Source organism: Garra rufa, chromosome 25 (assembly GCF_049309525.1).
Source record: "Garra rufa chromosome 25, GarRuf1.0, whole genome shotgun sequence".
Taxonomy (NCBI): Eukaryota; Metazoa; Chordata; class Actinopteri; order Cypriniformes; family Cyprinidae; genus Garra; species Garra rufa.
The window spans coordinates 22,287,277-22,352,349 of record NC_133385.1 but is presented as its reverse complement, the minus strand read 5'-3'; the positions used below and the strand labels follow the sequence as shown (position 1 = coordinate 22,352,349).

The following is a 65,073-nucleotide window of genomic DNA, read 5'->3' as shown; positions in this document are numbered from 1 at the left end:
GCATAGACTGAAACATCAGTCTTGGGGTATAAGAATCAATGTTTTCCCCACCCTTGTTAACTATCCAAACCTTGAAATGTCCCCATGCCCATGAAAATCTTGTGAAACACCACAAGGTCAGTTAAAAAAGAATAAAAGAAGAAGTGTTAATGTATGTGCACATGGATTCTTTTTTGTTGAAGTGTGCTGGCATATATATGTGGGCGAATATAGAAAATGCCTAAACACTTTCACCTGTATGCATACGGCTACATGATCAAGCTATTCAAGCAACACTGAATGAACCTCGTATGCATTTGCAGTCGTCTAACTCTTATTCACTAAGCAATCCATGCGAATGGACGACTGCCGTCATTAACGTATTGATTTTCACTGACAAAGAGCCGGCACTGGCTACAGGATGATTTTCAGTGCCAAGCAAAATGAAAAATCCCCAATTTATTTCAATTTGCTCACCACTTCAGACTGAAGATGCCTGTGTGCGTGTGTGTGTAGATGCAGTTTTAGATGAAGTATTTACCCTGAGCCAGGACAGATTACACTGGGTCTAACAGACCTAAGGCTGTAATTAAACCCACTGAGAAATCAGGCCAAACACTGAGGCGGCCTCTATTTCCCAGAGACAGGCTGAAACGTCAGCTTTTTAAAGGCCACAATAAAGGCTTAAGAGCCTCTCCAAAACTCTAATCAGGCACAATAGTCATTTATTCCCTCTGATTTTTCACAAAGCAATAAAAGATTGAAAATAAACTTGTTTCACCTTAGAGAAAGTCCTTAAGGTTTGTCTTCAGATGCTGTCAGTCTTACTTTAGGATGTTTGGATGAGTTCTTATTTGTCTTAAATACTATAAAAGACTGAATTACTGTTGGATAAAGATGATGGAGTACTGTAACTTGTGTGTGATGTACAATATTTCACAGTATTACTGTTTACTTTTGATCAAATAAATGCAGTCTCAGGGAACATATAAATTGTATATAAATTGTATCTTGCAATTTATATGCATATATATGAAACTACATCCTGGTGTATTTCATAGAGTTCATAGAGATGCATTGTTCTCGTTTAAAATGTTGTTGTGCTTGGTTTTCCGTGTGAAAAATTTAAGTTCCCTGATTAGAACTGTTTCAAATCTGCTAATGGAACAGTAGAAGTAAAAGTTGTGGACTTAATGCCATGTACTTTCATAGAACTTGTGTGCAAACGTTCAGTAACAATTTTGAAAATATCATCAAACCTGCTAATGAATATTATGTTTTTAAGAGAAAAGTCAATATATATGACTGTATAATGATCATAACACCTGCAAAATACTGTAATTAGGTTGTCAGATAGTTCATGATGAGTTTTTCTTTAACACTAAAAGCCTACACGGTTTTGTTTTAATAGAGCACAGTGTTTAATGAGACCCTCAGTTACACAGCTGTTGTCTTGGAAAGTTAAAAATAGTCCGTTGCCGTGTTTTCCGATGGAGTTGGGCGGTCTGCGAAAGCAGAAGGCTCACCAGCCTTTATGAACTGTCTAATTAAGTTCGTAGCAGTTGACGTGAATCAAGTGGCTTATTTCTCCAGATGCTTCAGGAGTACAAGGATTTTGAAGCCGGATGATAAATCCGTAAGCTCTCTGCGGCGTTACCGGGGAACGAGCGGCCCTTAGAGTCACCCGCAAGTCAAGAATGAATTAATCAGAGCACAACATGACGTAGAAATGAGGACGTGTGTGTGTGTGTGTGTGTGTGTGTGTGCAAGTAACTGTGTTATTCACATCATTTCTGTAGCATGGGCTGATGACTCTTTGATGCCCTTACTTTGGTGTTCAATTCAGCATGAGCTGCGATCAATTGAGATGTTTATCTGAGAAGAAGATGCCAAACTAGAAGGACGTTTGATTGTCATTAGAGATATAAGATTGCAATCTTTGCTTACGTGTCAGTCAGTGTTACGGCTGTGCACTGCCAGACTCGTTTACAGTTATCTCATAAGATTTAAGAATTCGATTTTGTTGAGGAATTTTATATGAAGTATGTACAACAGTCCTTGAATTTGATTGGTGAAGCAGTTTCTTTCGGATTCTTCATTTTCAAGGCCTTACATCGTTCATTCCCAGAGATATGGGCATCTCAATGAGGCCCCATATTCAGATTATTGAATATTACCCATTTTCAGTGGTCAAAACTCAAATGTTGGTAACTTTTTTTATACAGTACAGTATACTTATTGTATTTTAAAGGCTGAATGTCTGGAGAATAAGTAATGTTGAAACTAGGAATGTATTTTGTTGCCCTCTATAAAAACAATTGTATAGGACATACACTTTATTGCCAAAAGTATTGGGACACCCCCTTCTAATGAACAGGTTTGACTATTTAAGTAATTTCCATAAGTACAAATCTCAATGTTTAAGCATGTTATGATATTCTAGGGAATTGTGTGCTTCTAATTTTATAGCAACAGTTTGGATAGGAGCCTTTTCTATTCTAACATGACAACGCTTCTCTGCATAAGGCAATGTTCATAGAGAAATGATTGATTCAGTCAGTGTGGAAGAACTTGACTAATCTGCATAAAGCCAAGTCATAATCCCAGCTGAATGCAGACCTTGAGCTAAAAACTCATTACTAAACATCGTTGACTTGTACGTATGGGTACAGTCATTTTAGACAAATCCAAAACTGTTGCAACAGAGATGGAAATACAATTTTTAAATGCAATAAGTATGTTTCCATATTTGTTTCCACAGTTTTGGAAGTGCCTTTTTCTGTTCTAAAGAAGGGGGTGTCCCAATACTTTTGTCCTATGTAGTGTATGTACAAGTCATTGGTGTTGGTGATGAGTTTATGGCTCAAGGTCTGCATTTAAAGTCACACCAGAGGTGTTCAGTAGCGATTATGACTTGGCTTTATACAGACCAGTCAAGTTCTTCCACACTGATCAAATCAATCATTTCTTTTTGAACCTTGCCTCGTGGAAATTACTAAAGTAGTCAAACCTGTTCATTAGAAGGGGGTGTCCCAATACTTTTGGTAATATAGTGTACCTGTTTGAGTGTCCTAAATAGTCTTTTTCCAAAATATTTGTGCCTGTAACTCAACTGTTCTAGTTTCAACATTATTTGCTCTTCAGACCTTCCTCTTTAAAAGAAAATATGTATCATATTTTTGCAAAGTGACCCACATTTGGTTTTTGACCACAATGTGTACAATTTAATTATTTACTCCTGGAGCCATATTGAAATTCCAACATCTCTGGAACCGAACCATACAGGGCCATAGACATGAAGATGTCAAAAGGAAGGTTTGTTAAGACCTAGTATGTAAAAGGAAATTAAGATATCTTTAATGCTTTTTCATTTACAGGCATGCAAACTTTGGAGAAAAAAAACTTGAAAAGTGCCATTTTCCCATTCAGCCACTTTTACCTATTAAGGTGGGATTTGTTTCAAACATGTTACAATACTGCATGTTTGAACTCTTTGTTACTTCAGAAGCTGTTAAATTGAACAAAATCCCTTCTTCCAAATATACCTGAAACTGATTCAAATATAGAATCTTATGAATAGACTAAAGAGAGTAAGGTAATATGCCTTAAACTGACCATTTCAGTGCATTTTTAGCACTCAGACAGTTATTTTCTATGCAATTGTTTGGAGAGACGGAAACAAGATACAATTCTAATTTCAAAATATATTTATTCTTCAGACATTGTTTTTCAAATAAAATGATTATTGGCTGTATGCAAATTGACCAACATTTGGTTTTCAACCACTGAAAATGGGTCATAGTCAACAATCTGAATATGGAGCCTCATTGAGATCCCCATATCTCTAAGACTGAATGATGTAGGGCCTTTGGAATACAGATTCCAAAAGAAAAGTTTATTAAGAACTACAATCTAAAATCAAATTGCAATATCTTCAATACTTATTGAGTTATAGGCACGCAAACTTTAGAACATGTATATTTATGGCACTAAGGTATGTTCAATGCAGTAGTTATGACAAAAGGAAACAAGATGCATTACTAGTTTCAACATTTTTTTGTTCATCAGACATTTCTCTTTAAAAGAAAATAAGTATCATATTTGGTTTTTGAAATGAAAAACGATTTACTCCTGGAGCCATATTGAAATTCCAATATCTCTGGAACCAAACCATATAGGGCCTTAGAAATTAAGATGTCAAAAGGAATTGGGTTGGGTTTGTTAAGACCCAATATGTAAAAGGGAATTAAGATATCTTAAATACTTCTCTAGTTACAGGCATGCAAACTTTGAAGAAAAAACTTGAAAAGTGCTGTTTCTCCATTTTTGAATGGTCACCATTGGGACATAATGCAACAAAGATTGCTAAAGTCAACAGAGTTTACTAACAGACCTATCAATCTCTTTGTAAAAATAACATTATGTTGCTGCTATCTTTCTAAAGTAATTTTTAACCCCCTGTAATTTGGCTCTGAATTACCATTTTCATCCCACTCTACAAACTAGTTGATAACTCAATAAATATTAATGCATGACATTTAATATTCTCTGGTTGAGTTGACATGGAATGATCTTGATTGATATTAATTGATATTTATAAATGAAATGTACATCAGATATGCATTATTGTTGTATGCGTTTATTCCTATGGGTTTCTTTCTGTGAATGTGAATATGAAACAGCACCTGAATCAGTCTGTTTGAACTCACAGTGCTGAATTATTTTGGATGGGAGCTTCAAAGTCTTTAGGATTGTAGGCGGTCTGGGAACATTTAATGCAGTATTTATTTTCTATTTAAAAATAGAAAGCTGGCGTACAAGCTGCAAAAGAACAGATGGAACCTAACAATTAACAATAGAACAACACATTCACTCGATTGCAGGTTTTATAATACTCTCTCAAACTTACAGTATACACAATGGCCCAAAGTATGTGGACAACCACTTCTAATAATCAAGCTTGATTACTTTTCTGTCTAATATAGAACTTTAGCTAAGAGAGAATTTAATATGTAAGCAAATTGACATTGTAAATGGAAAAAAAATTATTTGGATTATAAGTATATGACTCACAGAGAATCACAAACTCTTCCAGGTTACCGTTAACGAATGTCTCGTTCCAGAAGACCCGTCGTGTTCTGAAATGTTCCTTTGTTCCTTAGAATGAAACTTTTTGAAATTTTGAAAAGTGTTTATTCTAGCGAAGGACCAGGTGATGTTTTATGTGACTTTCCTTTGCCGTTTCTCAGGATGTGCTGTTGAAGCTGCCCCTCGCTGCTGAACTGAGACCAATTTCATTGTTGCTGTAGCAATAGTTGTGTTTAATTAATGGCTGAGGGGACACGGTGCACTTGATGCAGTACCGGCAAAGGACCCTCACAGGGGTTAATTGAAGTTCCTCTTTGTTTCTCCAGGGAGAGAGAGTTGGTTTAACTACAGCTTCTCCTCTCTGTTGTCTTCTGATCGGGCCTGGGCCACATCTTTGTTCTCTGAAGAAATCTTTTGTTTATCTTTCATTACAGTGACTTCATTTTCCTTTCTGCTTTTCATCATCTTAACTGCGGCTCCAGAGGATGGACGGCTTTGGGAATGAGAAGGAATGAACTGAGAGCAACATATCTAATAGGACGGGGAGATCTTGGCGCACAGTCGGATTAGGCGGTATAGATGTTCGTAAATAATACATTGCGTCCTTGTCTGGTGTTGTAACATCTGTGTTTTAATGAAAAAAAGGCATATTTGCAATTAAATGTGATTATAATAAATCAGAGGCAACAGATATGTGTATTAAGACTTAATTAGCATTAAGCTTTCTTTGACAGGCTGACATTAGCTGCACTTTGGATCTCATAAACTACTGAACTTTAAATATTATTCATATTTTGTGCAGCAGAAACCTTACTGAATTAAATGCATTAAAATTAGACATACTCCAATTAACACTATCCTGAATCACTTACTGCTAACCTTTAGCAACCAATGGCGCATGTTACCATGCTAAATGTCTTTATTTTGATGAACATTAAACAAATACAAGCCTCTAGCTTTTCTTATCTTGCTCAGAATTAATACTTATTTCAACATTTACTCTCCCCACATAGTGTAACGTTCTGTATGGAAGCCTGATTTCACCACTGGATAAAACATTTAAAAAGCTAATTCCGTCTTTTTATCTCACAATTCTGACTCTTTTTCTTGCAGCTGCGAGTTTACATGTTGAAATTCGGACTCTTTTTTTTATATATATAAACTCGCAATTCTGAGAAATTATATGTATCATAAAGTCCGTATTGCGAGATATAAACTCACATTTACGAGAAAAATGGTCACAATTGCGAGTTTATATCCTGCTATTCTGACTTTTTAAATTGCAGTTGTGAGTTTATATTACACAATTCTGATATTAACTCATTTATATCTCACTGTTCTGTCTTTTTCTGAGAAGTAAGTCAGAATTACTACAAAGTCAGAATTACGAGATACAAACTTGCATCTGCAAGAAAAAAGTCAGAACTGCGACAAAAAAGTCAGAATTGTGAGATACAAACTTGCATCTGCAAGAAAAAAGTCAGGATTGCAAGAAAAAGTCAGAATTGCAAGATACAAACTTGCATTTGCTATTTAAAAAAGTTATAATTGGGTGGAAAAAAGATAAGATTGCAAGAAAAAAGTCAGAATTGCAAAATTCAGACTCGCAATTGCAAGAAAACTCATAACTGTGAGTTGACATCAAGCAATTCTGAGAAAGCTTTTCTCATCTTGTTTAGAAACACATAAATTAATGCTTATTTCAACATTTACTCTCCCCACATAGTGTAACATACTGTATGGAAGCCTGTTTCTGCCACTGAATAAAAAATTTAAAAAGCTAATTCAGACTTTTTTCTCACAATTCTGACTCTTTTTCTTTTTTTCTCCGAAATGTGAGATATAAACCCACAATTCTGAGATATGATATGAGTTATAAAGTCAGTATTGTGAGATATAAACTCACATTTACGAGAAAAAGTCACAATTGCGAGTTTATATCCTGTTATTCTGACTTTATAAATTACAGTTGTGAGTTTATATCACACAATTCTGATATTAACTCATTTATATCTCACAGTTCAGTCTTTATAACACGCAATTGCACGCTATTAAATCAGAATTGTGAGATACTGTATAAACTCGCAATTCTGAGAACATATCAAGTCCCTTATGCCCTCAGATTTGGACTCACAATTGCAAGTTTAAATTTCACCATTCTAAGAAAAAAGTCAAACAAAGTCACATTTGCAAGAGAAAATTCAAAATCGCAAGACTACAAACTCGCATCAGCGAAAAAAAAAGTCAATTACTAGAAAGTCAGAATTACAAGGTAAAAACTTGAAAACTTGAAATTTGAAAAAAAAAAGTCAGAATTGCGATATACAAACCCGCAATTGCAAGAAAAAGGTCAGAATTACAATATACAGACTCGCATTTACAAGAAAAAAGTCAGAATTGTGAGATATAAACTCACATTTGCAAGAAAAAAAGTCTGAATTGAGAGATTCAAACTCGCAATTGTGAGAAAACAGTCAGAATTGCTAGATACAAAGTCAGAATTGCTAGATACAAAGTCAGAATTACTAAAAGTCAGAATTCTGAGAAAAAAGTCAGATTTGTGACTAAAAAGTCTGAATTGCGAGAAAAAAGTCTGAAATGCAAGATACAAACTCGCTAGAAAGTCTAGAAATACTAGAAAGTCAGAATTACGTCATACAAACTCGCATTTGCGAGAAAAAACTTTGCAAGGAAAAAGTCAGAATTGTGAGATACAAAAACGCAATTGCAAGAAAAATGTCAGAATTGTAAGATACAAACTCGCATTTCTGAAAAAAAGTCTGAATTATGAGATACAAACTTGCATTTGCAAGAAAAGTCAGAATTGCGATAAAGTTGCATTTGTGAGAAAAAAGTTAGGATTACAAGAAGTCGTCAGAATTGCAAGAAAAAAGTCAGAATTGTGAGATTCAAACTCAATTGTGAGAAAAAAATCAGAACTGAGAGATTCAAACTGAGTTGTGAGAAAACTGTCAGAATTGAGAGATTCAAACTCGTATTAGTGGGAAAAAAAATTCAGAATTAGGAGATACAAACTCGCATTCACGAGAAAAAAAGTTAAAATTGTGAGATATAAATTTGCATTTTCGAGAAAAAAGCCAGAATTACTAGAAAGTCAGAATTACGAGATATAAACATGCATTTGCAAGAAAAAAGTCAGAATTGCGACAAAAAAGTCAGAATTGTGAGATACAAACTCGCAATTAAGAGAAAGTCAGAATTGTAAGATACAAACTCATAATAGCAAGAAAAATGACAGAATTTCAAGATACAAACTCCCAATTGCAGGAGAAAGTCGGAATTGTGAGATACAAACTCACAATTGCAAGAAAAATGACAGAATTTCGACATACAAACTCGCATTTACGAGAAAAAAGTCAGAATTACCACAAAGTCAGAATTACGAGATACAAACTCGCATTTGCAAGAAAAAAGTCAGAATTGCGAGATACAAACTCGCATTTTCGAGAAAAAAGTCAGAAATGGGAGATTCAAACTCAGTTGTGAGAAAAAAATCAGAACTGAGAGATTTTAACTTATTTGTGAGAAAACTGTCAGAATTGAGAGATTGAAACTCATATTAGTGGAAAAAAAGTCAGAATTGCTGGAAAGTGAGAATTAGGAGATACAAACTCGCTTTCGCGAGAAACAAAGTTAAAATTACAAGATACAAACTCGCATTTCCGAGAAAAAAGCCAGAATTATTAAGTCAGAATTACGAGATACAAACTCAGAATTGCAAGAAAAAAGTCGCATTTGTGAGAAAAAAAGTCAGGATTGCAAGAAAAAGTCAGAATTGCAAGATACGAACTGGCATTTGCTATAAAAAAGTCAAAATTGCAAGAAAAAGTCAGAATTGCAAGAAAAAAGTCAAAATTGCAAGATACAGACTCGCAATTGCAAGAAAACTCATAACTGTGAGTTGAAATTAAGCAATTCTGAGAAAAAAAAAGTCTGTATTGTGAGATATAAACTCACAGTTGTGAGAAGAAAAGTCAGAATCGTGAAATAAAAACTTGCAATTACCTTTTTCTTTTTTTTATTCAGAAGTGGAAACTGGCTTCCATAGTAAGCTGGGAACTCCTGACCATTTTTAGCAATGACAACTTACCCCGTATAATGTCAATGTGTGCTTAATTAACCCCTGCTGCAAAAACCACTTCTTCTTTTCTTTTTTTAAAAGTTTAATCTCATTTTAATATAGTCTGTTGAAAACTGTGAAGCCGCACATGGTCTTCCGCTGATACTGGTGATGTCCCAAACTGCTGACTATTGACATAATGTGTATATAATTATCTCAAATTTGCAAGGCTCCAGCTTTTCAAATAGTGTGCTCAAAAGTGTTGAACGCACAATATTAGCACTGCTAAATGAAAAGATTATAGAATGAATGGATGTGAGTATGAATGCAGTATTCGAACCACAGCAGATTTACGAGAGCAGAGGCACATTAAAAACCAAAATAGTTTTCAGACTAATGTAACAGTATGTGCTATAATTCAAAGTAGTATTTACTGTTGTTGTTGTTGTACATATTTTGTGGATGAAGTCTGCATAGTTTAGATGGAATCTAATTTGCTGTGATTTGTCATTTTTTTGCGTTTGGTGATGTACAAATGTACTTTTAATGAATCCTACTGAGTTGGCATTTCCATATAACTGAATTGGCTTTTAAGTTCATTGCTTTGTTGAAATTTAAAATGCTGTCAAGTACCAGAAGAGCATAGTTTAGCACTAACATCTGTGAATCCCTTGAGAGATGCATTGAAAACAGTTACACACACACACACACACACACACAGCGATTTGAGTTTTCTTTGAAGGGCCGTCATGAAGCGGTACGCCGGTAGTCACAGTTCAACATTGCGTGATATGCATGACTAAGCACCGATGTCAAAAATGCTAAGAACTAGCATGACTCAACTAAAAGACGCTCTCCGTGGAAAACATCAAGGAATTTGTTTAAGGGAATATGATATAACATGAATTCTTTGATGAATTTTTCAGTGCTTACTAATTTCCGAAGATGAGGTGAGCATTTCGAAATATTAATTAGTCTTTTAGCAGAGGCTGTTATCCGAAGCTGTTTTGATGTTTTATTAAGAGTTTGCTTCCACCCACCTCAGGTCTCTTTGCAGATTGTATTTTTTGCTTCTGTACTGTCGTTTGTTTGCTTCATCAAGGTAAACAGCACGGTGAATACTAGCTCTAGCTGTTTGTCACTGTAAATATGTGGTGACTCAGGGGAAAAGATGCCAGCTTCACTCTTTTGTTCCTGTGTTTCTTCAGTTTTACTGGTAAAACTTAAAATGCCCTGTGGAAAATGCTTTTAGAAAGTTTAAATGTTATCAATAGCAGGCTGGTTTGCTGTCACACCAGTTGAATACCAAAATGGTGCCCACATAAACCATATGTCAAACATGCTCCACTATACTTTCACCAATTGTTAAAACATACTTATAGAAATAGCTCACCCAAAAATTTAAATTATGTCATTAATTACCCTCATCTCGTTACAAACACGTCGTGACACAGAAGAGAAGAAATTGTTGAATAAAGTTGTTATTTTTGTTTTCTTTATGCACAAAAATATTCTCTTAGCTTCATAAAATTATGATTGAACCACTGATGTCACATGGACTATTTTAATGATGTCCTTACTACCTTTCTGGGCCTTAAATGTGGTAGTTGCGTTGTCTATGCAGGCTCAGAAAGCTTTTGAATTTCATCAAAAAAAACGTAATTTGTTTTCTGAAGATGAGCGAAGGTCTTAGGGTTTGGAACAATATAAGGGTGAGTAATTAATGACAGAGTTTTCAATTTTGGGTGAACTATCCCTTTAAAGTTTATATTTCACTAGTGCAAGCAACTTATTTCACTAGTGATGCACAGTATTATTAGAGATACTAGAATATCTTATTTCATTTCTCTGTTTCAGTCTGTATTGGATATTCAGTTCATTTAAGTTCATGCTTATTTTCCCTGTTTCTGTATTTAGATTACATTTGCTGTCGTTTAATGCTCACTAAAAGTTAGTTGAAATGTAAGAAGACTGTTAAATGTAAATAAATCTTTAGCAAATTGAAAATCTAAAAATAAATTAAATAAATAATAAATTAAATAATCTAAAACTTATATATATATATATATATATATATATATATATATATATATATATATATACACACTTTTTTTTGCAGGAATGCACTTATGAAAATTCTTGCTGATACCAATTAACCAGACAATTATTTATTACTTAATGACCAGTATTAAAATACTACTATTTTTTTTTTATAAAAAACAAACAAACAATAAAACATTGAAAATTGAAAGAAGACTTTCATATATATATATATATATATATATATATATATATATATATATATACTTATTTATTTATTTATTTATTTATTTAATTTTTTATGGTTTTAGTTTAGCTGAATCAACAAAGTTCCAGAGGTGGAACGAGTTTTTACATTTTGATGAAAGATTACGAATACAAACATTTATTTTATTCGGATTTCTCTTTTATATCTGTGTTTCTGATAGAAAAAGCATGCTATTATAGTGTTTTTTACACTATTATAGTGTTTATTAATATTTTAGCTTTTATTTTCATATTTTTTGGCATTTTATGTGCTTTTTAAATGTTTTTTTTTTTTCGTTTTTGCATTTCGTTTAATCTATGAAAATTTATTTTTAGTCATATTTTAAATTTTAGTTTTAGTAAACTCAGTGCTTCAGCTGACTTATTTCAGTTTGTTCGCATTTCGCATTTTCATTTAAGTTTTTGAAATGTAAATTATTCATCAAATATTTATTATTAATGTATTTAACCTGTATTTCAATTACTGAAAACAATTTATGGTAACACTTTATAATAAGGTTCATTCGTTAACTCCTTTAGTTAACACGAACTATGAATGAACAATACTTCTACAGCATTTATTAATCTTACTTAATATTAATTTCAACATTTAATGCATTATTTAAGTCAAAAGTTGTGTTGGTTAACATTAGTTATGTGTTTGATAGCATAGACTAACAATGATTGATGTATTTTTATTAACTAACATTAACATGAATTAATACTGTAATAAACGTACCATTCTTGTTTGTTCATATTAGTTAATACATTAACTAACATTAACTAATGGAACCTTATTGTAAAGTGTTTTAGTTTAGCTGAAACCACACATGTTCTGAAGGAGGAACAAGTTTTCACATTTTGATGAAAGATTATGAAAACAAACAGTTATTTTATTTGCAATAGCTGTAAGACCAAGAATGTGTTTTTAAGTAAATATATTCGATTTGATGTTCATGTTGTAGGTAAAGTCTTGCCCAAAGGCTGCTTTCAAACCTACAATCTTTTGACTCATCTTTAAACCATTATTTCACACCAGTTTATAGCCTCTGAGTCAATTCTGCCCACTTCTCTTGCAAAAAAGCCTCCTGTCTCTGCTTCATATCCATCTATCGCCTCTCTCATTCTCTATCTTTCCTCTCTCTTGTGTAAAAGGCAGTAATGCGCGGGGTGGGGAGGATTTCAGTACAGCACACGAGTATCTCTGAAGCAGCAGCGTGCTGACGCTCAACGTCGGGCCGTGTGCCATGTTCTCAGCACAGCTGCCGGGATGCAGGGAGCACTAGAAGATGGATGAAAGGATTGACAGAAAATGACTGAGCGTGGCAGGGGAAAGATAAGCGCCAGACGGAAGGCTCTAGAAGTCGGACAGAGAGCAAAGCAGGTGAAACATCTTTCAGCGGTCTGAAAGAACAGCCGCAGTCTGGAGGCACTGACACCAGCCAGAGAGTATCAGCGTAGGACTTAAACACAAAGATGAGTCGTGTCACTTTGTTAAGACCTTCATCCGTCACCGGTGAACGAAAGACACTGAATCAAAACATCCTTTCTATGAAGCGCAACATTTGTTTCCAAATAAATCATGAGGCTTTCATGCCACATTTATGAAGACTTTAATAAATGATGCGCAAAGGTTTATAGCCCTTGGTTGACGTGTAGCTGTGTTGTAGATCTAAGGACTTGAAGTAGGACAGATGTACTGTTTTTCTGGAGGAAAGCAAAAAATGTGTTGACGGTAATGCATTTACAATGGAAGTCTGTGGGTTAGTCATTGTGGGAGCATTTCTGTCAACATGGTTTTTCTTTTTTTTTTGTGCCAAACAGTTATGAAATACAAAGTACAATTGCCTGTCTAAAGTATAGCAATGTTACCATGTTTTTTTCTGAAGACTGCAAGTTTAAAACACAATTTTTTCCTTAATTTCTCACAAATTCCAAGTTTATATCACACAATTTAGATTTTTAAGTTTATAACACACAATTGTCACTTTATTTATCTCAATTTTGAGTTAACATCTTGCTTTTTGGAATTCTTTTCTCAATAGTTTGAAACTATTTCTTGCAATTACGGTTCTATATCTCACAATTTCAGCTTCTTTTTCTCAAGATTGCAAGTTTAAAATACAACTCTGACTTAATTTCTAGCAAAATACGAATTTATTACACTTCAGATTTTCACAGATTTTTAAGCTTATAACACACAATTCTAACTTTATTTCTCACAATTCCAAGTGTATATCAAAGAATTTTGAGTTAATATATTGCTTTTTGGACTTACATATAGTTTCTCAACTTTTTTTTTCTCAAGATTGCAAGTTTAAAACACAACTCAGACTTCTAGCAAAATACGAATTTATATCTCACAATTCAGATTTTCACCGGTTTTTAAGCTTATAACACAATTCGAACTTTGTTTCTCACAATTCCAAGTTTATATCTCAATTTTAAGTTAACATCCTTTACTCAGGATTGTGAGTTTTACACACACACTTCTGGCTTCACAATTACAAGTCTGTATATCGCAGCTTAGACTTTCTCAGAATTGTACATTTAAAACAATTCTGACTTTTTTTCTCAAGATTGCGATTTCAAAAGACACAATTCTGACTTAATTTTTCACAAATTACTACTTTATACCACACAATTAAGATTTCTCAGATTTTTGAATTTATAACACACAATTGTCACTTTATTTCTCACAATTCAAGTTTATATCTCAATTTTGAGTTAACATTGAGTTAACACAACTTTTTTGAGTTTTACACACACACTTATGACTTCACAATTACACAAAGTTTTTTCAAGTTTATAACACAATTGTCACTTTATTTCTCACAATTCAAGTTTATATCTTGCAATTTTAGGTTATTATCTTGCAATTCTGACTTTTTTTACTTAAGATTGTGAGTTTCACACACACACACACACACGCACACTTCACTGAACTCACAGTTACAAGTTTTTATATCGCAGCTCAGACTTTTCAGAATTGCATGTTTAAAACAAAACTGTTTATTAGGGGTGTGACGAGACACTTATCTGACGAGACGAGACGAGACGAGATTTTGGGTTCACGAGAACGAGACGAGACGAGATTTTTTAACTTTTTTAAAATAAATCCTCAATGATGAAATATATAGGGGACAATAGTATTTTATTCAACAAAAAACACAAAATGCAAAAAAAAAAAATAAATAAATGTAGGTGCATTTTGATATGAACTTGTACTTTATGAAATTAAACTTATATTTTAATGAATTATATGCAGTAATAAAAATGCTGCATGATTCTGGGTAAACTGAAAAACAATTGTCTTTTATAAACTGGAGATCACGATTCTGAAGAAAAAAAGGATTAGAAAATTAAACAAAATTACATAATTTACTAGTGGTTCTGAAATAATGTTCATTGCTTAAGTCTGAAAAAAAAAATGAAGGAGCCCGTGTCTCAATTAATAAAGACTTTCACTATTGGAATCTCTTGAATGTTTAATTCAATGAAAAATACTTTTTTTAAACGTGCAGTTGTCGCCCTCTCCTGGTGAAGAGAATAAACGTTGCTCTACATACGTGTTATACTTTCGTTTTTGATCGCTACTGTAGACAATAAGTGTTTATATCCAAACTATAAGCTTTTATCCCAGTACTTATGTTATTTAAATGTCTGTAACAAAGACATGATGATGATTATGTGGTTAAAAAGACTGTTTGTGTTGCTTTCTGAAACCATAGCAGTAAGAATGCAGATTTGAATGTCTTCAATAACTTTCACATCGGCGTCAGTGGAGCGTGAAACAGTTGTAATAGACAATGCTGAATCGTTGTCATTCATGAATAAGATCGCATGGGTGTTTGAATAGAGATCGTGATATTTATATAACTATTAGTCATGCAGCCCTAATGTAAACACTGCAAAATGTTTTGCCATGATATCGCCACGTTCTCGCGAGACCAGTCAGATCTCGCGGGACACATCAGAGTCTCGCGAGATCTCGTGCCACGAGATCTCGTCACACCCCTACTGTTTATAGTTCTCAATTTTAGGTAAACCTCTCACTTTTTGGATTTCTTAATTTCATAATTCTGACTATTTCTCGCAATTACGATTTTATGTCACAATTTGGACTTTTTTTCTTAAGATTGCAATTTCAAAAAACTTAATTTCTTACAAATTACGAGTTTATATCACACAATTCAGATTTTCTCAGAATTGTAATTTTGTAACACACAATTCTCACTTAATTTCTCACAATTCCAAGTTTGTATCTCTTAATTCTGACTTTTTGAGGTAACATCTTTGAATTCCAAGTTTCTAACACATAATTCTGACTTTTTCTAGCAATTTCGATTTTATATACTATATCACAAGTTGTCAACTTTTTTCTCAGAGTTTATGTCTCTTTTAAAAGGAAGCCTGTGTATTAAGTATTATGTATGGCTTAATATAATGGAAAATATGTCGCTTACTGAAATATGTAGTAAAACCCATGAAAGATTTATGTTCCACCATTATTTCGATGACGTAAAAAAATTTGCCATTATTTCGATGCTGTAAAATGGTTGCACTTGATGAGCCACTGGCGCTACCTATTGCTATTTTTACCACAACACAACGCAGAAAATAAAATACTGACACGATGACCGCAGTTACTGAAAGAGCTGACAGGTGGCAATGGATACAAGCGCAAGCTTAAACCAATTGCCGTATCATTGTTTTTTTCCCCACGAGGAGTCTAAATGCCCAGAGATATCGAGTGAAATCCGCACTTAGAAACTCCTTCATTAGCTGCGGTGTCATGACAAGCGTTGGCATCAGGGCCGCTGCTGGCCAAATGGGTGCCCTAAGCAGAAATTTACTTTTGTGCCCCCTGCCCCAAATATTACGGAAGTTATTTTTGGTCAAAAAGGTAAATAAAGAGCGAAATAGCAAGATCAAGAGCAAGAGTTTTATTAACAAAAAAGAGTTACCTCCAATGGCTATGATTTTATTAATACAGTTGTCTGATTGATTTAATAATCTCAGAATCATACAAAAGGAAATTAAGCAGTTTTACTATGATAAAAAAAATCTTTCTATGATATCCATGCTTGTAAATTGTGTTTTATAGAATATATAATATTTGTATTTGTCTGTATTTTTTAAATATATTTTTATTCTGTGTTTTTACCTGTACATGCACTGTACATGTGGCAGTTTTGACAATAAAGCAGATTTTGACAATAAAGCAGACATGGGTTATGATGTCCACATATTTTTGTTGAGGAAATGATAGGAAAGATTAGCTATGTGGACATTTTAATTAAAAGTTTGGTCAATATTAAACAAGGAATTCGATCATCATGTAAGTGTAACAACTGCATTTACCAGGCCTTTGATGCCCTTTTCTATTAAAATTGTAATGTAAACTGTTAATTTTGTATTAGATTATGCATTTTAACACTGTTATTTAATGACACCATATGGTCATTATTAATCAATAATCACAATTGCCTCTGTGTTTTAATATAATGCATTTTAAGTCATTTTGTTTACTTAGATCTGCTTGTATTCATATTAAGAAAGATGCCTTAGTCGTGAAATTATTACCGACATTAAAACACTATTAACGTCGACAGAATAAAATAAAGTTTCACAGGATTATGAACGTACCTAAGTGATGCACGGGCTTCATCTTGGGCTTTTTTTTTCTTTCGTTTCTCGGCGCCGGATTGTTGATGTCTCTTTCCAGGACCAGGCATATTGTTCATCAATTATTATCATCATTTTTGGCCAAATAGGCAGCCGTAAACAGAGGTAAAGACGCGTCGCTGCGCGTAATCACGTGTGCTTATAGCCTACTCTGCGTTCACAGAAAATGCAATATATACGTTTATATTTTTGTTTATTTGTATATGTATATTATTAATATTAATTTATTATTATAATAGGCTATATAAAAACTAAAATAAATAATAATAAAAATAATAAAATAATAAAAATATTTTTTTGAGCAGCTGGGATGGTGCCCCCCTGGGAGTTGGTGCCCTACGCAGACTGCGTACTCTGCGTATAGGGAGCGGCGGTACTGGTTGGCATGTTTACATTGTTTGTAAGCTCCTTTAGTAGCTGTGGTCTACGAAAAGCCTCAAAGGCATCAGGGCTGAAGTGGAGAGAACAAAGACGTGGGTCTTTAGAAAGTTTTATTCGTCCGCAGACGTCTTTCTATTTTTATCTCCTCGAAAAACCAGTGAAGACTTACTCTTGTTGCCCTTTGACTGAAAATTATAACTAAAAGCCACACAATGTGGGCATTGTATCAGTATTTTATTTTCTAGGTTTTGTTGTGATTTGAAAAATAGCAACAGGTAGCACCAGTAGCTCACAGAGTGCAACTTTCATGTCATAACGGTGCCCCCATAGTCCAAAATATGTAGAAAACATGGATTTTTTTTAAATAACGTAAAAAAATGTAATGCATTTTCTATTACTAACATTATTTTAAGCCATAAAAGTCTTAATACCCAGAGCACCCAATTCTGCAGACGCGCTTAATAGAAAACCTTGCCATGGTTTGGAAAAATTAAAGATGTGTTTTTCTGTGCTGCAGTGATGTTATGGACTGAGGGTTTATGATGCGCAGACATGATGAATCGGTAATTGAATTTGTTGTTTATTATTTTCATTAGCGTTTTTTTCCTGTTTAGTTGTTGCAGTCCTAGTACAGATGCTGTCAGTGGAGTTTAACTGGTAGCCTGGAATGTTTTTTTAACAGTTGACCTCAAATCTGCTACATAAAATATTGGACTGCATTTAAATTAATGAGAATCTGAAGTGCTTTATTTGTCAGTTGACTGCTGAGACCTTCTCCTGCAAATACCCATCAGTCAACCAATTAATCAGGAGTGCTGCATTTGCATTCATTTAAATAAACTCCACGGCCGTCTCCATTCAAACATGCTTCTTATAAGGCTGTTTACATTCAAGGGTTCCTGTCCACACCACGTCTTGTTTTCCGGGAGATAAGTGCTTTTCTGTTGCCTCAGTTCATTTCATGTTCGAATGTAAGTACAGGTCTGAGAGAAGTAGATAAGTGTGTTCTTCTTATGCTTACGAGGGATTTATGTGGGAGAGGAAGTCCAGTTCAGACATACTGTATAGGGAGGTACAGAAATATCTATATATAAACAAGTGGGCTACCCATGAAAGCAATCGTACATGTGCACGAGAGATTTTGTGGGCGTCTGAAGGAGTCTCGAATAAAAGCTCTGCGGAATTTCTAAGTTTTAATCCAAAATAGTGCTTTCAGGGTGTTGATGTTTATGATTAGTTTAATGTTTCTACAGCACATGCCTAACTTTAGGTTTGTGGCTGTTTTCAATTTCTAAACATGAAGTCAAACTTGATAAATGGCATGAAAGTCAAAGGTCCATGATGCCTATTGATTTAAAATACAGGTCAACATAGAGTCAAAAAGGACCCAATTTCCTTTCCTAATGCATGGTTCTGTTCTTATTGTGAATGTTTCATCAGTCAAAATGTCATAACTTGCTCCGCATCTTTCCGATAATGCTAACCAATACCTAAATAGCAATGTTTTAGTCTGGCTCTATTCAGATATGTAACACTTTTTTTAAGATCCAATCAATTCCTGATGGATGTTGGAAGGATTGTTTTCACCTGGAAATATAAGAAACCAAGGGAACCTTTCAAAAGTTTTAACAGATGTTTAAAGTATTCAATTAAAACATAATAAGTAAAAACAAAAACATGAAGTAAGAGTTTGACAAGCAAGAGGTAGAATACTATAGTTAATTCCAACTTTTTGTCTCACAGTTCTGATGTTTTCCTCACAATTCTGATTTTATATCTCAGAATTCTGACTTTTGAGAAGATTTTGAGAATAAAACATATAGTTGTGATTTGATTTTTGCAGTTATGAGTTTATATCTCATAATTCGGACTTAAAGGGATAGTTCACCCTTTAAGACCCTTATTTTGTGTTCATCTTTGGAATGCATAGAATCCAACACAACTGACACGTTCAAGACCCATAAAGGTAGGAAGGACATTGTTAAAATAGTCCATGTGACATCAGTGGTTCAATGTTGAATAAAGCTTTTTGTGCGCAAAGAAAAAGAATAAGTCTATGCAGGGTCAGAATGCTCTGGGATTTCATCAAAAATATCTTAATTTGTGTTCAAACATAAACAAAGGTCTTACAGTTTTGGAACAACATAAGGGTGAGTAATTAATGACAGAATTTTCATTTTCGGCTGAACTATCCCTTTAATTTCCTAGAATTGTGAGTTTATAACACTCTTGCCGTTTTCTCTGATAACCAATTGCCCTTTTGCTAAGCCCTGCTTTTCTTGGTGTCTCTTGCTAACGCAGGCAAGCTTTGCAGAACTTCTCATAGGAATGAACTGGAGATTTACGTGACCAGCGTGATTTACTGTATGTGTAAAATGTGCTCATAAAGTGGTCAAATCTGATCTGACATTATTCTTATGAGGCATGGAATGAATTGTAAGATTGCAAAGCATTTTTATGTGCCGTTTTCCTTGAAAGAAGCTGTTAAATTTTGTAGTTATGTAATTAAGACTGAAGACTGTGAGACGAGTACTTTACACTGTCAGCTGAAATAAGACAAAACAGTTTGAAAATGATTCCAAGAGAAAATATATACAGTTTTTTATATCATAGCGTCACTATACACTACCAGTCAACAGTTTTTGAACAGTAAGATTTTTAATGTTTTTTAAAGTCTCTTCTGCTCACCAAGCCTGCATTTATTTGATCCAAAGTACAGCAAAAACAGTAAAATTGTGAAATATTTGTACTATTTAGAATAACTGTTTTCTATTTGAATATATTTTAAAATGTAATTTATTCCTGTGAATAAATAGGTGAATTTTTGCATCATTACTCTAGTCACATGATCCTTCAGAAATCATTCTAATATTCTGATTTGCTGCTCAAAAAACATTTATTATTATTATGTTGAAAACAACGGAGTAGAATTTTTCAGGTTTCTCTGATGAACAGAAAGTTCGAAAGAACAGCATTTATCTGAAATAGAAATCATTTGTAACATTTTAAATGTCTTCATCGTCACTTTTGATCAATTTAAAGCATCCTTGCTTAATAAAAGTATTAATTTCTATCATTTCTTTCTGAAAAAACATTATACTGACTACATTTTTGAATGGAATGTTACAAAAGCTTTTTATTTCAGATAAATGCTGATCTTTGGATCTTTCTATTCATCAAATAATCCTGAAAAAAATGTACTCAACTGTTTTCAATATTTATGATAATAAATGTTTCTTTAACAGCAAATCAGAATATTAGAATTATTTCTGACGGATCGTGTGACTGGAGTAAAGATGCTAAAAATTCAGCTTTGATCACAGGAATAAATTACGTTTTAAAATATATTCAAATAGAAAGCAGTTATTTTAAATAGTAAAAATATTTCAAAATTTTTGCTGTATTTTGGATCAAATAAATGCAGGTTTGGTGAGCAGAAGAGGCTTTTCTTTAAAAAAAAAACATTAAAAAAATCTTACTGTTCAAAAACTTTTGACTGGTAGTGTAAGTGACTCGGTAACAACATTTTTAATTTTATAAAGTAATATTTTAAAAATTAATACCTAAACCAGGGGCATTTCTTCCAAGGAGACAAGGAAGGCAGTGCCTCCTCAAAATATTGGATGAGAAAAAAAATCGTAGTACAAAAATAAAACAACGCCAATATTACAAAATATAACATTAAAAATTATATAAATCACTCATTTTTCTTAAAGAAGCATCACCATATTATTGGATATGACTGGTTATGATCAGCTGTGATTGTGTTCATGTGCATTTGCAAATCAGTCTGAATAAACAATATAATGGCGTTAATGCGCTAATTTAAAAAGTCAGTAAACAACTCTGCCCTCCAAAGGCAGAGTGCAGTAACTACGCCAACACTGAAACTGAGAAAAATGCCTTTAAAGTTTTTACAGCAGCTAGTCAAACATGTTGAAATTCTGTTGAAAAACTCTTGTTTCTCTGAAACGGGACACAATTTAACCAGGAGACTTTGCCACAAGACAAAACTGTTGTCACAAAGTCCATTTTAAGCCTTAACTCAATTTTGACCAAATGTGTAGTTACTGCGCTTTGCCTTTGGAGGGCAGAACTGATTTACATATAACCACTTTGTTAGTCAAAATAAGACTTAAAATGCATGAAAACTTGATCTATGAGAGTTTTTAGTGAATAATCAGCTTGTGAGAGATATGGCTCTCTAAAATGTTCCAACATAGTGTAAGTGCTTTTTTTCTGGAAGCACACTTCTAGAGGTCACCTTGACAGCTATAATTGTCAACACCTTTAACATCTTATTGGTATAATTCAGTTTTTTGTGTTAGTAGGCAAATGGCTCTTGGTAATGGGACATCGTCCCACGATGCCTTACAGGTTGATTGCTGAAAATGTAGATGGTGGATGTATTATGTTAATGTTTCTATAAATGTGCTCCCCAGTTTCTCATATGAAAAACATAGTAATGTCCTCCAGTCCCCGCTGTGACATTGTTACGAGCAAAACCGTCTTGACTCGCTATAAACTGCGGAAGAAAAAGAGGGTGGAACAGTTTGAGCTTGTAGACAGCATTTATATTTCCATCAATAATTAATTTGCTCAAATCATATTGTAATATTAATGCCCAGATTTATGGCCAGATTGGGAGCTGGCTTGTGTAACGTGTGCATGTTCTCAGTATGTGTGTCTGTGCTCTGAACACTTGTCAAATCTGAAACTTTCATTGGGAACTTCAGCTTCACAGACTTGAGTTCTTGCCTAGTTTAAGCCTAGTGAGGTTTTAATAGAGATTTTGCTTTTGAAGTTGATCTTTGTCTGGGTTCAGGCTTACAGCTCTGGGAACATCCTAGCCCCAGGTGACGTTAGCTGCCGTAGAGACTACAGAGGCTGACTTTATCCTGCAAATCTCTCCTGACACTGTCCTGGCCTTGTGTTTTGTGATTGGTGGGGACTTGTCAGCAAAATGAACCCAAGAAAGAAAGAAAGATGGGATAACACCTTAGGATATCTTAACTGTGCTCTCTGCAGGCCAGCATATAAAAGTCCATTTGGGAAAGACAGACAGAAAGATTTTTATTATTATTATTATTATTATTATTATTAATGCTTCTGTTTAGCATTTTTTCTTTTGTTTATTTGAACACAATATTTCATTACACATGATTTGCAAAAAACATAACTGATTATTTACAGTCAATAAAATATTCTAAGCTTCATCATTTTATATTAGTATTGTTGTATAAAAAAAATGATGCTGTTTTGCATTTTTCAAATGGACTTTTTAAACACATTTGTAAAAGTGTGTCAAAAATTCATAGAAAAAAATATTTACTTATTAATTACTGAATTGATTAATGACCTGCAATCATTTAAATATTCACATATTTTAAATAAATAAAGTTGAAATAAATTATTAGATGAAAACTTAAACAGAAATTAGTTGCCTTGGTAACTAACTGAAATAAGTTTAAGTTAAACCATTAAAGTTAGGAACTGGAAATAAAGAAAACCTAAAGCTGAAATAAAACTGAACAAAATAATAAAATAAAATATTGATGTTCAAAAGCAAACAAAATTACTAGAAACGAAATAAAATAATAAATTAAAATAAAATAAAAACTTAAATGAAAATGAGTTGCCTTGTTAACTAACTGAATTAAGTTGAACCATTAAAATTAATAACTGGAAATAAAATTGAATAAAGTAAATAGTGAAAAAATACTAAAACTACTAAAATCTAGTTGATTCAGAAGCAATGAAATGAAATAAAATTAAGTGATGTTAAAAAAATACCAATAAAATGGCAAAAGCACAAACAAATTTACTAAAAAGGAAAAAATTAAAACCTTAATAAATAAAATAAAATACAAAAATTAATTCAAATAAAATAAAAACTTAAAGGAAATTTAGTTGCCTTTTTAACTAACTGAATTAAGTTTAAGTTGAACCACTGAAATTAGTAACTGGAAATAAAGAAAACCTAAAACTAAACTAAAATAAAACAAATAGTGATATTAAAAAACAAATACTAAAACTACTAAAAACATATTATTTACTGAATTAATTAATGACTTGCAGTCATTTAAATATTCACATAATTTAAAAAAAAATGTAAATAAGCTGAAATAAATTATTAGATGAAAACGTAAACAGAAATTAGTTGTCTTGTTAACTACCTGAAATAAGCTGAACCATTAAAATTAATAACTGGAAATAAAATAAAATAAGTAAAAAAAAAAAAAAAAAAAATAGTGTTATTAAAAAAAATACTAAAACTACTAAAAACATATTAATTACTGAGTTGCAAAACAATAAAATAAAATAATAAATTAAAATAGTGATGTTAAAAAGGCAAAAGCACAAACAAAATTACAAAAAATAAACTAAAATTTAAATAAAAATGACAAAAGCACAAAAATTACTAAAAAAAATTATAATTTAAACCTAAAAATAAAATAGAATAAAATAATAAATTAAATTCAATTAAAATAAAATCTTTTATTTACTATTTACTACTTATTTTCTCTTATTAACTAAAATAAATGAGCTGCCTTGTTAACTAACTGAAATAAGTTTAACCACTTTAAATTAGTAACTGGAAAAAAAAACTAAAACTAAACTTGACTAAAATAAAATAAAATAATGATAAATTGTGATATTAAAAACAAACAAAAATAAAATAATAAAAACTTATTAATTACTGAATTGATTAATGATCTGCAATTATTTAAATATTCACATATTATATATTTTTATTCAGTTTATTATTATTATTATTATTATTATTATTAATTCTTCTGTTTTGCGTTTTAATTTTTTTGCTTAACACAATAAAAAAAAAACATGATTTGCAAAAAAAAAACCCCAGAATTGATCAGTTACAGTCACATGTTCACGTTCATCATCATTTTCTATTATTGTTATTGCTGTTGTTGCTTATAGTAACAACAGTAATAATAATAATTATTATTATTATCACCATAATGCTTCTGTTTTGTATTTTTCCGATTTTTTCCATTATACATGTGATTGTACAATCAATCAGATATGATTTGGTTATCAAATATATGTAATATTCCTTATTCCTTTTTAAAAAAAAAAAAAAAAAGTCAATATATGATTAATATAATTTATTATTGACCACAAAAAATATATAGAATATTTAAAAAATGCAAAATAGAATCTTTCCACTATTGCTTTGAGATATTTGGAGATACACACAAAATATGAAAGATCTGGGACGATGATATGCAATGATATTATGGCTGATACCATCACTGATCCATGATTCTGTCATATTAAATTTTCATAAGGAATATTATCTCATGCAGTCAGTTTTCTTGCTTTGACATGCACCTCATACCAACAGAATAAAGTCTAGATGCACTTCTGTATGTGTGCATTAAAGAAAGCAATGCAAACACGTGTCATCCCTCTATCACACTGACGGACTGACACACGAAGGCTTCAGCCATCTGTACATCAACTCTGCCAGACATCAACTCTTCATCACTGCTTTAGAACAGAAGCAGAATTACTCAGCCGTATCTGTCACTCGCTATCTCAGTGGGATTTTAAGCCTGAATTTCTCACAGTTCTCCTTCCATGCTATGGTTTTTTTACAGGTGATGGAGCGGTCGTGCTCAAAACGTAATCGTTGGCTTTTTTCATCAGAGTAACAGCAGCCCTTTCACAAATCTTCATCCAATTGAAAGTGCAAAAGTCTGTCCACATTAAATCATAAGGCATTTCCTCTTTAAGTAGAGTAGATCTGTTCATATATTGAAGCGGCTCTGAAATAGTGCACGCATAAAATGAAGTGTGAGCTTGTTTTTATTGGGAAGTGGAGTGATGGATAGTGTTATTATGTGAAAGGGTGCATGAAGCAGATCTGTATTATGACTCTGATACCTTGGAAGACATGACCTGAGTCGTCGTTTGCATTATGAAGTTTATTTTACGGATCTGAGTTTAATTTTGGGGAGACACGCTTTACCTACAGTGGTGTGAAAAAGTGTTGCCCCCCTTCCTGATGTTTGTTACACTTTGATGTTTCAGATCATCAAACAAATTGAAATATTAATCAAAGATATCACAAAGTAAACACAACATGCAGTTTTGAATGAAGTTTTTTATTATGATGGGAAAACAAAATCCAAACCCACATGGCCCTGTGTGAAAAAGTGTTTGCCCCCTAAACTTAATAACTGGTTGGGCCACCCTTAGCAGCAACAACTGCAATCAAGCGTTTGCGATAACTTGCAATGAGTCTGTTACAGCGCTGTGCAGGAATTTTGGCCCACTCATCTTGGCAGAATTGTAGTAATTCAGCAACATTGGAGGGTTTTCAAGCATGAACCACCTTTTTAAGGTCATGCCACAGCATCTCAATAGGATTCAGGTCAGGACTTTGACTAGGCCACTCCAAAGTCTTCATTTTGTTTTTCTTCAGCCATTCAGAGGTGGATTTGCTGGTGTGTTTTGGATCATTGTCCTGCTGCAGAACCCAAGTTCACTTCATCTTGAAGTCATGAACAGATGGCCGGACATTGTCCTTCAGGATTTTTTGGTAGACAGCAGAATTCATGGTTCCATTGATCACAGCAAGTCTTCCAAGTCCAGAAGCAGCAAAACAGCCCCAGACAGTCACACTACCACCACCATATTTTACTGTTGGTATGATGTTCTTTTTCTGAAATGCTGTGTTACTTTTACGCCAGATGTAATGGGACACACACCTTCCAAAAAGTTCAACTTTTGTCTTGTCAGTCCACAGAGTATTCTCCCAAAAGTCATCAAGATGTGTTCTGGCAAAACTGAGACGAGCCTTTATGTTCTTTTTGCTCAGCAGCGGTTTTCGTCTTGGTACTCTGCCATGCAGGCCATTTTTGCCCATTGTCTCTCTTATGGTGGAGTCATGAACAATGACCTTAACTGAGGCAAGAGAGACCTGCAGTTCTTTAGATGTTGTTGTGGCATCTTTCTTGACCTCTTGGATGAGTTGACGCTGCGCTCTTGGGGTAATTTTGGTCAGCCGGCCACTCCTGGGAGGGTTCATCACTGTTCCATGTTTTCGCCATTTGTGGATAATGGCTCTCACTGTGGTTCGCTGGAGTCCCAAAGCTTTAGAAATGGCTTTATAACCTTTTCCAGACTGATAGATCTCAATTACTTTCTTTCTCATTTGTTCCTGAATTTCTTTGGATCTCAACATGATGTGTAGCTTTTGAGGATCTTTTGGTCTACTTCCCTTTGTCAGGCAGGTCCTATTTAAGTGATTTCTTGATTGCGAACAGGTGTGGCAGTAATCAGGCCTGGGTGTAGCTAGAGAAACTGAACTCAGGTGTGATAAACCACAGTTATGTTTTGGTGGGGGTTATGTTTTCCCCTTCATAAAAAAACCCTTCATTTTAAAACTGCATGTTATGTTTATGTAATATTTACATTTTTTGATGATCTGAAACATTAAAGTGTGACAAACATGCAAAAAAAAAAAAAAATCATTAAGGGGGCAAACACTTTTTCACACCACTGTATATCTATTTCGTGTCTGTAGTTAGAGAATTCGAGTTTGCGTCTTGAATGACGTTTAGGCAGTGGATCCTATCTGTGAAACACGCCGAGTTTGGCTAACAGCGCTGCACAGTAATAGACGTTTTATATTCTAGCATGAAATATTTAAACTATGTCCATTGGCCATTGTTTGTTCAATCTTCCTGTTGAAAGCCTTTACTTTTCAGAGCCTTAAAATGTCATCAATAATTTAAATGGTTATGCGGTGCATAAATATCAGCCTACATTTGTTTTCCTTTTAGTTTCTGAAGGACATCAAAAAAAAAAAAAATTTCTGCATGTAGAAAAGGATTTGTGGGAAACAGCAGTGCAAAAATGTTTCTTTAAATGAAAGCTACAACAACTGGAAGTTTGCTGTAAAACAAAACTAATGGTGCATTTAAATTATGTTGGAAAGATCTAATTTACAAGATCATTCATTGTCTCGATTTACAGTAAATTCACTGAAATTAATGATTTTCTTTTATTTACTATAAAACTGCGAAAAGCACACAGCAAAATTACAAAAAAATTTAATTAAATTAAAACGAAAACCTAAAACTGAAATAAATTAAATTAAAATAAATACTTAAATGAAAATTAATTGCCATGTTAACTAACTGAAATAAGTTTACGTTGACCACTAAAATTAATAAGTGGAAATAAAGAAAACCTAAAACTGAAATAAACTAACAAAAAATAAAAAGATAAAAATAAAATAAATTGTGATTTGAAAAAAAAAACCTAATACTTATAAAAAAAACTAAAGCACAAAACTAAATTACTACAAATTCAAATTAAATTAAAATTAAAATGCGAAAATCACACAACCAGATTACTAAAAATTTAAATAAATTAAAATGGAAACCTAAAACTGAAATAAAATTAAATAAAATTAAATAAAAACTTTAAAATAAAAAACTGGAAATAAGGAAAACCTAAAACTGAAATAAAATTAAATATAAAATTAGAAACTAATAAATTGACAAAAGCACAAAACAAAATTAACAAAAATGAAACTAGTATTAAAATGAAGACCTAAAACTAAACTAAACTAAAATAAAATAAAATAAAATAAAAACTTAAATAAATATAACTTTTCCTTTGTTTCCTTGTTAACTAACTGAAATAAGTTCAAGTTAATATAAAATAAAATAAAATAAAATAGTATCATTAAAAACTAATACTAATCAAATGACAGAAGTACAAAACAAAATTGCTAAAAATTAAAACTAAAATAAAAATGAAAACCTAAAATAAAACAAAATAAAATAAAATAGTGACATTAAAAAGAAATAATAAAATGACAAAAGCACAAAACAATATTACAAAAATTAAACTAAAATGAAATAAAATAAAACAAAATAGTGATTAAAAAAAAACAAATACTAAGTGACAAAAGCACAACTAAATTATTAAAAATTAAAATGAAAACTGAAAATATAGAAATAAAAGCTAAATCAAAATATTAAAACTATAATACTACATAAATAATACGAAAATAACGATATATAATGATTCAGTTTACAGCACCTTCATAAATTAAATAAAAAGTTAATGCCACAACACACCTGATGCACAATTTTTACTCAGCATTTTGTAAAAGTAGATTGAAAAAAAAAAAAACTTTCTGTAATTTTTTTTAATTTTCCAGTTGGACTTGAACGCACCATATGTTGTAAATGCACTGAAAATACTTAAATGCACTTTAATAATTTTTAATATCTTCAGTCGAATGGTCTATCTTATTCATTCACATGTCAAGTTTATACATTATAATTATAATAACATTTCCAAAATGTAACATTTTCAATATTCAGCTGTAGGTGAAGGTAAAAACACACCATCTGTTTTTGAAGGAAGTGATATGATGCTGCTAATCACTGTTAATCAGTCCTGACATAAATTGACATTTTAATGCTAGAGATTTATCACATGGGCTCCTGCCTGCAGCTGTCGAGATTCCCTGTGTGATTCAGTCAGTGACTCCACATAAATTGTGGCGCCAATGAGTGAAAGGACATTGGATGTGTTTTGGTCACGTATTTGGTCCCAATACTTCTTTGTGATGGAATCTTTTTGTATGCAGTAACATGAACTGTAAATGGGATTCACCAGGCGAATCAAGGATGGTATTGATAATTCACTAGACATCATCTGCCACGATAAAAGCTCTGGCTGTCAGGTTATGGCTTTTGATTGATTTGGTTTTTGACGAAATAAAGTGAATTTGTCAAAGCGTAAGCTGGCATAGACAGTTTGTGGCTCCCAGAGATGATTTCTCTGTGAATTGATTGTTTTTATTGGGTTACTGTAGTGTTGTTATGTCCAAACATGCCCGTCTTTTTCATTTCATCCTTGCACAGATTGACAAACTGGCTTGCGATCGCATGCAGTCATTTGTAGTTTAATTTAATTTTTCTATAAAAGGTGTTTCAATCGTCATTAAACAAAGATGAAACACCTGTTCAGTGCCATTGCCAAGAAAACTTGTTAGCTTGGTTGAATCCTGATACAATAGCTGTTTGCCGCTAGGCTCTCGCTAACCTCCCCCTGAACCGTGCTCATTTTTTCTCTAATCTCGGCGTCTCACATTGGCTCACTGCTGTAATCACCTCGTTCAGAACGATGGCGCTGCTTGAACGGGTCGGCTTACAGGGTCATTAGAACCAGGTAAATTATTCATTACAAAATGTGCCATCAAAGCGGAGCATTAAGCACAGGGTTTCCAGCCCTGCCAAGAGCCACAGTCCTCTCTCAATATCCTTTCTAATTAAATCTGACTTTTACAGTACAAGTCAAATGTTGATGTCTATGTATACACTTACTTATTTCCTTATAAATAGACGATTTGCACTTAAATCACGATCTGGTCAGTTACCCGGATGTGAGGCCATATTAGTGATACTCGGATGTAAACAACAGCATTGATTGCATGGTTAATGTACTACTGAATACTTCCTTCTGCTAATTTATGCTGTCTAAACCATGGAAAAAATGGAAGCTGCTAAATCATATAGAGAAGGACGTAGTAAGCCGGAAAGGGTGCAATATTTTGACAAACTAAAGTTAATAGGTGGTAAAGATACATACGAGCAGTATTTATTAAGATATTAGACTAATATTTCACCTACCTGACTGGAAATGATAAGAACAAACACGAATGTTGTCAAGATTCTCGCCCTGGAAATCCTGGTTCAGTTTGGCCAGCCATAAACGCCTTTTCTCCTTGATTTGTTATAACTTTTGGCAGTCTAAAGTACTCCAAATGTTTTTCCCTGTCGGACCGGTTAGTACAGCCCAAAACATGACAATAATTGACCATTTTCAGCAGCAAAATATTTGAACCTTTACCAACAATGGCTGTATGATTTTGAACCGGGGGGTGAAAACTTTTTGAATTTGAAAATCAGGGTAAATTTAACTTATTTTGTCTTATGGGAAACGTGTAAGTATCTTCTGTAACTTCTGGAGAGCAGTACTAAATGAAAACATATGATATTTTGGCAAAATAATGAAAATGTACACATCTTCATTCTGTTCAAAAGTTTTCACCCTCTGGCTCTTAATGTGCTGTTTTTTCTTCTGAGGCATCAGTGAGCATTTGAACCTTCTGTAATTGTTGCAGAAGGTAGTCGTCCCTCAGTGTGAAAAGATGGAGCTCAAAATCAAATACACAAAAATGCTGAAAAACCAAATAATTTGTGGGACCTCAAGGATTTTTCTAAAGAACAGCAGGCAGTTTAATTGTTCAGGACAAACAAGGGACTCATGAACAACTATAAAACACAGTTGTGGATCATTCAGGTAACAACACAGTATTAAGAATCAAGGGTATGTAAACTTTTGAACAGGGTCATTTTTATAAATTCAACTATTATTTTTTCTTGTGGACTATACTGTATGTAAACATCTTTAATGGGAAATATCTTATTCGGGTCAGTACTTAATAAAAAAAATAACATTCATTTTGTAAGATCCCACTTATTTTGGTCAAATAATTAACATTTTGCACATTCTGCAAGGTGTATGTAAACTTTTGATTTCAACTGTATATGCACCATATAACATATTATATATTATATATTGTTCTTAAATGTTTATTTTATGTTTGAAAAAATCCGTCAAGTTTTGTGACAGCCACCATTGAAAAGTTTGGATTTCAAAAATTGAATTGGAGTAGAAATGTAATTATGTAATTGTAACTTTATTATTATAAAAAGTGTAATTTAGGCGTTTATATACAAATTAGTTAATTTTAATCTTCAGTATTATAGTAATTCTCATGTATATTTTACAGCATTAGTTGAGAGATTTTTTTCTTCCTTAAGAAAATTTGGAAATATATCCAAAATAATTTATATTGAATTAAATCATATCGTATTAAATTCGAAATTGAATCTAATCACAAGCTTGTAAATCAGAATTGAATTGGACTGTGAAATTTATGTCAAAACCCAGCTCTAATAACACACACACACACACACACACACACACACACACACACACACACACACACACACACACACACACACACACACACACACATATCTATATCTATATCTATATCTATATCTATATCTATCTATCTATATATATATATATATATATATATATAATTTTATATGTGTGTGTGTGTGTGTGTGTGTGTGTGTGTGTGTATATATATAGATAATGTGACTTAATATATATGTGACCCTGTCTTAAGTCACAAAACCAGTCTTAAGTCGCTGGGGTATATTTGTAGCAATAGCCAAAAATGCATAGTATGGGTCAAAATTATTGATTTTTCTTTTATGCCAAAAATTATTAGGAAATTAAGTAAAGATCATGTTCCATGAAGATTTTTTTGAAAAATTCCTACTGTAAATATATCAAAATGTAATTTTTGATTAGTAATATGCATTGTTAAGAACTTCATTTGGACAACTTTAAAGGTGATTTTCTCAGTATTTTGATTTTTTTGCACCCTCAGATTCCAGATTTTCAAATAGATGTATCTCAGACAAATATTATCCTATCCTAACAAACCATATATCAATAAAGCGTATTTATTGAGCTTTCATATGATGTACATATCTCAGTTTTGTAAAATTTAACCTTATGACTGGTTTTGTGGTCCAGGGTCACATATATATAATTGTACTTAAACTCTTAAATAAAGAAATTTGCCTTGGTTTTTATATTAGTATGTTGTATATTTTAAGTATTTGCACAGTGTTTTTTTCCCTTCATAAAATGGAAGTCAGTGGTAATCAAAATGGTGTAGTTAACTTTCTCACATACCATTCACAAAAGAAAGAAAGTCATAAAGGTTTGGAACGACATGAGGGTGAGTAACTAATGACAGAATATTCATTTTTGGGTGAGCTAACACTTTAACTTTCATTGTCTTTGGGTGTTGGTGTTAACTTGATGCTATGACACAAAACCCATAACAAAAGCCTTGTAATAGAAATGCATAGTAATCAAAACAGTCGGAGCTTGAAATTGATGTATCAAGTTCACCGTTTTAACCAATTAATAAATATATTTTCGGTGGCGTGATCATGGCGTGACCGTATGGAAAGAAGGACATAAAGACTGTGATAGGTGAGATAATCAAGATTAATTGAACTAATGTTCCTGAAGAACTAGCCCATTTGCTCATTTTCTCAGTTGCTGAGCACATCACGTAATTAAGATGTAATTCGTTTTCCTGTACACACACAGCGTGTCATATACCTTATATTAATTGCGACGTTATGTGGTTGGAAATTAATGGAGAGTGAATTGATTTTCTTGATGGGCCAAATGCTAGTCTGTAGTGTCCTTGTTCTTGATGAAAGTTATGGCTGATTAAATGAGACTCATGTTGCCCTCTTATTATTTCAACCAGCAGGAGGTGCTCTCTACCACCCTCTGTCATTTCATATGGTCATTTATCCAGAGTTTCGATTTTACTGATTATTTTGTCATCTTCCAAACATCAAACATGAAGTGCCTTTAAGTTGGAGATATAAAGTAAGAATGTCCCACATCTGATATTGAATGGAACTTTGCATCTCAAAATGTGTTTTTTTTTTGTGTGTGTCAGACAAGTGCCTTTTATGTCTAGTTATTATGTAGATTATGTCTATTCTATGTTTTTTGTTTAGTGTGTTTTGAAACGGGTTTGACAATCTGAAACATGTTTTCTTAAAATATGTTGATTGACTTAATTATAGTTAAAATATTTCAATGTTGTTTTACTATGTAATATTTCCGATTTTGTTCACGTCTTTTTAACTTGGGTTCGATACATAATGTACTGATATTTGACATATTCTTAATTATAGTTTGAATATTTTAGTATTATTTTACTGTTTAATATTTTGGTGTGTTTGTATGTTTTTAACTTTAGTTTGACAGTTTGTACAGTCTGAAACCGTTTTAATATTTTCTTAAAATATTTTGCATATTTTTAATTGTAGTCCAACTTTTTTGCATTATTTTTACTTTTTAATATTTGATTTTTGTTCATGTTTTAACTGGGGCTTGACAAATAACGTAATACAATCTGAAACTTTCTAATATTTTTTTTTATATTTAAAATATATTTTTAATAATAGTTATAATATAATTATTATAATTATTTTTACTATTTGATATTTTGGATTTGTTTTTGTGTTTTAACTGTAGTTTGACCATTTGTATAGTCTGAAACAGTTTTAATATTTTCTTAAAATATTAAAAAAAAATTTAACTATAGTTAAAATATATTAGTATTATTTTACTTTTTAATATTTCAGTTTTGTTCATGTGTTTTCAACTGTAGTTTGACAAATTTGACTGAAATATTGGTTGTGTTAATATATTTTTAACTATTTAAAATTTCTAAATTATAGTTGAAATATTGAAATATTATTTTTCTATTTAACATTTTGATTTTGCTCATGAGTTTTTAACTGTAGTTTGACTATTTGTACAGTCTAAAATATGTTGAATATTAATTGTAGTTGAAATATTTAAGTATTATTTTGCTAACATTTTGTTTTTGTGTTTTTTTTCTGTAGTTTGACAATTTGTACAATTTAAAACAGTCTTTACATTTATTTAAAAAAAAATAATGTTTAATATTTTGTTTTTGTTAATGTTTTAATTGTGGCTTGACAAATAATGTATACTCTCTAAAACCATTCTAATATATTTTTTAATTATTTTAAATATTCTTAATAATAGTAAAAATGGTTTCAATCATTTTTGTATTTAACATGACAAAGAAATATTATAACATTTGCCAAAACCTTATGAGGTCAGTAGTTTAGGTTGGGTGTCTTTTCCTTAACCTTTGTGTTTTTTTTTTGTTTTTTTTTTGACTCATTGCTTGCCCTCTCATTGTGAACCGCAGCTGTTTCTGTGTCCATAATGCCCGCCACGTCTCACCAGTCTCACTGTGAAATAGAGAGACCAGATGCAGCACATTCCTGCTGACCTATTCGGTACCTACTGCTATAATGGCGCATAATTTAGCTCCTGTGTAGGTGACAAATGGCCCAACTCTAAAAGCCCCCGTGTTGGGTGCTAAAACCTCTTGTGATATATGACCAAGCAAGTCTGATAGATCCCCCACATCATTCGTTCGGTGACGGCAATTCATCACCTGTGGGAGTTTAGCGTTGGAATTCCTATTGGATTTTTAATGAAAGAGAAGATAATGTGACTTAAAGTCAATGAGTTCTGTGAATTTTTTCTTCCCCCAAACCCCACCTTCTCATTTTCCACTATTTTCTCATATTTCAACTCCCCAGGCACATCCAATTTTTTCGGGCTAGCCTCTGATATTGTGTTTCTGATTACATTATCAGACTTTGGTTAAAAAACACGATTTTTGCCACATACCTGTACACTTCATGTAACTGTGACTTGAGCATTTCTTACACGTTCATGTCTTCTCAGTTGACAGTGCAATTAGTCAAATGAAGCCATTGTAAAACACTCGCAATGAAAACAAGTTGTCATTTTCTGTATAAATGTATTTTATCACAAAGTGTTGTACATGTGTACTGTTATGATCTATTCTACAAAGCGTAGTCCATCATAAACTTGACACTGTTTATTTTACCAATGACACAGCACAAGTAGTGTTGCTACAAGCCCACAATAAAAAGACTCGGCCACTAAGGCTTTGCGCTCCGTGTAAATAGACAGGCCCAACCTTTCATGTGCTGTTCTTTGATCCTGCATGAAATAACGATCCTCTTCATGCTCCCCAGTGAAGTGTGACATTTAAACAATTAGTGGCTTTTTGGCAATCAATGTCAGATTTAGCAAGAAACGTCTTAGACCACAAACCACGCAGAATCTGTTTCAGAATGATCCAGTGGTCGGCATCAGATAGAGAGTTATTAGAGACGCATAGTCCAGTCTCAGAGTCTTTTCTCTCAAATGGAGTTTTTGGAGTCTGTTTCTGAATCATTGGCTTTAGCCCTTGACCCCCAGACTGGTTTAACATTTGAGGGTAATATCTCATACGGCTGATTTCGTAATTTCCTGTAAAGGTGATCACTCTTGCGCAACATGCAAATGAACGAACAGGCCACCGCAGACATGATCAGGAGCAACGCGGTGATGCTGATTATCAATCCGTCATCGATACCATCATCAGTTTTTCCTATTAAAACCTCAGTGGTAATGACATTCATGCAGTTTTTTAAACGTCTACTTTGCAAGTCCGTAATTTCCACGCATACCTCATACTGCGTCAGTGGCTGCAAGTGTGTAAGGTTGAATGTTTTTACATCTGACAACACGTGGGCAGTGAACTGCAAGGAGTGCTGCTCTGATGTGGTCGACCACTTAATATTCGACACAAGACTACCCTTGGGGGACACCCAAGAAATCCTCACCGAATGGGGCTCGGCCCCTTTGACTTGGATATGCAGGGATTCATTTGCCGGGATGGGGAAGTACCCGTTTACTACGACCGAGACAGATCTCATGTCCGCACCTATGAGATTGTGGGCGACGCAGGTGTACTGCCCGGCCTCGTTTTCGGTGATGCCATAAATGTCAAACGTTCCCTCAGGATGCAGGTGATACTTCTTGGAAACTGTTTGAAGCGAGATCTTCTCTCCAGAAGGTGCAACCCAGTAGATCTCCGGTTCAGGATCGGCAAATGCCCTGCAATGCAGAGACACCGAATGCCCGGCACTCACGTTGACATTCTCTGGAAGGCTCTCCGGAGATATTAGGGGCAGGCAGATATCCGCCATTTCACGGAAGTGCACGTGCCTGACAAGTCGACCTTCAAACTCGGAGGGTCCGGCGCATAAAAGGGCATCTGGTTCCATGAAGCGGACCTTGGTCTTGTTCATATTGATCCAACGGATGACACAGTCACAGTAAATGGGGTTGGAGTGCATGCTCACCTCCTGAAGGTTAGGCAAGGATTCCACCGTGACATGATGAAGGGCCCGGAGGGCGTTACTGTTTAGCATCAAGGACTCGAGCCTCGGGAGTTTGGAGAACGCGTTCGGATGGATGTAGGAAAGTCTGGGGTTGTTCGTCGCTTCGATTTTGGTCAGCTCTGGTAGGTTGTGCACGGCGAAGCTGTCAATGGAAACTAACTCCGGCATGCTGTTAATGCCAAGTTCTTTCAAGTGGATCATGTCCACAAAGTCACCCCGTTGGATCCTCTCAATGGGATTCTTGTTAAGGTCCAGAAACTTGAGGTTCCGCACTTGTCTGAGAGCAGCTTGAGGTACTTTTGGGAACATATTATCATAGAATGACACGCTTTCCAGCTTATCGAGTCCAACCAGCGCACTGTCAGGGATTTCAGTGAGGTTCATTCTGGTTAGCACAAGACTGCGGAGATTGATAAGGGGCTTGAAATTCATGTCTTGTATTTTGGCAATTGGATTCTCTCCTATCATCAAGATTTCCAGCTGAGAAAGATCCCGGAACCAGTCTGTTCTTATGGCCCTCAGCTGGTTCGAATTAAGATGGAGCCTCAAGAGCTTGTTAAGCCCTTGGAAAGCCTCTGCGCTGATCAGGGAGAGAAGGTTATGGTTAACATAGAGCTCCTGTAAGTTTGGGAAGTGTTCAAGGGAGTTATCCTGAAGGCTGCTTAGCCAGTTTTCCTCTAGGTGCAAAGACTGAAGTTGTGGAAGGTGACCTAGATAGACATCACTCAACGAGGAAATGTTGTTTCGAGAAAGGTCTACCTCTGTTAGGTTTACCAGATAGTCCAAAGGACTGTCAATCTTTGCGATGTTGTTGGCTTGCGATAGAAGTACTTGAGTGTCTAAGGGCAGCCTCTCCGGCAGAGACAGAAGTCCTAGATCATTACAGTCCACAGTCGGAGCCTCATTATACATGGACGAGGGAGAGAACCAGGGTCGGACTTCGCATTTGCACAGCTTGAGGCACGCAGCCCTCCACTCGGAGGCCTGAACTGAGTTAGTCAGCGCGAGTCCTGCCAGCAAATAAACTGCAAACAGCAAATCTTTCATCTTGGACCTCCTCTCTTCAGCTTGTAATTGGTCCTTATGGGGTCTGGTGTTAGAGGCGTTAAATTCACAAACACAGAATCATTTGTTATGACAACAGGGTGTATTTCTGCTGATGGCGAGTCCCCAGAAGTTGTCGTCCTTGCCGGAGAGCAGCAACCTTTTAATTTACCCTGCTTTGGGTTGTCATGCAGGCTGCTGCATATGTGAAGGTCAGCGTATCCTTAGGGGAATGGAACCAGGGAAAGTGGAAATTTGCAGGGTGAGCAGTGGGGGACGGACCACTTGTCTGCCATCGTTATTATGTTCAATCAGTCACACTCGTCACTTCCCATCTGTGGAAAATAAGAGACAGGAGAAAGAGGAAATGAATGCGTTGTCACATTAGTGTCAAGAAGAGGCATATTGGCATTTAGGAGCATGACGATATATTTAGACCATATGAGTGAAGGTATTATTGCTTTTTTGTGCCATCAAATAATACATTATTGCTGGTTTGACCTCATATGCCTATACCCTCCCCACCTCATGGGACTTCTCCTGCAATGTATTCAAATGTCAAGGAGGTTTTATTTGCATGAGGGCAGGTGTTAAGAAAATCTGCACACATCACAACCATTCCAACTGTTGACAGAAGCATATGTTTTACTCTTACATGCCTGGGTTGTGCATTTAAGACCATCAGTATGCAGTGCCATCTTATTTCTGTCATAGATCATTTTGTAATTGTGAGATAATGAGCTTTATTTGGTGATTGACTGGCCAGACACTTATATCTGTTGTAACATGCTTTAATTTATGCTTTGATGCGCTTTGAATATAATAACTTACTTATATGGAAGCCAATTTAACTGTAACTCTAGTCATACATAACACATTTAATTTGTGTTTTGCATTTCTTTCGAACGTGTTATTCAAGCATAGTAAGGGCATTGCTAACATTGGTTTTTATTGTCTCATAAATAGACATTACAGCCAGTTGAATGCACAGAGGGGCAATTATTTCACAATGAAGTGCTATCCCAAAGGGCTCAGCGATAACCACTGCATTTTGTCTCTCAGTGGCAGCTGCCAGTGGGCACAGGAAGTTAATTAAGACATTTTAAAATTTGCCTGTGAACTCAGACTCTGTGCTTTGTACCTATTGTACGGTTGACTAACACTATATTTGAAATGCATTGCACAGTGTGCATGAAATGTTTGTTTGCAATGGCATGAGTGGTTGTTGTCCCTCACCCAGTAAGTTGCTCTTTAACCTTTTATATAGTGATGGAAAACTGATGTGGTATGTGTTTTTCAATTGCATTTAAAGGATTGTTTCACTTCCAGAATCAAAATGTCCTGATAATTTACTCACCTCCATTTCATCTAACAATGTCTTTTTTTCTTCAGTCGAAATTAAAGTTTTTGAGGCAAACATTCCAGGATTTTTCTTCATATAGTAGACTTCAATGCTTTGAAGCTGCATTAAAACTGCAATTTTGACTTTCAAACCATTGATCCCCATTAAAGTCCACTATATGGAGAAAAATCCTGGAATGTTTTCCTCAAAAACTTTCATTTCTTTTTGACTGAAGAAAGAAAGACATGAGATGACATGAAGGAAGTGAACTAATCCTTTAATATAAATCAGTTTTTAATCAAATTGACAGGGCGTCTTAAAAATATAGCAAGTCTCTTAGTCTGTCTTGGACAGATTGATAACTTGATTTCAAAATGGATTTCTGTGGACTGTGTGGTTTGTGATAAGGTTTATGTTCAATGATATCGATTGACAGCTCTAATATAATTATAAAAATTTGAGTGCGTACATAGAAAATCTCAGTGTATATTTGCTAGATCTGAGTTTGTATGTTGAAATTATGATTGGCTTGCAACCTTGAGGACAGAAAGCACAAAGCCGCCTGCCTGTGTTAGATGAAGCTGTCAGTATCACTATAGGAGCAGGTTTGCAAAAGAACTCCTGTAGGACAGTGTGCTTATGTTAGTCCGACTATGGCAGCGAGTCAACACAAGCAGGTGGGAGCCTTTCTCCTTGCATAGCCATCTGTTTGGTCCTGTAGTCTGTTTTTTTGCCAGGATTGTGCAAAGATCACCATTCATCCCAACGACCGCACAAATTATGAGGTTGTAAACTTATTTCTGAAGCTGCTTACCGTCTGATGTATGAGAATTAGAGGTGTTGCAATTAGTATAATCACTGTTTTTATGTTACAATGTATTAAACAGTTTTTCAGCTCAACAAAATATATATATGGACCATTCTACAGAATTCCAGAATTACAGAAACTTCTTGAAAATAATGTTTTTCCAAAAAATGTGTATGTACTGTATGCAAATTGTATAATATCCAAGGAACACATTTCTAGTAATTGTGCAGTTAATTCCTAACAATTGAAAGTACACAATAAATTATGATTTTATATATATATATATTAAGCTTACTGATATTTTAAATGTTATTGTGGGTTTCAATAGATAATAGAAGGATCTTAGTAATCATCTAAATAAATACTTAAATGCTTTTTAAATGTGTTTTTTGGTTGTGGGACAGCAGTTTGCACCAATTCTGTAGAATGGCCCATATATACTGTATATATCTCATGTCTCATGATTTAAATCAGCTTCAACAGCTGTTTTTCTTAAATAGCTGATTTATTTAACATATAATAAACTGCCATTATCTGCAAGAACATGCTTTTTGTTGCTATGACAAGCACAACATGGATGCATTGAGCTGAACACGAGTGTGAACAAGTATACACACACAAGGACACACATCTCGCTTGCTCTCTCCATCCTTCCCATTTCTGTCTATTTTATGTTAAGAGCTTTGCTCTAAAGATGCCCACACACGCTAATTTGATTTGTTCATGTATGTGTCCTCCTTAACTAAGAGAGCCCTTAGCTGTAGTTCATGAGTGTTGTGCTCACTTCATTATGTGAAATAGTAGAGAGTGCTTCTATAGCTAAATGCTGGAAAGGGTCAAAGGGGCAGACTATTTTTGCTCAATTCACTTGCATTTGGGTACGTATGTACACAGATGTACAGTATGTCAGTTTACCCAAAAATTTTAATTACCCTATGATTTACTCACCCTCAAATCATCCTAGGTGTATATGACTTTCTTTTTTAAGACGAATACTGTCGGAGTTTTATTAAAAATGTCCTGGCTCTTCCAAGCTTTATAATGGCAGTTATCCATCCATCATAAAAAAGTACTCCACATGGCTCCAGGGGGTTAATAAAGGCCTTCTGAAGTGCACTGATGCGCTTGTTTAAGAAAAATATGCATATTTAAAACTTTATAAACCGTTAACATGGATGTGCGCGACGACTAATTTTGACAGTCATTTAAACGAAAGCTTTGTATCCGACTTGTCGAATAATCTAAAAGCAAGAAACCCCCAAAATATGGTAAGAAAAAAAACTCTGTGCTTGCATGTAGCATTTAATAGCCTACATTTGAAATACTTAATCTATGAATTGCACTGCCAAATCCCTCAGTGAATTCTGCTTGCACTACACTTGCCTCACGTTATCATCGTTTACTTTTAGGCGGTCGTAAAAAGAAAAAAAAAAGAGGAGCATACACTCAAAGTCAGCCAATGCATAGCTTATTTATTCAAAACAGCTGGGGAAATGCAGAACAATGGAAAATCAATCAATAGCCTGACAGAATTCTTAATCTTCATATAACGTTAGCCAGTATATTAAAACACAAGTCAAAAACAATGAAACGTTTATCAAGGAATGCCATTACAACAGCTTTTAAAAAATGTAGCTCATGTAGGCTATATCGTCTAAAAACAACAATGGCAATTTTACTTACTCAGACCATGCGTTATTTGTTTGGTGAAATTATCAGTTGTCTGGTGAAAGACAGGACCTGAGGCGATTAACAATTATTCCTGCACTTGAAAAAAAAACGTGCTCGGCAGAACCTGAAGTCTCAAACATGCAGAGATAACGAAAAGCAAACCGATAGCGTTTCAGAGAGCGCCTGGACATCCCGCACCACCACCGAAGTGGGTTTTAATTTAGATGAAAAGACAGCGCGGAGGATTGTAGTGAATGCTGTGATTGACATTTGCTGGCTTTGGCCAGCCTCTAAACGAATGCGCCTCTAAACTAATGTGCTTGTATTGAATATGATTACGCATCGCTCCAGTAGAGTTATTGTAAGCCAATTACACTGTTCACACAAAACTTTTCAGTTTTCTTCTCATTTAAATAATCCCACACTTTGCTCATCATTCGCATAGTCATTTTTTAACTGACACCCTATGAAAACCCTATTGAAGGCCATTTCCGCTACTGAATAAAAAAAAGGTTATTGTGACTTATCTCACAATTCTGACCTTTTATTTTCTCAGAATTGCATGAACCTCGCAATTCTGACCTTTTTTTCTCAGAAGTGTGAGATATAATTGCGAAAAGTCAGAATTGCATGATATGACTTCATATCTAGTAATTCTGTCTTTATAACTCGGAATTGTGCGTTTACATGTCACAGATATGAAAAAAAGTCAGAACTTATGTTGCAATTCTGAGAAAAAAAAGTCAGAATTGCGAGATGTAAACTCGCAATTGCAAGAAAAAAAGTCAGAATTGTGAGATAAAAAGTCAAAATGATCTTTTTTATTTTTTATTCAGTGGTGGAAATGGGCTTCCATGCAAGGTCTGATGTACACAGATACACTTTAATGTATTAATAATGTATTATTTTTCAAACTATTTATTTTAACTTCAAAATGTTTTAAATGGAACGTTAAAATTATGGTAATTTGATAATATCATGTTTTTTAACGCATGTTAGCGATGCTAGAGATTACAGTTTATAAAGTTTTAATTATGGCCTTTATAATGCATCGATTCACTTTAGAAGGCCATTTTTAAACACTGGAGCTGTGTGGAGCACTTATTATGATGGATGGATGCGCTTTATTGGACTTCGAAATCTCAACACCCATTCACTGCCATTATAAAGCTTGGAAGAGCCAAGACATTTTTTTTTAAATATCTCCAAGTGTATTTGTCACAAAGAATAAAGTCATATACACCTAAAATGGCTTGACGGTAAGTCACGGGGTAATTTAAATTTTTTAGGTGAGCTATCACTTTAATTGTGGTTTATACAACAGTTATTGCTGCTTGTCTAATGTGATTGGACATGTGGTGTTCCATTGGGATGTTTCGCTAAGAGTATCAGTCTGCTTGGCAGACAACAGTATGTCAAGAGGCTTGATTTTAACTTGGAACTGTGGTCACGGTGTCTTAATCAAAAAGTATTAATTTAATTATTTGTATTAATTTAACACTGTGTTCTTTTTCTATCCATCATAAATTTTTTCAAAAGTGTAAGTTTGTAATGTAATATTTATGTTTTATTTTATTTCGACTTAATTAGTTTCATTAACTGACAAATTATGAGCAGCTAATTTGTCCATCACCAACAAAAACAGTTCTAAAAGAAGCCAAATCTCAAAGTACTGTTGGAAATACCAAAACAATACATACAAGTGAGGTGATGCATGCTGGGTTCCCCTTCCTATGGTGCAATTTCCAAAATCGCACCTTATTTTAAACATGAAGTATGTTTTGATTGGCTAAGGGATACCTGTCAAGGATGTTGTTTGCGTTTAGCACCGAGTGCTTTTCTAGGCAAGTTTTCAGTGGAAGTTTGTAGTGTGTTTTGTCTGTACAGTACCAACAGCAGTTCCTCTGTCTGTCTGCATTAATCACAACTTTTCGTTGACAACCGCTCCTTTCCTAGAGTCAAGAGTGCAACCACTTTACCTGAAAAATTTATGGTTTGCCTCCTTTAGAGAAAGTACTCATGAAACTAACACACACAGACACACACAGACACACTCTCCTTTCCATCCACTCGTCTAATGCTACAGACACCACATAAAGTGGCCCTGCTGTGCTATGTTTTATTCACAAGCCTAGAATGAGTAGAAATCTCGCCGTACTTCGGCAGCGGGGCAGCGCTCCTAGTGAAGCGTGTGCGGGGGGACATCACGAATTGGAGGTGACACTTTGTCACATTATGATGCCGTAACGCAGACTGCGAAACGCCTTCCCCTCTGGTTTGTGTTTAGGGAGACGAGTGGATCTGAGGGGGCTGCTCAGGTTTCGTTTCATACTGCGCTGTGACTGAAAGCAAAAGAGGGAAAAATGTGTGTGGCGGGCAGAATACTTAAAACACAGCAGCGGCGGGATCTTGTGGCGGTGACGTTAATGGATTCAACGTTTAGCCCTTGACCACTTGAGTCCACCTGCGTGGTTTCAGGTCCACTTCAATAGCAGAAATATTAGCTGTCGGAACAAAGAGGCTGTTTTTCATTTCACCTTCTGCTTTGGCTTTAATTCACTTACAGATTCTGTAGCTCAAATTTTCTGTCGCTTTCAGGCTTTGAATTAAAGTTTATTATCTCTATAAGTTGACTTTTCCAGTATAACACCACTCATGTGTAAAACTAGTAATCACGCTGTGGATATACCTGGCTGAGATTCGGAAAATTTAGTTTTTTCTTTTCTGTTCTGTTGTATGTATTCTATTCAATTCTACTCAGTTCTATTTTTAATTTGGTTCTGCCATGAAAAACATCATAGAGATCATTGATGAACTTGAACAATTCTATTCTACTCAATCCTAGTATTATTTTCTGCTCTTTTCTAAATTCTGTTCTCTAAATTCTATTTTCTTGTCAAATAGTTTTATTCTTATTCAGTTCTATTGTGTTTTTTTATTCTGTTATGTTTGATTCTGTTTTTTCTACTATATTTTATTCAGTTCATTGTCAATATTCTGTTGTACTCTTTTCTGATTTTCCTAATTCAGTTTTATTTTCATTTATTTCTATTGTGTTTTTCATTCTATTCTGTTCTATATTCTGTTCTTTTCAGTTCAGTTGTAGGTCATTGTTTTCAGTATATTCTGTTCTACTCTATTCTGATTTTCCTCATTTATTGTCTTCTGTTCTATTATGCATTATCTATTCTGTTTTTTCTATTGTGTTCTATTTTAATTTCGCTCAGTCATTTTTTTCTGTTCTTTTTATAACTTGTTCTATTCTCTTCTTGTCAAATTCCTATTCTATTCTATTCTATTCTATTGTGTGTGTGTGTGTGTGTGTGTGTGTGTGTGTGTGTGTGTGTGTGTGTGTGTGTGTGTGTGTGTGTGTGTGTGTGTGTGTGTGTGTGTTTTCTATTCTGTTCTCTATTTTTCTACTATATTTTATTCAGTTCTAGGCCATTGTTTTCAATATATTCTGTACTCAGTCCTAATTCCTAATTCAGATTATTCAGTTCTATTGTGTTTTCTAGTCCGTTAAGTGTATTTCTAGTCTACTCTTCTATATATACTGTTCTATTCAGTTCCAACTCATGCTCTGTTGTAGGGGTGGGCGATATGACCTAAAATTAATATCACGGTATTTTTCATCTTCTGAACGGTGACGGTATAATATCACGGTATTACTTTTTTTTGGTACATTTTGGGAGGAGTAGCCTGTCCTGTCCCTTTAGTATGTGAATAAAGTTAATATTTTTATAATATAATAAGTAAATGGTAGGTATCCTTATCAAAAAGAGACATGGGAGAGTATTATGCATTCTCAACATATTTATTTTGCAAAAAACCTAAAGATCTTACTTAACAGTGTACAACAAAACAAAAATTATTTTTTATTGAAATTTAATTTCTGCAATATTTAAAACCTTTAAATAACTGGGGGAAATCAACCCATGACAACAGTTTAAAAGTAGACCAATTCTGTGGGGAAAAACGCGGACTTGGCAACCCTGCATCCAACACGAGCTGCTGGAGTTAATGTCATTGCACACATGAGTACGAAATTTTTGCACGTTACAAAAAAAACAGGTTATGTTAATCGAGTTTACACACTGCCTCTGAAACTTTCGTCCGTCATAAAAAAAAAATCGGATCGTCCATAATAAGCATTTTGATAAGGATGGCGAATATGAGAAAACGTGAAAAAAAACGCATCCGAAAATTGGACTCAGTGTACAATACAGTGGCGCCTCCAGGATTTTTTTCATAGGGTGGCCGAAAAAGGCCAGTAAAAATGTTAGGGTGGCACAATACAAAATTTTTTTGCATGCCTAAATCTAATTGAAGACGATATATTTTTTTTGCTTTACTGTTATTTCTGGTAGCATATAAAGTTATAGGCTTTAAAACTTAAGTATTACTATTCTCTGTTCAGAGCGAAATAGAAAAAAAGTCGCTTTGCAATTCAACTGCAAGTAGCCTCATGTTTGGAGTGCAAATTCATTTCAAATGTTTAAAAATAAACAAGAAAGCATAGATGTTTAATCGGCATATTCATCAAAATAGACACGAGCTTAATACGAGTGCAGCCCGAGCCCGAAGGGCAGCAGCGAGCGTGCCTTCAGCACAGTTTGAAGAGTTGCGCGATCATGCGCACGCAATAGCCTAAAGCTTGCCACAAAGCACCGGCAAAACCATGAATGTGTGGGGGAAATAGTAAGGAAATATTAAAAAAAATAAAGCTGACAATCCTGATGAAATGCATAACTGATGCTACTAAAATTTATTATGGCCAGTGGGGTGGCGCCACTGGTACAGTGACCTTTAGATTTGAATGATCACGGGTCGAAAGTCAAGAGAGATGACAAAAATAGACTGGAGGATTTGCTGCAATCTTGTACTCACTGACAAATATCTATTATAAGATGTGCTGCTCCCTTTACACAGAGTGTGCGTTATCGCAAAATCAAAAGTAAAAGTAAACAGCGCGAGCACTCAGTTAAAAGCGATTTCTATGCCCTTCATATTTACGGGAGCGCCGATAAGAAAAAAATATGGAGCTCAACTAAATATCGTGCCAATTTTGTGATCGGCTATGTAGTGTGGGGCTCGGGTGGGCCAAGCTTCTGATTGGGTGGCCGTGGAGCCGGGCCTGTAAGGAACTGTAGAACTAAGAGCATTCTAGAAAGAGCTTTGTGATTGGATGGAAATTTCAAGCATCATGCAAGGACATGCAACTGATATAAATATTGGTTGGACGTTTAGCGGGGAGTATGTGGGAGTATTTGGCCGCTATTCACAGAGAATTTAGTAACGTCAATGATTCTAATAAGCTCAGGCCGGTCGCGTTCGCCTCGCGCCCGCTCAATTTGTGATCCGCTGTGTAAATCCTTCGGCCGGCCGACCGGGATTGCCACTCCGCCCCTGGTATAGGCTACAGGCCCGACCTTTCTTCACGATGTTTCACCAGTCGTTTAACGGCCACTCCCCTTTTACCTACCTGTAAAGCTGATACGAATATGTTTTACTTTTTTATTTACAACAAGATATATAGTATAAGGACAGGTATTCAGACCACAACTGAACGTTTGAAGAAAATGTAATGCCTTATTATTTAGAATTAGCTATTATTGATGTAAATGCAGCCGTTCAAGGCACATAATTGATTTATTACGGTATTGACTGTATTAGAAAATCCATGTCATGGCGCAATGTCACACCGGTGCTGACTATGACACCGGTGTACCGCCCACCCCTACTCTGTTGTACTCTGTTACACTCCATTTTGCTTTTTCTAGTTTATCCTACTCTGTTATATTTATTCTGTTTTCACTATACTCTATTCTGTTCTATTCTTTTATGCTTTTTTTTATCCTGTTTATTCACTGGTGTTATATTTTATTTTCTGCTGTTGTGTCTTCTGCTTTTTTCTGTTTCATGTATTCAGTTCAGTTTTTTCCCAGCACTTTATTGTTTCATTCTGTTTAATTCATTCTGTTCTGTTCTGTTCTGTTCGCTTTGTTTTGTTCTATTCTATTCTTAGATTCTATTTTCTTCACAAACTGTACAAGAAAACCAAGTTTACTTCCTGAGTTATGAGCGTGACTACATGAGTGTGTTTTCCCCAGTGTGCTGTAATATATCAGCATTGTTTCCTATTGCACTACATGGTGTCACTTCAAACGCCTGGTGTGAAGTATAATTAGCTAAGATACTACACTGACACGGGCGCCGACAGAGAGTGTGTGTTATATAGTCCTACAGCTCTCACCTGCTCCGCACTGCTGCCGAACACACTGCACGACAGCAATTAATTACGCTTCAGCACTGCTGACAGAATCCCTATAGATATATCAGCTATTTCTGTCGCATATTCTTCAGCCCTGTCTCAAGACATGTTCAATTTTTTTTTCTTCTATTGTCCCTATTGATTTCTTTCTCTCATCTCTATGCTCCTATCTACACCTTGTTCATACACATGAGGGCAGGAGCAAATATCATAAATCAGTGGTGCTTAGACCAAATACATGCCTCAGATTAAACTGTATTATTGCATTTTATTCCCAACCAAAAACACAAACTTTGTAACCACATACTAGAAGAGAAGCCAAATGTACATGCTGTACTACTATAAGATCCCTAAGTGTCCTATTCCAAAACTACATAACTATTCTACATTAACTATTCTGAGGGAACTCAAGTTCATAGCCAGTTTGTTTTATATTGCTGCATCACAACCTCTTTTACCATCTTACACAAGAAGCAAACATAACCTTTATTTAGTTGTAGGTGGCATATTTTTGTATTTTAGGTTGAAGAATAACATAGGCTTTAAAGCAGAATTATGTCTATTAAAATGAGGTGCGGTGTAAAATATTTTTGGTTTCAATTGACTGTAGGGCTTGAAAGCATTTGTGACAGTCACATATTTTACACACAGTGATACAGCAAGATTTTGAACACAATTCTATGGGGGCTGATTGTACATGAACAAAGCTTATTGTCCAGAAATAATGCTAAACATTGGTTTTAACGTTAAAATAACGTTTAGGTAACATCCAGATCAGAATGTGCATGAATAATACAGTTGGGTTAAAAGCTAATGCCTAAGTCCTTAATTTTGATCATGAAACATTCATGTGTATTAATAACTTTTACTAAGCTTTTTTGAATTATATTTTTACACTCTCAAACTGGTGACAGAATAAACCTTATAATTGTATTCAGCTACTCAGTAACTTGAGGAATCATAAATCAATGATTTCCTTCCATCACATTATTGGATTCACAGTTATTTCTCCCCTTGATACCTGTAGAGTCTCTGTGCGAGATTACGACATTTCCTACGCAAATGCGCAGAGCTTTCTAATCAAAAATATGGTAATGATTAAAACAGAGATAAAATATATATTTAGAAGTGATTTTAATAATCACAGAGCGCATACAGTACGTTTGGCGTTAAGACCCCCGCATTGGCCCGCTATTAATATCCCCCATCACACAGGATGCACATGAGTCATGAGAGCGTGAGAGAGCTGCGCTTACCGGAGAGAATGAGATTCCTTGTTTGAAACGCATAATATATTCCTTTCCTCTCAGTCGCGGGATTGAGCTCCGAATTTGCGGGGTTTTATTGAGATCTAGATCCAAATGAAATTTAGCTTTATTTGAGCGTGTGAGGGATGTGGAGTCTCTCTCCATACGGTTGTGTTGGAAAAGATGCTGAGCGCACCGCGGACTGAGGACCAGAGAAGCGCGTATCCATCCAGCTGTCTGTGCCGCGCTCCTAATGATACACACATGCTCGTGCGCGCACACTCCACCCAGTCTCCCCGGGGACAGGCAAATTGCTGCTTGTCGTTCGCGCGTTCGGTGCAACCTGATTGGTCGAGCAGAGCTGTCTATCAGATAAGGGCTCCCTCATACATATATAAGCTGGAAAGAGGGCGGGGCTATTACATCTCTCGCTCTTTACCCTCTTTTTTCTCTGCATTTTTATACTCCCACTTTCTCTCTATCTTTGCTTCTCAACTTAATCTCTATTTGTAGTTTTCTGCGGTCTGCCCATGGGGCTATGACTCTGATAAAGATACCCTATTTTTATATATTCAAATGTCGTCGACTACTTTGGACCTTAAAGGGATAGTTCACCTAAAAATAAAAACTATGTAAATAATTGCTCACCCTCATGTCGTTCCAAACCAGTAAGATCTTCGCTTATATTCGGAACACAAATTAAGATATTTTTGATGAAATGACTGTTTTAGACCCTGCATAGACAGCAATGCAACTGACACGTTCAAGGCCCAGAAAGGTAGTAAGGACATAGACAAAATAGTCCATGTGACATCAGTGGTTCAACCATAATGTTATGACGCCACAAGAATACTTATTTTGTGCAAAAATAGCACATTTATTCAACAATTTCTTCTCTTCCACGTCAGTCTTTAACGTACATTCACAGGTAGCACGACACATGCCATGTCCGTGACATTAGCCGAGTCCAGCACAAGTTATGCAAAAACTCCTGTTATAATCACTGAAGCTATTCATCGTATTTACTTGTATCTGCACTCCGATTGGTGCGTTTTCAGTGCCGCCTAATCTAAGCACTGCTGATTGGTGCGTTTTCAGTGCTGACTAATCTAAGCGCCTTTGATTGATGCATTTTAGCTCTGACTAATCGAAGCGCCTCTGACTGGCACGTTTTCAGCACTCATTAATCTAAGCACCTCCGATTGGCGCATTTTCAGTGCTGACTCATCTAAGTGTCTCAGATTGGCGCATTTTTAGTGCTGACTAAACTAAGCATCTCCGATTGGTGCGTTTTTAGCACTGACTAATCTAAGTGCCTCTGATTGGCAGGTTTTCAGCACTGACTAATCTAAGCGCCTCTGATTGGCAGGTTTTCAGCACTGACTAATCTAAGCGCCTCTGATTGGCAGGTTTTCAGCTCTGAGTAATTTCAGCGCCTCTGATTGGTGCGTTTTCAGCACTGAGTAATCTAAGTGCCCCTGATTGGTGCGTTTTCAGCTCTGACTAATTTAAGCGCCTCCAATTGGTGCGTTTTCAGCACTAATTTAAGACACTCCGATTGGTGCGTTTTCAGCACTGACTAATCCAAGTGCCCCCGATTGGTGAGTTTTCAGCTCTGACTAGTTTAAGCGCCTCCGATTGGTGCGTTTTCAGCACTGACTAATCCAAGTGCCCCCGATTGCTGTGTTTTCAGCTCTGTCTAATTTAAGCGCCCCTGATTGGTGCGTTTTCAGCTCTGACTAATTTAAGCGCCTCCGACTGGTGCGTTTTCAGCACTGACTAATCCAAGTGCCCCCGATTGGTGCGTTTTCAGCTCTGACTAATCTAAGCGCCCCTGATTGGTGCGTTTTCAGCACTGACTAATCTAAGCGCCCCTGATTGGTGCGTTTTCAGCTTTGACTAATTTAAGCGCCTCCGATTGGTGCGTTTTCAGCACTAATTTAAGCCCCTCCGATTGGTGCGTTTTCAGCACTGACTAATCCAAGTGCCTCCGATTGGTGCGTTTTCAGCACTGACTGATCCAAGTGCCCCCGATTGGTGCGTTTTCAGCTCTGAGTAATTTAGGTCCCTCCAATTGGTGCGTTTTCAGCACTGACTAATCCAAGTGCCCCTGATTGGTGCGTTTTCAGCACTGACTAATTTAAGTCCCTCCAATTGGTGCGTTTTCAGCACTGACTAATCCAAGTGCCCCTGATTGGTGTGTTTTCAGCTCTGTCTAATTTAAGCGCCCCTGATTGGTGCGTTTTCAGCTCTGACTAATTTAAGCCCCTCAGATTGGTGCGTTTTCAGCACTGACTAATCCAAGTGCCCCTGATTGGTGTGTTTTCAGCTCTGTCTAATTTAAGTGCCCCTGATTGGTGCGTTTTCAGCTCTGACTAATTTAAGCCCCTCAGATTGGTGCGTTTTCAGCACTGACTAATCCAAGTGCCCCTGATTGGTGCGTTTTCAGCTCTGTCTAATTTAAGCCCCTCAGATTGGTGCGTTTTCAGCACTGACTAATCCAAGTGCCCCTGATTGGTGCGTTTTCAGCTCTGACTAATTTAAGCCCCTCAGATTGGTGCGTTTTCAGCACTGATTAATCCAAGTGCCCCTGATTGGTGCGTTTTCAGCTCTGTCTAATTTAAGCGCCCCTGATTGGTGCGTTTTCAGCACTGACTAATCCAAGTGCCCCCGATTGGTGCGTTTTCAGCTCTGACTAATCTAAGGGCCCCTGATTGGTGCGTTTTCAGCACTGACTAATCTAAGCGCCCCTGATTGGTGCGTTTTCAGCTTTGACTAATTTAAGCGCCTCCGATTGGTGCGTTTTCAGCACTAATTTAAGCCCCTCCGATTGGTGCGTTTTCAGCACTGACTAATCCAAGTGCCTCCGATTGGTGCGTTTTCAGCACTGACTGATCCAAGTGCCCCCGATTGGTGCGTTTTCAGCTCTGAGTAATTTAGGTCCCTCCAATTGGTGCGTTTTCAGCACTGACTAATCCAAGTGCCCCTGATTGGTGCGTTTTCAGCACTGACTAATTTAAGTCCCTCCAATTGGTGCGTTTTCAGCACTGACTAATCCAAGTGCCCCTGATTGGTGTGTTTTCAGCTCTGTCTAATTTAAGCGCCCCTGATTGGTGCGTTTTCAGCTCTGACTAATTTAAGCCCCTCAGATTGGTGCGTTTTCAGCACTGACTAATCCAAGTGCCCCTGATTGGTGCGTTTTCAGCTCTGTCTAATTTAAGCCCCTCAGATTGGTGCGTTTTCAGCACTGACTAATCCAAGTGCCCCTGATTGGTGCGTTTTCAGCTCTGACTAATTTAAGCCCCTCAGATTGGTGCGTTTTCAGCACTGACTAATCCAAGTGCCCCTGATTGGTGTGTTTTCAGCTCTGTCTAATTTAAGCGCCCCTGATTGGTGCGTTTTCAGCTCTGACTAATTTAAGCCCCTCAGATTGGTGCGTTTTCAGCACTGACTAATCCAAGTGCCCCTGATTGGTGTGTTTTCAGCTCTGTCTAATTTAAGCCCCTCAGATTGGTGCGTTTTCAGCACTGACTAATCCAAGTGCCCCTGATTGGTGTGTTTTCAGCTCTGACTAATTTAAGCCCCTCAGATTGGTGCGTTTTCAGCACTGACTAATCCAAGTGCCCCTGATTGGTGTGTTTTCAGCTCTGTCTAATTTAAGCCCCTCAGATTGGTGCGTTTTCAGCACTGACTAATCCAAGTGCCCCTGATTGGTGTGTTTTCAGCTCTGACTAATTTAAGCCCCTCAGATTGGTGCGTTTTCAGCACTGACTAATCCAAGTGCCCCTGATTGGTGTGTTTTCAGCTCTGACTAATTTAAGCCCCTCAGATTGGTGCGTTTTCAGCACTGACTAATCCAAGTGCCCCTGATTGGTGTGTTTTCAGCTCTGTCTAATTTAAGTGCCCCTGATTGGTGCGTTTTCAGCTCTGACTAATTTAAGCCCCTCAGATTGGTGCGTTTTCAGCACTGACTAATCCAAGTGCCCCTGATTGGTGCGTTTTCAGCTCTGTCTAATTTAAGCCCCTCAGATTGGTGCGTTTTCAGCACTGACTAATCCAAGTGCCCCTGATTGGTGCGTTTTCAGCTCTGACTAATTTAAGCCCCTCAGATTGGTGCGTTTTCAGCACTGATTAATCCAAGTGCCCCTGATTGGTGCGTTTTCAGCTCTGTCTAATTTAAGCGCCCCTGATTGGTGCGTTTTCAGCACTGACTAATCCAAGTGCCCCCGATTGGTGCGTTTTCAGCTCTGACTAATCTAAGCGCCCCTGATTGGTGCGTTTTCAGCACTGACTAATCTAAGCGCCCCTGATTGGTGCGTTTTCAGCTTTGACTAATTTAAGCGCCTCCGATTGGTGCGTTTTCAGCACTAATTTAAGCCCCTCCGATTGGTGCGTTTTCAGCACTGACTAATCCAAGTGCCTCCGATTGGTGCGTTTTCAGCACTGACTGATCCAAGTGCCCCCGATTGGTGCGTTTTCAGCTCTGAGTAATTTAGGTCCCTCCAATTGGTGCGTTTTCAGCACTGACTAATCCAAGTGCCCCTGATTGGTGCGTTTTCAGCACTGACTAATTTAAGTCCCTCCAATTGGTGCGTTTTCAGCACTGACTAATCCAAGTGCCCCTGATTGGTGTGTTTTCAGCTCTGTCTAATTTAAGCGCCCCTGATTGGTGCGTTTTCAGCTCTGACTAATTTAAGCCCCTCAGATTGGTGCGTTTTCAGCACTGACTAATCCAAGTGCCCCTGATTGGTGCGTTTTCAGCTCTGTCTAATTTAAGCCCCTCAGATTGGTGCGTTTTCAGCACTGACTAATCCAAGTGCCCCTGATTGGTGCGTTTTCAGCTCTGACTAATTTAAGCCCCTCAGATTGGTGCGTTTTCAGCACTGACTAATCCAAGTGCCCCTGATTGGTGCGTTTTCAGCTCTGTCTAATTTAAGCGCCCCTGATTGGTGCGTTTTCAGCACTGACTAATCCAAGTGCCCCCGATTGGTGCGTTTTCAGCTCTGACTAATCTAAGCGCCCCTGATTGGTGCGTTTTCAGCACTGACTAATCTAAGCGCCCCTGATTGGTGCGTTTTCAGCTTTGACTAATTTAAGCGCCTCCGATTGGTGCGTTTTCAGCACTAATTTAAGCCCCTCCGATTGGTGCGTTTTCAGCACTGACTAATCCAAGTGCCTCCGATTGGTGCGTTTTCAGCACTGACTGATCCAAGTGCCCCCGATTGGTGCGTTTTCAGCTCTGAGTAATTTAGGTCCCTCCAATTGGTGCGTTTTCAGCACTGACTAATCCAAGTGCCCCTGATTGGTGCGTTTTCAGCACTGACTAATTTAAGTCCCTCCAATTGGTGCGTTTTCAGCACTGACTAATCCAAGTGCCCCTGATTGGTGCGTTTTCAGCTCTGTCTAATTTAAGCGCCCCTGATTGGTGCGTTTTCAGCTCTGACTAATTTAAGCCCCTCAGATTGGTGCGTTTTCAGCACTGACTAATCCAAGTGCCTCTGATTGGTGCGTTTTCAGCTCTGACTAATTTAAGCCCCTCAGATTGGTGCGTTTTCAGCACTGACTAATCCAAGTGCCCCTGATTGGTGCGTTTTCAGCTCTGTCTAATTTAAGCGCCCCTGATTGGTGCGTTTTCAGCACTGACTAATCCAAGTGCCCCTGATTGGTGCGTTTTCAGCTCTGACTAATTTAAGCCCCTCAGATTGGTGCGTTTTCAGCACTGACTAACCCAAGTGCCCCTGATTGGTGCGTTTTCAGCTCTGTCTAATTTAAGCGCCCCTGATTGGTGCGTTTTCAGCACTGACTAATCCAAGTGCCCCCGATTGGTGCGTTTTCAGCTCTGACTAATTTAAGCCCCTCCGATTGGTGTGTTTTCAGCACTGACTAATTTAAGCCCCTCCGATTGGTGTGTTTTCAGCTCTGACTAATTTATGCCCCTCTGATTGGTGTGTTTTCAGCACTGACTAATTTAAGTCCCTCCAATTGGTGCGTTTTCAGCACTGACTAATCCAAGTGCCCCTGATTGGTGTGTTTTCAGCTCTGTCTAATTTAAGCGCCCCTGATTGGTGCGTTTTCAGCTCTGACTAATTTAAGACCCTCAGATTGGTGCGTTTTCAGCACTGACTAATCCAAGTGCCCCTGATTGGTGCGTTTTCAGCTCTGTCTAATTTAAGCCCCTCAGATTGGTGCGTTTTCAGCACTGACTAATCCAAGTGCCCCTGATTGGTGCGTTTTCAGCTCTGACTAATTTAAGCCCCTCAGATTGGTGCGTTTTCAGCACTGACTAATCCAAGTGCCCCTGATTGGTGCGTTTTCAGCTCTGACTAATTTAAGCCCCTCAGATTGGTGCGTTTTCAGCACTGACTAATCCAAGTGCCCCTGATTGGTGCGTTTTCAGCTCTGTCTAATTTAAGCCCCTCAGATTGGTGCGTTTTCAGCACTGACTAATCCAAGTGCCCCTGATTGGTGCGTTTTCAGCTCTGACTAATTTAAGCCCCTCAGATTGGTGCGTTTTCAGCACTGACTAATCCAAGTGCCCCTGATTGGTGTGTTTTCAGCTCTGACTAATTTAAGCCCCTCAGATTGGTGCGTTTTCAGCACTGACTAATCCAAGTGCCCCTGATTGGTGCGTTTTCAGCTCTGTCTAATTTAAGCGCCCCTGATTGGTGCGTTTTCAGCACTGACTAATCCAAGTGCCCCCGATTGGTGCGTTTTCAGCTCTGACTAATTTAAGCGCCTCCGATTGGTGTGTTTTCAGCACTGACTAATTTAAGCCCCTCCGATTGGTGCATTTTTAGCACTGACTAATATTTAAGTGCCTCCGACTGGTACGTTTTCTGCACTGACTAATTCAGGCGACTCATATTGGCGTTTTCAGTGGCTTTGATTGGCGCATTTTCAGCACTGACTAAACTAAGTGCCACCGACCGATTGGTGCATTTCTAGCTCTGACTAATTTAAGCGACTCCGGTTGGTGCACATTTAGCACTGACTAATATTTAAGTGCCTCCGACTGGTACGTTTTCAGCTCTGACTAATTTGAGCGACTCCGATTGGCGCGTTTTCAGCTCTGACTAATCTAAGCGCCTCTGATTGGTCTGATTGGCCAATACATTTCTAAATTCAACAGAAATGCATTGATTGATTATAAGGCTCAACACTGCACAAAAACAGCATGTAAAAGCAATCTGATGCAGTGTGAATGTAATTTAGCAAATTGACACTTTTCATTAATTTTCACATTACATCACAATACATGGTTTAATTGTGCAGAGGCATTTTTAGCCCCTTTGTTTTGAATTTATAGGGTATTTTTTGTCATTTTGGCATTTTTGCCACAAGCCCTGATATATGTAAATGTATATAAAATGTATTTAAACATTCATTGAGGCGTTTTTACCCAGTACCACTTTTTGAAAGCTCTGCATAATGAGAGTCTTCTCATTTTTTCCAGTTTGGCCAACCGTTTTTGCGAGATATAATCAATACTGGAAGTCTTTAGATAAGTCTTTCTTAACGCACACTCAACCGGGCTCTTGCATTTACTGCAAAATCCTACTTGACAAATCAGAATATATTCTCCCAGCATGCCGTATGTAACACTTGAGATAAACACCACCAACATTCAGGCCTGCAGAAGTAATGAAAATCACAAATCAGGCTGAGCGTCAGGGCTGTTGCAGAAGAGGTGTGTGTGTATATGACGGATGGAGGCTGCGCTAGAGCTGTTTGAAGATTTAACATCGCATAGGTTCTGACAGGAAGCTTGAAGTGAAGCGTTCATTGAATTTACTGAAATTTAATTTGAAATAAAGGGATTTTAAAACAGAAAATTGGCATCAAGAGTGGTCTCAGACTTTTTGGATCTCATTGAACTGTAATGTTGTTAAAGCATTAGAGAAATACAGATAAACTTTATTCAATAAAAGATGACACAAAATGTCCTACCGATGTCTCGTGGGATATCTAGAGGAACAGATTTTGTTCTTAGGTGCCTAAATTTTTAAGACATTATGTTTGGACTGTAAGAGAAAGTAGGCAATTTCTCACTGAAGTGCTTGCTCAGCATTTGAGGGACGTTTGGCACCCAAGTACAAACTTCAAGCGTGAGAAGTCATCTAATGGAAGCCTTACAGGGTGTGTTGCAGCTGAGAAAGCGGTCTTGCAGAAAGGCAACAAGCAGAAAAGATTACTGTACATGGAATTCCATAAAGCATGGAGTGACAACCAGTGGCAGAAAGTTTGAGAAGTGGATGAGATGAGACGTTTGCAGTCTCCTGGAAGACAGGGAGGTTGTGGCTCGGTCACACTCAGGGTCATTGTGGGTAATGATGTGGGGGATCAGGTCAAAACTGATGGAACAAATACTTCAAACACTACAAATGTAGCACTTACAGAGACCTGACCTCAAAATAAAAGCTATGAGGGATCAGTCTGGGTATTAGGGTACTGGAAATCCATGTAAATAATTGTAATTCGAAAAAGAGTCATGAAAAATGAATGATATTTTTTGCAATAAATTGCACTTTGTGCCATTTATCATAATGATTATTATGTTTGAAAATTAGCATTGTATAGATTGTATAGATCTATAATATCGTATAGTTTTGAACAGTGTTATTTTAGTATTATTTATATACTCTTGTAGTATTTATTAATATTTTTAATTAGTTTTTTTTTATATTTTCAGTTTTCATTTTAGTATTTTTTTTAAATGTTTTTATTATTTCTGTTCATTTATTTTAGTATTAAGTTTTATCTTAAATTTAACTCTATTTTATTTCAGTTAGTTGCCAAGACAATATTTTTCAGTTTCAAACTCAGTGTTTACTCAGTTTTCTTCTAATTTTTTGTCTAATAGTGTTTTTCGTCTAATATTTTGAATTAGTTTTTATATTTTCAATTTTCATTTTAGTAACTAGTTATTTTAGTAGTATTATGTTAACCTTTAATTCTATTTTATTTCAGTTAGTTGCTAAGACAATTTTTTTTTATTTAAAAAAGATTTCTTCTCATTTTTTGTCTAATAATCTGATGTTCAACTAATATTTTGAATTAATTTTTATTTTTTTATATTTTCATTCTAGTAATTTTATGTACTTTTGCCATTTTTCCATTTCTATTTCTATTTAACTTTATTTTTATTTCAGTTTTAGTATTTGTATTATCTTAACTTTAACTCTATTTTATTTCATTTAGTTGTCAAGACAATATTTCTCATTTTCAAACAAGATTTCTTCAATGTTTTTGTCTAATAATATTGCTTTCATCTGACATTTTGAATTATTATTTTTTAATATATTTTCGATTTTCATGTTAGTAATTTTCTTATGTACTTTTGCCATGTTTACCCATTTCTATTTCTATTCAACTTTATTTTTATTTCAGTTTTAATATTGTTATTATCTTAACTTTAAAGGTCCACTGAAGTGCCTTGAAACACGCAGCGTTATTCTATGTGGTGACGTACTTTTAACTGAAACAAAAACATATCGCCCAGCCCCGCCCACTTATTTTGAATAGCTAATAGCGTTCCATTAATATCTGCTCGGGCAAGAGCCGTTGAGCTCGGTAAAGCTGCATTTGTAAGCTTATGACAGCCACAGACTAATAAATTACCCCACAGATTCAATATGAAACTCTTTCTAAAACAAAATAGTGATCATAATCATGCTGAGGCTGTGTAGTTTAATACATGCCGATCGCACATATGAGCGCATATGATCTGCTCCGTGTATTGCGTCTCTGTGTAGTGGGCGGGACACTACGGACTCTAGAGAGCATTTGATTGGACAGAACGTTTGATGAGAAACTGAAGTGCACGGTGATATCATCCAAATCCTTGATTCATATTGGCGGAAGTGACGAGACTGTAAGTTTTGAATGCCCATATCTTGTAAACGCGAATTTTGTCATTGTTTTGCAGCACACTAGCTTATAGATAACCTTAAGGCTAATATATTCATACTAAAAGCCCAAAAACTTTCATTTTGATTTCAGGGGGACTTTAACTCTATTTTAATTCATTTAGTAGCCAAGACAATATTTCTAATTTTCAAACCAGATTTCTTCTATTTGTTTTTGTCAAATAGTGTACTTTTCATCTAATATTTTTAATTAGTTTTAATTTTTTTTTATATTTTTAATTTTCATTTTAGTAATGTTGTTATATACTCTTGTTCATTTTTCCATTTCCATTTCCATTTCTGTTTATTATTTATTTATTATATTTATGTCGCTTTTTTATGTTAGTCAACACTGATTTTGAAAAATCTTTATTTAGTGACTTATAGCTCATAAAATATATATAAAGTCACTTTTGGAAATATAATAAATAATAAAATAATATTAAACCACATTGTAAAAAAAACACACACTATGAGATATAAAATTGCAATTACAGAACATAAATTTGCTAGATGTAAAGTCACATTGTGATATATGAATTTGAAAATATATGAAATAAAGTTGCGGTTTTGAGTGATAAAGTGGCAGAAACAGTCTTTTGTTACAAAAACAGCCAAAATTCATAGACAAGTAAATGTATAATATTTAAGAAACATTATTCTTTTCCTACATTTAAAACTCAAGGCATTGTCCCAAATGAGTACGATAACTGAATCAAGTGAAATACGATCTAATAATATTGCGCCCGAAAATCAAGAGTTTTGACATTTCATAGAGTCTTTTCTTGACTTACTCCAGCAGATAAGACCCATCTGGTCTCTGAAAACTGTCCCTAATGCCCCATAATCCACTGAGCTCAGCAGCATCCTCAAATAAACCAGGAACAGTTCTGTCATCAGTATGCAAATGTTGTAGTCGTACCATCTCATATCTGTTCACTCCTTCTGCAGGAGCCCGAAGGACCCTCAGCAGAAGATCATCAAACGGGTCATTGGGATCGAAGGTGACTTCATCAAGTAAGTTTGCCCGAAAATGGTTGATTATTGAGTTAGAAATCACCTTTTAATGATTGATTCTGATGGCATAAAATGTTTCGTTGCCACTAAAACGTGTTTACTCAGACTAAAAGGCCTTTGTAGGAGCAGACAAATGCTAGGAGGATCTATTTGAGCTTATTAAACACGCCAATTCAGGCTCGGTCCTCTTTAAATGCTTGTATCGCACAAATGCACCATTTAGCCGGAAGTGTCATTAAACATTAATGTCTCATCAAACCGTTCACGGCCAAAAAACATTAGATCTCAAGGTGATCTTGGGATTCGGTTGAGGAAATCCCAGGCCTTGAGTTTAAGAGTTTGATTTCCAGATGATTCATATGAAGAGGAAGTTAAATTTGTTCTGTGATGGCTGATGAAGAAAAACTAGCATTAAAAATCTGAAATTTCCTTCACGCTCTGGCTCTAGAGTGCTCACAACGCCGCCTGCAATGGATATGAGCTATTGCTATGTCAGAAAGTCATCTTAAATATAAAACAAAGACTGCAGCAGCTGTGCGAACATTAATTATTGATCTTAGATTCAGAGAGCGGGCCAAGAGCCAAATGCAGGATTGCTGGATACATGTAGCTGGCCGACTGTAACATAAACAACGGAAAATGAAAAATAGCCTGGTGTTTTCCTGTTTTAAAAGCAATCAGAATCTATTACTTGTGTTAACGCATCATTTTTTTTTTCTATTATCAGAACGCTGGGATATAAAAACCGCTATGTAAGAGTTCCAGATGGCCATCTGTGGATCGAGGGCGACCATCACGGACACAGTTTCGACAGCAACACATTTGGACCGGTAATCAATTATTTGGTCCTTGCTAATAACAATATTAGACATACACTTACATACAGTGAGACGAATCTTGGGAGACCACAGACAAGAAGACAGTTTTAAATGATTTTCAACCTTATAATAGATGATTCGGCCAGATTGTGAGACCACACACTTGTTGATTATAGGTGACTCGCAAGATCAAACGTGACTAGAGAAGAAAAACACATGGAGGACAATCGATGTTGTCAGCTGGCTGTCTGTTTTACAGCGCAAAACTAAATAGAAAAAAATAATATGGGTGATGTTATTTCCTAATACTCTGCTTTCGTGACATGTTTGTGGCTGTCAAGTTTCAGCTATAAACATGTTAGATATTTACGATTTACGTTTGGGGATGCTCTGTCTTGATTAGGAGTAGTTAAATAATTGTAATGACACCACACAATCATTTACACTAAGCCTTTAATCTGGCCATGCCCCCAAATTGGGTTTAAAATTAGGCTGAAAATCTTTTCCTAAAAAAAAGTTTGTGGCCAGCCTTATGAATGAACTAACAACACTTTAGCAACTTTAGCATAGCAACATCCTGGCGACCACCAACAGCACTCTAGAATCATGCCACTCAGGCATCACTCATATTCTCTTCAATTTATTTATTTCAAAGAAAATGTGTTCAGACATTTTTAATATTTTAAACATTTTGAACACAATAGATGATTTAATTTTGTAGCATTTTATATGGGCATTTAGAGAAAATTTTAAAATATAAAAAAAACTGTTAAAAACTTGATTACTCAGAAATTTAAATTTACAAAATTTAAATTTAAACTATTTCTACTTTAAATGTATAGACTTTTTAAATTCAGTTACATTACCAATAAGACTTTGATATGGAAGCCTGTTTCCACCACTGAATAAAAAAAGAAAAGTTATTGCGACTATTTATCTCACAATTTTTCTCAGAATTGTGTGATATAAACTCACAATTGTGTTTTGCAATTCTGACTTGGTTTCTTGAAATTGTGACTTTTTTTGCTAGAATTGCAAGTTTATATCTCACAATTTGTGACTTTTTTCTTAGAATTTTAAGTTTATTTCTCGCAGTTTTGAACTTTTTTTTCTCAGAATTTGAAGTTTATAACATGCAATTGTGACTATTTTTCCCAGAATTGGAAGTTTGTATCTCACAATTTACTTTTTTTCTTAGAACTGCAAGTTTATATCTCACAATTTGTAACTTTTTTCTTAGAATTTTGAGTTTATTTCTCGCAGTTGTGACTTTTTTTCTTAGAATTGCGAATTTATATCTCACAATTGTGATTTTTTTTTTTTCAGAATTGCAAGTTTATATCTCACAATTGTGACTTTTTTCTCAGAATTGTCAGTTTGTGTCTCGCAATTGACTTTTTTTCTTAGAACTGCAAGTTTATATCTCACAATTTGTGACTTTTTTCTTAGAATTGCGAGTTTATATTTTGCAATTGACTTTTTCTCAGAATTGAGACTTTATTTCTCGCAGTTGTGACTTTTTCTCAGAATTGGAAGTTTATAACATGCAATTGTGACTTTTTTTCTCAGAATTGTAAGTTTGTATCTCACAATTGACTTTTTTTCTTAGAACTGCAAGTTTATATCTCACAATTTGTGACTTTTTTCTTAGAATTGCGAGTTTATATCTCGCAATTGACTTTTTCTCAGAATTGCGAGTTTATATCTCACAATTGTGTTCTAAAGTCAGAATTGTGAGATATAAACTCAGATTTCTGACTTTTTTTCTCAGAATTCAGGTTTTTTTCTTGCAATTGTGACTTTTCTCAGAAATATTAGTTTATATCTCAGAATTGTGACTTATAAGAGATATAAACTCGCAATTCTGAGGAAAAAAGTAAACTGCGAGATATAAGCTTGCAATTCTAAGAAAAAAGTCACAATTGTGAGATATAAACTTGCAATTCAGAGAAATCTCAGAATTCAAGTTTTTTCTTGCAATTGTGTCTTTTTTCTCAGAATTGCAAGTTTATATCTCACAATTCTGGCTTTTTTTCTCAGAATTGTGATACAAACTTGCAATTCTGACTTTTCTCAGAATTTTCTCAGAATTGTGTGATATAAACTCAATAAACTCACAATTGTGTCTTGTTATTTTGACTTTGTTTCTTGCAATTGTGACTTTTTTCTCAGAATTCTGAGTTTATATCTCACAATTGTGACTTCTTTCTTAGAATTGTGATTTTGTGTCGCAGTTGACTTTTTTTCTCAGAATTGTGAGATATAAACGTACAATTCCAACTTTTTTTCTTAGAATTCTTTTTTTTTTTTTCTTGCAATTGTGACTTTTTTTTCCAGAATTATTAGTTTATACCTCGGAATTGTGAGTTTTTTCTCAGAATTGCGAGTTTATATCTTACATTTGTGTCTCTTTTTTCTATGAACTGCAAGTTTATATCACGCAGTTGACTTTTTTTCTCAGAATTGCGAGATATAAACTTACAATTCCTACTTTTTTTTCTTAGAATTCTGTTTTTTTCTTCTTGCAATTGTGACTTTTTTTCTCTGAATTGCGAGTTTATATCTCACAATTGCAATTGTGACTTTTTTCAGAATTGTGAGTTTATATCTCAGACATAAGTTACGTCCCACAATTGTGTGTTCTGAAGACAGAATTGCGACTAAACATTATAAACACACAATTCTGACTTTTTATCTCAGAATTCCAAGTTTTTTCTTGCAATTGTGACTTTTTTTCTCAGAATTGTTAGTTTGTATCTCGGAATTGTGACCTTTTTTTCTTAGAATTTCAAGTTTATATTCACAATTCTGACTTTATATATCACAATTGCGAGTTTATATAATCCAGTTCTGAGAAAAAAAGTCAGAATTGTGAGATAAAAGGTCACGATTACCTTTTTTTTTTTTTGTAAATCAGTGTTAGAAACAGGCTTCCATACAGATAACATGAAGATAACATCAAGATTTAAAAATAACATTTATATTATCAAATATTATTACAATTATAAATGTAATTAATGTTTTCTAAACACATACCATTTAAAAATTTTGCATTAATAAGATTTTTTTAAAGACATTATTATTAATTAACTTTTCAGCACTAAATTGAACAAAAGTGATAGTAAAGACATTTATAATGTTACAAAGGATTTACATTTCTTAAATAATATATTAAAGAATGCTAAAAAACAAAGTATCATGGTTTACACAAAAGCAGTATGAAGCAGGATCATGTGATACTGAAGACTGGAGTATTGGCTTTTGAAAATTCAGCTTTACCATCGCAGAAATAAATGAAAATGTTAAATATATTCAATAGAAAACAGGTATTTTAAATTGGAATAATATTTCACAATTTTACAGTTTTTTTACCCCAAACTTTTGATTGGTAGTGTAAATAACATACATAAAAAAAGTTTTATTTAATTAGATTTAATTGTCAACTATAGCAGGTAAAAATGCAAAATAAAAATAATTTTGGCACATATTTTCATTTTCAAAATAAAATAGCATATTACCAGTCAACAGTACAAAACAAGTATTCAGCTAGTCATTTTCTCAGGCACGTCCCTAGATGCTATACATTTGTCTGATCCCACAGGTGACCGATGGAAACTGTTTTTCAGGCTGCAGTTTTAAAGGATGTTTTCTGGAAGTCACCACCGTAGGCAGATTTAGCCACAAATAGATGGGGTTATAAAAAATTCAACAAACACCGGCAAAGATTGCCGCTTTCTGGGGACTTTGTTAACAGCCTTGATGTGCTTGAATGCCCCCTGCCTGTAATGTATAGAGATTGAGGTATTATTGGTTCCTTGAAGAAGCTTCTTTGCTGCATGGCTCCTCAGATACATTATTAAACAGAGCAGTGATTCTTTCTCCCATCTCAACTCAGACTGTGACATGACTTGCTACAATCCTTCGCAATACGTCAAGATCCATAGCTCAGATTTGTCCTTGAAATGTTTTTTTAAACGTTGGGATTTGCTTACTTGGACTGAGAAAGAAAGGAAAACAAATCGGCCTGTCCATTTAGTCACTGACTCGGCACGATTGCGTTGCGTTCCTTCGGTTCCGATGGTTTTGCACCGGCTGAGGTTTTTGAGTTTGTCCCCAGGTGGATTTTTAATGATGTTTCTTGTCAGAAAGCAAATGAATATGTTTCTCACTGAACCACATACTTCCTAGGTCTCTTTTATTATTGTTTCACATCCATTACCCAAAATGCTTTTGGTTTTCCACAGAGACCAGGCCGGAATATACAAGGGAGGGGTGTGAGATATATTTGGCGAAAAACCATCAGGTCATATATCACTAAGCAAATATTCTCGCTGGATGTTTCAGGCAATTGCTTTCACTTTTGTCAGTACAGACTGCACCGTTACCTTGACTTGATGTATTATGCAGCAAGATGTGTGTTTAGGTGCGTGTATGAAAGAAAAAAAATGTCTTTTTTTTGCTTAATGT

General features: G+C 35.4%; 2 protein-coding genes across 2 annotated transcripts in view; one reads left to right on the top strand and one right to left on the bottom strand.

The window, feature by feature from the left end:
• Positions 1 to 35,028: 35,028 nt before the first annotated feature.
• On the bottom strand, positions 35,029 to 49,127 carry LOC141301693 (leucine-rich repeat neuronal protein 3-like). The gene is made up of 2 exons (XM_073831883.1): positions 48,876 to 49,127; positions 35,029 to 37,862 (listed from the first exon to the last, which is right to left on the bottom strand). Exon 2 carries the CDS (start codon positions 37,528 to 37,530, stop codon positions 35,458 to 35,460), a length of 2,073 nt encoding a protein of 690 aa, XP_073687984.1. The 5' UTR covers positions 37,531 to 37,862; positions 48,876 to 49,127; the 3' UTR covers positions 35,029 to 35,457.
• Positions 49,128 to 56,452: 7,325 nt separating this feature from the next.
• The window catches only part of LOC141302191 (mitochondrial inner membrane protease subunit 2-like), an 11,861-nt gene continuing 3,240 nt past the window's right edge, over positions 56,453 to 65,073 (top strand). The window contains exons 1-3 of the mRNA XM_073832376.1: positions 56,453 to 56,457; positions 59,723 to 59,788; positions 60,516 to 60,618. Coding sequence (XP_073688477.1) covers positions 56,453 to 56,457; positions 59,723 to 59,788; positions 60,516 to 60,618 — 174 coding nt within the window. The remainder of the gene's footprint in view (positions 56,458 to 59,722; positions 59,789 to 60,515; positions 60,619 to 65,073) is intronic.

What these genes read in the sequence shown, in the direction of transcription:
- LOC141301693 (XM_073831883.1), bottom strand. Translation starts at nt 37,530, where the DNA reads ATGAAAGATTTGCTGTTTGCAGTTTATTTGCTGGCAGGACTCGCGCTG.